Source organism: Malus domestica, chromosome 08, assembly GCF_042453785.1.
Source record: "Malus domestica chromosome 08, GDT2T_hap1".
In the NCBI taxonomy this organism is placed as follows: Eukaryota; Viridiplantae; Streptophyta; class Magnoliopsida; order Rosales; family Rosaceae; genus Malus; species Malus domestica.
In genome coordinates, this window is record NC_091668.1 from 8317417 (window position 1) to 8388787 (window position 71371).

General features: G+C 37.9%; 3 protein-coding genes and 3 long non-coding RNA genes across 11 annotated transcripts; 3 read left to right on the forward strand and 3 right to left on the reverse strand.

Annotated features, from left to right (window-relative positions):
• Positions 1 to 2915: 2915 nt before the first annotated feature.
• LOC103428810 (uncharacterized) lies at positions 2916 to 7808 on the reverse strand. 6 transcript variants are annotated; one of them, XM_029106893.2, is made up of 10 exons: positions 7175 to 7808; positions 6878 to 6943; positions 6452 to 6544; positions 6211 to 6278; positions 5787 to 5859; positions 5030 to 5142; positions 4824 to 4928; positions 4025 to 4124; positions 3210 to 3282; positions 2916 to 3035 (listed from the first exon to the last, which is right to left on the reverse strand). In XM_029106893.2, the coding sequence occupies exons 1-10, from the start codon at positions 7190 to 7192 to the stop codon at positions 3016 to 3018; spliced, it is 729 nt and encodes a 242-aa protein (XP_028962726.2). In that variant the 5' UTR covers positions 7193 to 7808; the 3' UTR covers positions 2916 to 3015. The 6 variants fall into 6 exon arrangements, with proteins under 6 accessions (XP_028962726.2, XP_028962723.2, XP_070682831.1 ...); XM_029106890.2 differs by having other exon boundaries at positions 2995 to 3282; XM_070826730.1 differs by having other exon boundaries at positions 2995 to 3282; positions 6788 to 6943; positions 7175 to 7336.
• Positions 7377 to 9793, forward strand: LOC108172660 (uncharacterized). Its single transcript, XR_001789212.3, has 3 exons — positions 7377 to 7679; positions 8003 to 8114; positions 9530 to 9793. It is a non-coding gene; the product is annotated as an uncharacterized lncRNA (long non-coding RNA).
• An 11916-nt stretch (positions 9794 to 21709) lies between these two features.
• On the reverse strand, positions 21710 to 23164 carry LOC139198407 (uncharacterized). The gene is made up of 4 exons (XR_011583868.1): positions 22931 to 23164; positions 22751 to 22813; positions 22616 to 22662; positions 21710 to 21920 (listed from the first exon to the last, which is right to left on the reverse strand). It is a non-coding gene; the product is annotated as an uncharacterized lncRNA (long non-coding RNA).
• A 1258-nt stretch (positions 23165 to 24422) lies between these two features.
• Positions 24423 to 25340, forward strand: LOC114826245 (uncharacterized). Its single transcript, XM_029106318.2, has one exon. It carries the CDS (start codon positions 24423 to 24425, stop codon positions 25338 to 25340), a length of 918 nt encoding a protein of 305 aa, XP_028962151.2.
• A 3189-nt stretch (positions 25341 to 28529) lies between these two features.
• LOC139198377 (uncharacterized) lies at positions 28530 to 30793 on the reverse strand. The gene is made up of 3 exons (XR_011583831.1): positions 29867 to 30793; positions 28884 to 29503; positions 28530 to 28796 (listed from the first exon to the last, which is right to left on the reverse strand). It is a non-coding gene; the product is annotated as an uncharacterized lncRNA (long non-coding RNA).
• A 22495-nt stretch (positions 30794 to 53288) lies between these two features.
• LOC103421201 (patatin-like protein 2) lies at positions 53289 to 55884 on the forward strand. The gene is made up of 7 exons (XM_029106895.2): positions 53289 to 53568; positions 53704 to 53885; positions 54066 to 54255; positions 54355 to 54516; positions 54710 to 55015; positions 55170 to 55342; positions 55478 to 55884. Exons 1-7 carry the CDS (start codon positions 53416 to 53418, stop codon positions 55560 to 55562), a joined length of 1251 nt encoding a protein of 416 aa, XP_028962728.2. The 5' UTR covers positions 53289 to 53415; the 3' UTR covers positions 55563 to 55884.
• Positions 55885 to 71371: the final 15487 nt, after the last annotated feature.

A 71371-nucleotide genomic window follows, 5' to 3' on the forward strand; every position in this document is an offset into this window, starting at 1 on the left:
AACATGTTTTGAGAGATCATAATGTGGCAAGAGCGGTGTGGTTTCAAAGCTTGAGCACTACAGTGGATACCGGTCAAAGGGTGTCCCTTATGCAGTGGTTAGCCAATATACAGATTCAGGTTTCTACTTCGGGGTCTAATGTTGATTTGGGCTCTGTGGAAGCATAGGTATGAGGTACTATGGAACGACACATCTCTACCACCACATGAGATTGTGCTTCGCATCGAAGGTTGGATGCAGGAGTTTCAAAAATGGCATAAGGCACCAGCTAAGAAGTTTCTTCGAGTGGTCCAAAAATGGAAGAGACCAATGGAGGATTAGGTTAAGTATAACTTTGATGGAGCTTGGAGTCAAAGAGGGAACCGGGGAGGTTTCGGGGTGGTGGTTCGTAACCATTTGGGGAAATTTATTGCTACTGCGGCAGGTCCAGTTGAGAGACCAAGAACTGCTCTGCACGCTGAGTTTATTGCAGCCCAACGGGCGGTTATGTTGGTTGAAAGCCTATCTACGGAGGAGGTAAAGTTTAATTATGAAGGAGATGCTAGTTTGGTGTTGGCAATCATGAAGGGTCGAGGGGATGATTGTTCAAAGTTCAGTCCCATAATAAATGATTTGGGATTCTTCCTAGCGATCCAGCGGGAAGGTAATTCGGCAGCGCATCGACTTGCTCGGATAGGGATCAATTGTGTTCAGGAGGTTTTGTGGTTTGAGGAGCCTTCGAATTTGATTCAAGATATTCTCATTAAGGAGGGATTGTAATTTCTTATCTATTATTCATTTGAGGATAGGTTTATTGATGTGCGGGATGCTCTTTTCCTTCGATCGAGTTGAAATCCCCGACAATGTTTTTATCGAGGCCCACTATGCACATTATCCTCAGTTTGTGCGTATTCTAAGTTGTTCAATGAATATCGTACTTTATTTCAAAAAAAATAAAAAAAAATAAAACTCCTTATCTAATTGATAAAGCCAAAATCAATTGTTGTTATGTATATAATATTGGTAATAAAGCAAAACATAAATGTATTAAATATTTAAATATAAACATATTTAGTCCAACATACAACATAACAGTTAATATATGATTTACATACTGGTGGGGTCTCTTCCACTTATATACAACACACAAGTCTGTAAAGTGCCCTTGAGGTAGAAGGTGAACCTTGTCACTCCAAGCGCTCAATCTCCATCACTATTGCTAAAGACACCTCGTAGCTATCAAAACATGTCAAACTGCAAAAACGCCATCTACACCATGGAAATGGTGTACCGGGAAAAGAAAACCCAGATAAGTTATAAAGCTCGTGTGAGTACTAATAATACGATGTATGTGTAAAAAAGTTAATCGATCTCATTTATAGAACATTTCAGAAATTCTTTGCATGTATAAAGTAATCTTCGCTCCACAAATCTTGATAGGATACACACAAGTATTCAACCGACGACTTTTCGTTCATACATATGATAAAATAATAGGAGGTGGATTGTCTGCCCTCCCATTTTCATACTCTTCTCATCCCCTCCTATTTTGTGTGGTCACGGTTAAGCCACATCAACATTTTATATTCCTATTACTTTTTATTTTATTATTTTTATAAAAAAAATCAATATAAAATGTTGACGTTGCTTAACCGTGACCACACAAACAGAAGAGGGTGGGAAGAGTATGGAAATGGGAGCACAGACAATCCACCTCCAAAATAATAGGGTTAGAACCACGCTCACAGCCTTGTTCCACACCGCTTGTGTCACAATCAACAAACTCTTGCTCGGACAAAGCCATCAATGTGCCATTGTAAGCTTAGTAATTCCGTCCATGGCTGCCACTGCTGAAAAAGTCCAACAACATCCTGCAAGCATTTTATTACAATTAAATATCATGTTGTTTTTGTGGTATAAATTAAATAGTGGTTAATTTGATGGACATAGATTTGTATTTAGAGTACAAGAAACCATTTGGTTAAGTTCCTAGATTGTCTACAAATAAAATTGATTACCACATTGGCCTTGGTCCTTGATTGGTGTCACGGCTCCTTTCCTTCTCCAATCGACAGTTGGCGGTGTTGTAGCATTTTCATAAGGGGTGTGGTATCCACACACCATTTTTTATTTCTCACACACCCTTTTAATTTTCGGCCGTCAAATCGGATGAATTAAAGAATAACAAAGAATAAAAATTAATAAGAATGTGTAAGAAGTTAAAAATAAAAAATAAAAAAAATAAAAAAAAGTGTAGATAGCACATTCTTTTTCATATTTGAAAGAAGTCTTTGTGGAACAATCGTGCCCCATGAATCCATTTCTCGAGGCATTGAAGTCTTCATTTGTAAGGTCTGCAAATTGATTGACACTCAACTTAGTAAGGTTTGTTTGCATCACTATTGGAAGATTCTATAGACTCCACGTTTTCCTTGAATGTATTGAATATATTGAAACGCTTCTCCTCCTCGTTAATGTCGGTACATGCACGTCCATAACAAGCCATTCATTGCTCATATTTTCCGTACATTGATGCATCTTGGAGAGTGCGAGACGTGGCTTGAGAAGACAAAGCCCCCAAAATAAAGATTAAGGCCAGATAAATACAGTTGCAGTAGGAAGTCAATATTTGCAAATTCTAAAAGTTGTAGTTTTTAAATAATAAATTATGTTTGGCTCTATGGCCATTTGGCCCTCGGTTGGAGACGGTTTTTTGTGACAGGGCTAAAACGAGCCCTCTAGCCCTCTGGCCCTCGGTTGGAGACGGAGGCAAATATGGCCCTGTACTGTTCATTAAAATATTAATATCTTGGAGAATCTTGGAGGGCCAGAGGGCTAAAACGAGCCCTCTGGCCAGCCATCGGTTGGAGATGGCCTAATTGCAATAAGTAGCAGGACCTGCACCAATGAAAGTTGCAGTGCAGTCCCTTGAAATGTTTCGGTAAATAGCGTCGCAGTATCATTAACATTTGAATCCATTCCCCGTCCATTTCTAGTGATCGAACAACATTTCTATGCTCTGAGAAATTATATCCATCATAATTTGTAGACTGTCGCTGTTCAACAATGCAAAATATACGTAGAAATTATGGGACGAAAGATGAGTCTTCCTAACACAACACACCCTTAAGTTACGCGAATTAAAAGAACCACCATGGTAAATACAAATGTCATGACAAACATCAGAAGCCATGTGAAACAAGTAGTCTTGGACGCCTTTGAGTATATACCTGCTGCCCGTGTAGTGGCGTGACGGGTGCTTGCCAAGCTACTTTCAACAGCCTTCTCTGTAGAATCAAGTATCTGCACACAAGCCATATAACTAAGTTATGAGATCAACATACTTGTCATTCCATCAGCACTCCATTTACATCTAATACACACCAAAGAATAAACAGATAAAAGTATTTTTATGTAACAAACGATGTTGCATTATTGCTGGGAACATTTTCCGATGATAAAAGGGTTTTGGCTTGTGACAATGTACGTTCTATTACAATCATGACTAGCACAGTCAACAGCTTATATATATAAGAATACATAGTGTTCCAAATTTTTCAGAGATCCAATAAAAGATACTCAGCAGCGTATCCTTCTTTTCCTAGCTCTGATTGCCAAGCTTATTGTGTTATTCAACTTCCTTCTTTATTTTAAATTTATGAACATGGAAAACCGGACCAGATATCATATTGCAAGCCTCCCCAAACCCCTTTACGGTAAACTATTTCTCAACAAAAATTAAATCAGTTCTGTTACCACTTACCACTTAAATTCCTCGGCAGGTTTTTTTATTTATTTTTATTTTTTTAATTTTTAGCCCCATTCTCTTAGGAACTTATTACAGTCCCAACATTCGTTTCTTTGTTTAACATTTTCCTTTTCAAGAATTTCTCCTAATCTCACACCCTCTAAATCCAAAGCAATATTCACCAAAACTTCCCTTCAGTGTCGCCCTAAACAAATCAAACCGCAGCCAGCTAAATCCAAAAAGTATTGACTCTATAGACTTTACAACATCCTGCAATAGATATCTCAGGGTGCTTACTTTTTCAGTGTTTTCCAGGGAGTGACTCATCATGAGACTACTCTCTTTGAGCTGTCTAGCCAATCCAACCATTTCGTCTGTCAAATCCTCTTGAAGCTTTCTGTAAACAAGAGAGAAAAGTTTATAAGAATTGAAAGCATAATGTGGAAAGGAAATGTAATTAGCATTTGAAAGTCTTAACGGCTGAATTGTGTGTTCTACCTTATGGACATCAATTGACTTGGGATTGAGGAAATTTCCTCTCTAACAGTAACTGTATCTACTCTGATGGGTTATCTGGTTCAAGGTCACGTTATTCGAGCCACCATCTGTTGGCAATGGTGTACAAACATGCAGAGGGATTTTAGAATCGCTGCATATGGCAGGAAAGCATGGGTTGGCCTTGGACTAGGGTTGCTACAATTTGGATGGTCCTCCTAGTTCCTTAAGCACTCTGAATAACAGAGAGGCTGGGGTCTGTAGGCCAATATTTATCTTTGGGTAGCGTCTTGTCTTTGTTACCATCAAAGTAAAGCAAGAAATTGTACAGAAAGAAGGAACACATCCCAAAGTTGCCTGACTATCGTTCTAAATTTATCAGATGTCCCAAGTGAGCATCCGTGTCATTTCTATTTGTACATATGCATTTTTTTAAGCAAAAATCAACTTATATTTTTACTAAAACAAAAGTTCATACTGAAAACACATATAACTACATCGCTGTGTTAATTAATGACTAACATCCTAGAACCCCGTTTTCAATTTCATCCAGTCTCATAACTCCAGTTTAATAGAAAAAATTGAGATACTATGAATATACCTATGCTTTTCAATGTGTGCTTGGGCTGCTGCATCCAGTTTGACAGGCCCTGAAGAATCAACACCAGCAGTCTCGCGAGTTCCATCTTCAGTATTTGAGATAGGCCTGTTTAACGAAAACACAGTTAAAATAAAACAAGTCATTGCAGACAAAATATCACTAAGAAGGAGCTGAAACCATAGTGATCCCAACTATCATTCACTTACACAAATCTCCTTCTCAAACCTGGAGAAGGGGGAATCTGATTGTCTCCTGTATCAGAAGAGTTTGCTTTGACAGAAATTCTTGCAAGGGGCACTTCGGGTGTTTGAACATCAGGCTGGGAATTGGCGAAAGAAATCACAATTAGGAGCAAGGAACTCCATATATTGCACATATATACATTACATTCTTCGACCAAAAAACAAACAATACATTACATTCTAAAGAAATATTTGCTTGCCAAACGGTTAATCAGGTAAACTCATGCTTTCATATATGATGCCAGATTCACAATATTTGATATACCATGTCAGATATCTAGCAATAGAACATTATCCATATATTACAGATTCAGTCTTGAGATGCCGTGAACTGACACAACAAATTACATGTAGCATGAAATGGTGTGGACAGCTATAAAAACTATCTCTAGGAATTGTTCCCCGCATAAGAACTAAAAACTGTCCAACCATCCATCACAGCTCAAAAAAATAAAAACCTGTAATATTTTAGTTGTCATGTCAACCAGTCTCCCAAGAAATTTGTTTCAGCCTAACAATATTTTGTTTCTCATACCTTATCATTATAATTTCCCGGCTTTCAAACTAAATCTACTATTAGTAAAATTGATTCGAATCATAGAAATTCACAGAACATTGTAAATTAAAGTACACATTTTGCCAATGTAACTGGTTTAAAGTACATAAAACCAACACTTCAACAAAAGGCAACGTGTATGCTTTCTAGATCATATGCACTCACTGGTGGAGCAGCTAATTTGGAAGCAATGGCTTCAATCTTCTCTGAATAGTCACTCAAAACAGCCTTTGAAACTCTGGGTATAAAATCGAAGATAATGATATCAATAAGTAAACTAAGAATGTTGCAAACTCTTAAGTAGGGCAGAGTCTCAAGAAAACACATAGAAATAGAGAAGATGAAAATGTTGATCTGTGTAGCCACCATTAGTACCCAGTATCAAGAAAATAGTGTTTGGAATGTGAATCAATATTTCCATCACACCTACCAAAATCTGTAAAGGTTTGTAAGGTAAAGGAAAGGAAGCGTATTGGAACATGCATCGAACTATTGGACAAATAATCGTTAAAAAAAAAGTAATCAAGGGAGAAAATAAAACACATACTTCAACAAAAAAAATAAAAATAAAAATAAAACACATACTGACCTGGGTAAGCCTTCTGGAGTTCTCTCTTCAGCTAGTTGTTCTACCAGTTCTCGTAAAGTAGCAACATACTGCAAAGTAGCGGTACTTAGTCATCCATAAATGGCACACATCTCCAAAGAAAAAACAAACAAAAAAACCTAGAACTGTAAATATCACGCCGAGAAACCGGAAATAGTTGGCACAAAGCAATTACCTGCAAATGGATAAAACTTTGTAACCTATAATTCTAATAACAACATACATGAACAAGTTTTGCCTGGTTCTGTTGCTGAGGCGCAGCTGCAAGCAGCCTCTTCAAATTCACCTCTGTTTTACTGATTCTCATCCCAAAATCCTACACCATTTAACAAACATAAAACAACAAACAATTCAACACTCAACCAACAACCATGAAACCATCACTTTTTTTGTAAATGATCTCTATGCTTTGTTTTTTTATCTAAACATCGTCAATTTGATATTGATCAGTTCAACAATTGGTATTTGTAAAGTGATCATTTCATCAATTTCCCAAAAAATTAACCCAAACCTTAAAAAAAGAAAATCCATAACCCAATTCTGCACAGGTCATACGTACGAGTAATCAAGATGCAAGAGTTCCCTATTCAAGATACACAACTCCTAATTCTAGCGCTCCTAATCTTGCACAAGCAGAAAGTACACAAACCATGGCATAGCAATCGGGTTTCAAATTCCCCTTCAGGCAGTGGAGATGTACATTCGCATAAAGAACCTTTCAGATAAGCTGACACAGAGCTTTAACAATTACACCAAATCTCGATAGAGATATCTAGATAATGCAGGTACCTTTCTACCATAATAAGTGAAGAGATTAAATCTTTAAAAGAGAAGAACCACCCAATAAAAAACCCTTTAATGTACCCACAAATCACGGCAGTCCAAGAAACAACATTTTTCTCCGGCATTTCATCAAATATCTTATGTGCATGTTCCAAATACCCACATTTCGCCACAAGGGCATGAATGAAGTCCGATCGCCTCGCACACGCTTTCAGATGCAGAAGCACCTCCTTGTCAGGATTCATCAGATGCACAGCCAATGGTTACAAACCCTTAAATCAAAACCTCCCATTTTTTCTAATTGACAACCCCTTCCTCACCCATCAGATTCTTCTAATTGACAACAATAGTTACAATGGACGGACGGGATTCCATCCAATCTTAGTCGTTGGTTTTAGGTTTCCTCATCCACGAGTCCACGACCTATCTGACTGATTCGATTCGACTTCGACTCTCTCACTCTGTCACTCAAGTCTCTCTCGCCGTCTCGGACCCTTCCCTCCACCACCCCGACATCATGACGGCCCTGGCGACCACCACGACGGCCCAGCAACTTCGACGACATCCTAGACTTACAGTTACAGAACCCAGTCACCCCACCACCCATCTTCACGATTTGTCATCTCTGCGTATATAATTGATCTGTTACCGCCAGTCCGGATAAGAAGGTAAAACCTAATGTTTGATTTTTGGGTGATTTTGGGGTTTGATTGAATTGATTTGTAGGGTTTGTTAAATTGGGATTTTGCTGATTAAGATGAATGTATGCGTTTGGTGAAATTTGTATGGATCATGGCAAATGAATAATTTCCCCGTAACTAGTTAAAGAGTGAAACTTCTTCATGATCATGGATTTTTCCAGTTTTATTATATGTAATGACGACTATTTCAGTAGGAACTATATAATTTAATTTTCTGTTAGCAGGACAATGGTAAGGCCTTTTTGTACTCATTATTAGTCCCCAACCATTTTCTGTGTTTGAATCTTCAGATTTATGAATGCCCTTCGCTACTTGCTCGATTGGAAGTGCTCAATATCTCTGAAAATCCTCTCACTGATAGATGTGTATATTGCCTCTCCATTATCTTGGAAAATTGCAAGGGTAAAGTGCTTTCTTTGAAGCTCAAGTTTTTAAACTTTTCCTGCTCCTTATTGATGTGTGGTAGCGTATATGCTTCTTGGTAAATCTAGTTCTTTTAAAGGTATTTGTTCAAAGTAACACTAAGGGCTTGTTTAGTATTTCTGTGCTTTGAAAAAAAGTTGCTGTGAGAATAAGCGGCTGTGCTGTGAGAATAAGCGACTGTGAAATAAATCAGCAGAGTATTTGGTAAACTTTTTTGTAAAAGTGCTTTTGAAAAAAAAAACAGTCTGATAGTGAGTCTTTTCATTAGAGGAGCACTGTAGCTCCGTGTGCTTTGAAAAAAAAAAACCAGTTTTCCAAAGCTGCAAATAGCAGCTTCAGCTTTTTCCTTTGATTTCAGCTTATTCTCACAGCAACTTCCAAAATAAGCCATTTTTTTTCAGTTTACCAAACACCTAAAACCTTCACAGTTTTTTTTCATTGGTGTTTTTTTTAAGCACCTCACTTCCAAACTACCCCTAAATCATCCCTGCTAGGGGTGGGTTCGATTTAAATCGGTTCGGTTTTTTGGTAAAACCGAAACCAAACCGAAATTTCGGTTTGGTTCATTTTTTTTCGGTTTTTTTTCGGTTCGGTTTCGGTTTTTTGTTTTTTTTTTTTCAAAAAATGAAAAACATTGAAATTTTAAATTTTAACATATCCAACACAATCATAACATAAGCATTCTAACTAGAATCAAAGACAATGAAATATTTTTTTTTTTTTAAATCGTACAAATGACTTAGAAAAATTAAATTGTATGATGTTGTTCAAAGATCAGGGTTGTTTGCTTGTAACTTCATGTTGACCACTTGATTAGTAAAAGTAATGCGTGGGTGAATTTATTTAGTGTGTGTTGGATTCTTTTCCATCACAAATTACCCAAGTAATCTACTCGAAATAAATGTTTATAGATTCTGTTACATGTTATATGAGAGTAGATTTGGAAAAGAAATCTGGGGTAGAAGCAGACAGTGCTATGGAGATAGATTTAGGTACTTCAGGAGGAGGTTTGGTTCCGGAACCTTATATGAGGGAGAAATAATAGGTTAGGGTTTAGAGTTTTTATAGGCCTGTTTTTTAATATTTTGAGCTTAAAATTTGGCAACACATTGGGTTTAGCACATTTTAACTTACAAATTGGGTTTAGAAAATATTACCCAAAACAAATAATTAAATAAAAAAATTAATTTAATTAATTTGGTTCGGTTCGGTTTGGTTCGGTTTCTAGATCACTAAAACCGAACTGAACCAAAAGAATTCGGTTCGGTTCGGTTCGGTTTTTTCAATTTGGTTCGGTTTTTTCGGTTTCGGTTCGGTTTGGTTTTCGATTTTTTTCGGTTTTCGGTTTTTTGAACCCACCCCTAATCCCTGCTTATATGGACTTTGCTTTGTAGCTCTTTGCAGCTTGAGCATAGAGCGCTGTTCTGTCACGTCTACAACAATTGAAAAGGTTGCCGATGCATTGAATGCTGATTATGTGCTTGAGCAACTTTGAATAGGTGTGCTTGACATATGGTAATTGCAATACACATTAGTGGTTGGACTATTTTGTATGTTGATTTGATCTCTAGATGTCTCCAGGATGTTGCAAAGGGATTGACTGTAATGACCAAAATACCCTCCTAATTTTAAATAATTACGCTCCAACTCAACACAAATGTGATGGTAATGGTGTAAAAAAGGCAAAATCGAGTGGCAAAGGTTTGACTGCAGATTTGCTATAGTAAAACACTCAACTTTAAAATAGAAAATATCAAACCCCATTTGGTTGACCAAGAAAATAAAATGTGATTTTATTGATTTAAAACCCAAAAATTGAGTACAAGGGATGGACAGCAATTATCCCCAAATCCCCTAATTGCCTCTCTATCAAAACCACGTACTTGGATTATTTACAATTCCAACTTTAAATGGCAAAGCATGCTGAGGAAGACTTGATCAATGATGAATGTGAACAACATGTTCACCGAGACGTTGATGGCTTGTCCGGCTGATCGAATCTCGAGAGGGCATATCTCACTCGACACCAGCCACCCCATCGAACCCAAGACCATGCAAATGCCACCACATATGCACATACCAAGAACAAGATCCAATTGACTTGATGTTTTGTAAATGATCATTCTCCACTGAGACCAAACTTCATGGCTATCATCACTCCGATAGCAACCTGCAATGCAATTTTAATTAGATAAAATATACTTTAGAAATTCAGATTTAGTTGAAGAAAACAAAAGAGACATTTCCTATTATTGTTTAAATTAAGCTGGTAATAATGAATTAGTTTCATTGAATTGATCATGTCATTAATTATGTACCTGGCATATCATCATTTGTGTACCACCTTCAGGTTGACAGGCAAGCTTAAGAGATTGAAAAGGGGAGTGAATGAAGAATTAGTGTAGGAACAACACAAAAATTCATATGATATAAACTAATGAAAGGTTCACAATTCGGTTTAGTTACAAAATATGAAAAAATTTATGTTTTCATTTCGACATTATTATAATATAGAAAAAATATCCTTAAGTATCATCGTTTTCAGTCTAGCCCTCATCACGTTGATGCAGCTCCTTCATCATGTTGATATGCTGCATCACGAAATCCGGGAAAGGGTGAGGATCATCATTACATATAAAGGCAACTTTTCTTTTCCCAAGCTCCTCATCTAGTAATATAATGGATAGTGTAATGCACAAATTGTTTTAAAATCATGCAACACATTACAATTACTACAAACTTTGACGTACATGCTCACGAAACCAAGAAGGATACTTATCTTTGTGTCTTTGCTCCATGTTTAAACTACTTTCATGCTTTATTATTTCCTCATGTTCCTTGCATAACAAGTCAAATAAATATTAGAGGGAAAAAACTATTCAACGTAAATATAGAGGATGTCACCTACTCAAGGAATGGTGTCACGTCGTCACAATTGTTGAATATAAACCATTCAACCATCTTCACGTCAGCGCTAGCGAATCCAACACTTGAACTACCCATAAATGGTTTTGCAATTTCGGCAAATGCAGAAAGCTTCTCTTGTTGAACGACACCGCCAATATTTTATTCACGTCGATTGGAAGAATTTTCAACATTACGGAGATACATTCCACAAAAAATAAGGAATTCATTTCAAAGGTATCCCACTATAATAGATCCATTAGGACGTGATTTGTTCCGCACATTTAAACCTTCCCAATAGTCTACAAAGAAATTAAACTGTTACAATTTTAATTTACAATCATAAGAAACAATGAGATTGAATGGGAGAATAATACTGCTACCTTTCTATTGGGTAATCTATCGGAAATTAACAAACCCATCAAGTATCACTTTATCTGCTAAGTGAATCATGACTTGAATCATTACATCAAAGAATGCAGGGGAAATATTTGTTCAAGCCGGCACGATATCTTCTTTCAGCCTTTCAAAGTATGCCACACGCAAAAATTTTGGCACATATTTGTTGAAAAAAGCTTGATAATTGAATGATTGGTTCAATTACGTTTTTCGGCAAAAAATTTCGTGGCACTTTTCAATATTCTGTTTGAAAAGTGCCATGAGATAATCATAGCATGTGTTTGACATTTGAAACATTACCTTGCTGTGCATGAACTCCACAATTTTCATTAGTAAACCTTCACACCCAAGGTACAATTCTCCTTGAGCTTGTTTTAATCATCTCTCAATGGATGAAGTCGTTGAATTTCTTGTGGATGAAGATTATTATCATCCTTATCCACTTCTACATTATCACCGTTGATAGTATAATTGTATGACATTCCATATCTACCCAAATCTTGTTGAATTTCTCTCAATCTTCAATCTACAATTATTACAAGTTTGGCATGGGCACTTAGTATAACCCTTAGCGTTGACAAGTTTGCTTACACTTTAAAAAAAATTCTGAAATCCCATTAAAATATTCATTAGTCACTTGATTCGGATTATGTATCCATTCCCTATCCATGGCATACAAAGTATCCACTCCCTGTTGATGTTAATAGTGGTAATACATGCACGGATGTAATAGTGAAGAGAGTAATTTGACGACGACAACAACAACAACAACAACAACAACAACAACAAAGCCTTTTCCCACTAAGTGGGGTCGGCTATATGAATCCTAGAACGCCATTGCGCTCGGTTTTGTGTCATGTCCTCCGTTAGATCCACGTACTCTAAGTCTTTTCTTAGGGTCTCTTCCAAAGTTTTCCTAGGTCTTCCTCTACCCCTTCGGCCCCGAACCTCTGTTCCGTAGTCACATCTTCGAACCGGAGCGTCATTAGGCCTTCTTTGCACATGTCCAAACCACCGTAACCGATTTTCTCTCATCTTTCCTTCAACTTCGGCTACTCCTACTTTACCTCGGATGTCCTCATTCACAATCTTATCCTTTCTCGTGTGCCCACACATCCCACGAAACATCCTTATCTCCTCTACACCCATTTTGTGTACGTGTTGATGCTTCACCGCCCAACATTCTGTGCCATACAACATCGCTGGCTTTATTGTCGTCCTATAAAATTTTCCCTTGAGCTTCAGTGACCTACGACGGTCACACAACACGCCGGATGCACTCTTACACTTCATCCATCCAGCTTGTATTCTATGGTTGAGATCTCCATCTAATTCTCCGTTCTCTTGCAAGATAGATCCTAGGTAGCGAAAACGGTCGCTTTTTGTGATCTTCGCTAGATTGCTCCGATCATTAGTGTGGATAAGTATATAAATGGATAGAGATAGGAAAGCAAACACCAGATGTACGTGGTTCACCCATATTGGCTACGTCCACGAAATAGAGGAGTTCTCATTAATTGTGAAGGGTTTACACAAGTACATAGGTTCAAGCTCTCTTTTAGTGAGTACAAGTGAATGATTTAATACAAATGACATTAGGAAATATTGTGGGAGAATGATCTCGTAATCACGAAACTTCTAAGTTCCGGAGTGTGGTATCGTCTTGACTTGCCTTATCTGTCTCGTAGGTAGATGTGGCATCTTCTCTGGAAGTACTCTTCCTCTATCCAGGGGTGGTATCTTTAACTGGTGGAGATGCACAAGGTAATGTATCAATTTCACTTGAAGCTTACTTGTAGTTTCAGGCTTGGTCAAGCGCGATACAAACCATGTAGTAGGAGTCCTCCAAGTCGCCGAGCTAGGGGATCTGCTGAAAGAGGCGACAGACAAGGTAAGCAATCAGAGCTCCAAGCAATCAGTCCCATATCAGAACTTTGATTTCGAGTTCCTGCTGATTGTTCACATTCTCCCTATCTTGCAGGCAGCATGAAGGATAAAGAGAAGAAAAATGAAAATAGATGATATGGGATACTTTTGCTTTTGAAGAAGTAACTTTCCACATGCTTATTCTTGAACTGGGCTGGAGGGTTTTCTGGTTTCCTCCAGAGTATAAGGCCGACTGAAGAATTTGAGGGTCAAAACAAGTCCATCAAATCTATAGTACGTTCGACCCTGCTGATATGGGATACTTTTGCTTTTGACAGAGTAGTGGATGTATCGGCACGTGTGCTGTTATGCTTGTCTCCACATGCTTCCTTGTATCATTCTCACTTGCCCTATATGTTCCTCAGGCAGATGCGGTATCTTCCCTGGAAGCATAAGATGTTGAAGATGAGTACTCGAGAGCAATGCCAGGTAAGTAATCAAGTAAGGGGTTCCAGGCAGTCCGTTCCAGACTGGAAGCTTGATTCCAAGTGTTGACTGATTGCTCTCTTTCTTCTTGTCTTGCAGGTAAGAACAAGGCCAAAGGAAAATACAGGGAAAAAACATGATATGGGATACTCTTGCTTTTAACCCTGATGATATGAGATATTCTTGCTCTAGTATAGCTTGTTTGCAGAGGTATTATCGGGGGGAAAGAAAGCTGAATATTTCGAAAGGCTTCTTTGGGAGTGCCTTCTCAGATATGAGGAAGGGTTGAGCATTTTTGCAGGTCTGCCTGTCTGTTGGGGATGAAGGTCAACATATATAGGAGTCTTCCTAACCACAAGTAGTAATGCTATTCCTTTACCCTGCTTGGTCATAACATGGTAGTGGGAGCTGCCAGCTTCACATGTTTTAACTCTGTCAGAGCACTTTGAAAAAGTGGTCTGTGGTATCTGGAAAGCTGATGTTGCGTGTAAAGATTACAGACAAACTTTATCCAAGGAGATCCGGCTCTTGAAGTTGGGAAAGTGGTGCCTCTTCAGTTTTCGAACAAGCAATCCTGTCGGAGATCTGGCTCTCGAGATTCGAAGAACGATGCCTTTTCGATTTTTGAGAAAGCAATTCTACTAGGGGTCTGGCTCTCGAGATTCAGAGAGCGGTGTTTCTTTGATTTTTGAGAAAGTAATCATGTTGGGAGTCTGGCTCTCGAGATTCGGAGGGCGGTGCCTCTTCGATTTTGGAGCAAGCAATCTTGTTGGGAGTGTTTTCTCGAATGTGAGAAAAGGTTGGGCATGTTTGCTAGTCTATCTTGCCACGAAGCACAGAGGTTGACACACAAGGACTTTCCAATTATCCAGCAGTGGTACTGTTCCTTTACCCTTGTGGGTAATAATATGGTAGCTAGACCTTCAAAATTTATGTGTCTAAACTTTGTTAGTGCTGTTTCTTTGCTATTCTTTTACCCTTCTTGGTCAGAGCGGTGTAGTGGGAGCTGCAAGCTTCACGTGTCTCAACTTTGTCAGAGAACTTTGGCAAAGTTATCTGTGGTACCCATGAGCTAATGTTGTGTGTGGGAAGTGGGTGATTGAACAGTAAGATTCATGTGATTTCTACTTCACCAGAAATCTTCGACATAATGCCCATAATTTTCGCAAAGCTGACAGGTGCTGACAAGGCTGGAAAAGTAGATGCCTCTTCGATTTCTGAGATCGGCCCTCGTGGTCTCTGAGCAGCCCAACTTTTGAGAAAGCAAGCGCCTCTTCGATTTCTGAGATCGGCCTTCGTGGTCTTTGAGCAGCCCAACTTTTGAGAAAGCAAACGTCTCGTGGTCTCTGAGCAGCCCAGCTTTTGAGAAAGAAAACGCCTCTTCGATTTCTGAAGCTCCGTCGAGTGCAGATTTTTATAGAGGCTGGCATTAAGTTCCAAAGCACACTTGAATCTCCACCAGTAGAAGCTCCATTCTTGCACTTCTAAGATCTTGATTTGTCCGACCTCTTCTCTCTTCAACACCTTTGAAAATGTCTGGCCCCTCCGACTGTCGTTTTGACTTGAACCTTGTTGAAGAGGCAGCCACGCCTTCTCCAGACAACATATGGCGCCCATCATTCGTCTCCCCTACTGGTCCTCTTACCGTTGGGGATTCCGTGATGAAAAATGATATGACCGCTGCGGTAGTGGCCAGGAACCTTCTCACTCCCAAAGATAACAGACTACTTTCCAAACGGTCTGATGAGTTGGCTGTTAAGGATTCTCTGGCTCTCAGTGTTCAGTGTGCAGGTTCTGTGTCTAACATGGCCCAACGCCTATTTGCTCGAACCCGCCAAGTTGAATCATTGGCGGCTGAAGTGATGAGTCTCAAATAGGAGATTAGAGGGCTCAAGCATGAGAATAAACAGTTGCACCGGCTCGCACATGACTATGCTACAAACATGAAGAGGAAGCTTGACCAGATGAAGGAATCTGATGGTCAGGTTTTACTTGATCATCAGAGATTTGTGGGTTTGTTCCAAAGGCATTTATTGCCTTCGTCTTCTGGGGCTGTACCGCGTAATGAAGCTCCAAATGATCAACCTCTGCTGCCTCCTCCTTCTAGGGTTCTGTCCAGTACTGAGGCTCCAAATGATCCCCCTCCAGTGCCTGCTCTTTCTGGGGCTCTACCGACTGCTGAGACTTCTCCTAAGCAACCTTTGTGAAGGCTCCCTCTTGTTTGTTTATTTTGACTCATGTATATGTACATATTTGTGACTTATCGGGGATACCAATAAATAGCTTTCCTTCATTTCAACGTATTGTGTTAAATACACCAAAGCCTTCTTCGCTAAGTTCTCTGAATTTTCTTTTGTTGAAGCTTGTATGTTGAAGCTTTGTGAGTGGAGCATGTAGGTTGAGGTAGTATTCCCTTAATTTCCCGAGTGAGGAAAACTTCTCGGTTGGAGACTTGGAAAATCCAAGTCACTGAGTGGGATCGGCTATATGAATCTTTGAACGCCATTGTGCTCGGTCCTGTGTCATGTCCTCCGTTAGATCCAAGTACTCTAAGTCTTTTCTTAGAGTCTCTTCCAAAGTTTTCCTAGGTCTTCCTCTACCCCTTCGGCCCTGAACCTCTGTCCCATAGTCGCATCTTCTAATCGGAGCGTCAGTAGGCCTTCTTTGCACATGTCCGAAGCACCGTAACCTATTTTCTCTCATCTTTCCTTCAATTTCGGCTACTCCTACTTTACCCCAGATATCCTCATTCCTAATCTTATCCTTTCTTGTGTGCCCACACATCCAACGAAGCATCCTCATCTCCGCTACACCCATTTTGTGTACGTGTTGATGCTTCACCGCCCAACATTCTGTGCCATACAGCATCGCCGACCTTATTACCGTCCTATAAAATTTTCCCTTGAGCTTCAGTGGCATACGGCGGTCACACAACACGCCGGATGCACTCTTCCACTTCATCCATCCAGCTTGTATTCTATGGTTGAGATCTCCATCTAATTCTCCGTTCTTTTGCAAGATAGATCTTAGGTAACGAAAACAATCGCTCTTTGGTATTTCTTGATCTCCGATCCTCACCCCTAACTCGTTTTGGCTTCCATTTGCAGTGAACTTGCACTCCATATATATTCTGTCTTTGATCGGCTTAGGCGAAGACCTTTAGATTCCAACACTTCTCTCCAAAGGTTAAGCTTTGCATTTACCCTTTCCTGAGTTTCATCTATCAACACTATATCGTCTGCGAAAAGCATACACCAAGGAATATCATCTTGAATATGTCCTGTTAACTCATCCATTACCAATGCAAAAAGGTAAGGACTTAAGGATGAGCCTTGATGTAATCCTACAGTTATGGGAAAGCTTTCGGTTTGTCCTTCATGAGTTCTTATGGCAGTCTTTGCTCCTTCATACATATCCTTTATAGCTTGGATATATGCTACTCGTACTCCTTTCTTCTCTAAAATCCTCCAAAGAATGTCTCTTGGGACCCTATCATACGCTTTTTCCAAATCTATAAAGACCATGTGTAAATCCTTTTTCCCATCTCTATATCTTTCCATCAATCTTCGTAAGAGATAGATTGCCTCCATGGTTGAGCGCCCTGGCATGAACCTGAATTGGTTGTCCGAAACCCGTGTCTCTTGCCTCAATCTATGCTCAATGACTCTCTCCCAGAGCTTCATTGTATGACTCATTAGCTTAATACCCCTATAGTTCATGCAATTTTGTACGTCGCCCTTATTCTTGTAGATAGGCACCAAAGTGCTCGTTCGCCACTCATTTGGCATCTTCTTCGTTTTCAAAATCCTATTGAAAAGGTCAGTGAGCCATGTTATACCTGTCTCTCCCAAAACTTTCCACACTTCGATTGGTATATCGTCTGGGCCTACTGCTTTTCTATGCTTCATCTTCTTCAAAGCTACAACCACTTCTTCCTTCCAGATTCGACGATAAAAAGAGTAGTTTCTACACTCTTCTGAGTTACTCAACTCCCCTAAAGAAGCACTCATTTCATGTCCTTCATTGAAAAGATTATGAAAATAACCTCTCCATCTATCTTTAACCGCGTTCTCTGTAGCAAGAACCTTTCCATCCTCATCCTTGATGCACCTCACTTGGTTTAGGTCCCTTGTCTTCTTTTCCCTTGCTCTAGCTAGTTTATAGATATCAAACTCTCCTTCTTTGGTATCTAGTCGCTTATACATATCGTCATAAGCCGCTAACTTAGCTTCTCTCACAGCTTTCTTCGCCTCTTGCTTCGCTTTTCTATACCTTTCACCATTTTCATCGGTCATATCCTTGTATAAGGCTTTACAACATTCCTTTTTAGCCTTCACCTTTGTTTGTACCTCCTCATTCCACCACCAAGATTCCTTTTGGTGTGTGGCAAAGCCCTTAGACTCTCCTAATACCTCTTTTGCTACTTTTCGGATACAACTAGCCATGGAATCCCACATTTGGCTAGCTTCCCCCTCTCTATCCCACACACACTGGGTGATTACTTTCTCTTTGAAAATGACTTGTTTTTCTTCTTTTAGATTCCACCATCTAGTCCTTGGGCACTTCCAAGTCTTGTTCTTTTTTCTCACTCTTTTGATATGTACATCTATCACCAACAAGCGATGTTGATTAGCCACGCTCTCTCCTGGTATAACTTTGCAATCCTTACAAGTTATACGATCCCCTTTCCTCATTAGAAGAAAATCTATTTGTGTTTTTGACGACCCACTCTTGTAGGTGATCACATGTTCTTCTCTCTTCTTAAAGAAGGTGTTGGCTAAGAAGAGATCATATGCCATTGCAAAATCCAAGATAGCTTCCCCATCCTCGTTTCTCTCCCCAAAACCATGGCCACCATGAAAACCTCCATAGTTGCCTGTCTCCCTACCCACGTGTCCATTTAAATCTCCTCCTATAAATAACTTCTCCGTCTGAGCAATTCCTTACACCAAGTCTCCAAGGTCTTCCCAAAATTTCTCCTTCGAACTCATATCCAACCCTACTTGAGGTGCGTACGCACTAATCACATTGATAAGTTCTTGTCCTATTACAATCTTGATTGCCATGATTCTATCTCCTACTCTCTTGACATCTACAACATCTTGTGTCAAGGTCTTGTCCACGATGATGCCAACATCGTTTCTCGTTCTATTTGTGCCCGAGTACCAAAGTTTAAACCCTGAGTTTTCTAGATCCTTTGCCTTAAGACCAACCCACTTAGTTTCTTGTAGGCACATAATATTTATCCTTCTCCTCACCATAACTTCCACTACTTCCATAGATTTTCCCGTTAAGGTTCCTATATTCCACGTTCCTAAACGCATTCTACTCTCCTGAACTCTACCCTTCTGTCCTAGCTTCTTCACCCTCCCCCGTCCAATGGAATCAAAGTACTTCTTTTGTGTGTCCCGTGTAAAGTTGATAGGTGCATATGCTCCCAAACAACTTTGAGTGGAGTCGTTCGAAAAGAAGTTTCTATGGCCCCCTTGCTCATTTAACACTGCATCCGGGTGCCTATGGAGATACAGCGACCCTTGCTCACTTATCACTGTGCTCGGGCCACACAGCGCGCCACTTACGGGTGAAGCCCTAGCTTTAGCGCGATTTCGTTCTGAATTCATTTTCATAAGGATTATGTTTTCAAAAGCAAATGAAATCATATTTTCTCTCCTCTTTGTGTTATCAGAACTTGAAATTGAAGACATAACATCGAATACCACCAACAGTTAATAGTGGAGCTAATCCGCAGACATCAGCATTTTTCAAATGAGAAACATGCATCACATTCTTTCAATGAAAAGTTGAATGTGGTGTTTTAAATAAAGAAGAATCATACTGGGTAATAGACAGACCTTGAAAATCACTAATGTAAACCATGTCAGGGCTTTAGACTAAGGCAAATGATTATGCGAATTATTGATGTTGTCTGTTATATGAGAGCTTGCTCCAGAGTCAATAAGCCAGCACACATAGAAGCAAGTTTGGCTTGGGGAATGCAACCTTGAAAGTTTGGATTCTTACGACTGTACCAATTGATTGTAAGATGTCCAGGATCCTTACAAATTTGGTTTCCGCCACAATTGTTATGATTGAATCTGTTACGATTATTAGGATTCCTCTGAAAATTGTTGTTCCTATGAAAATTACCTCGATTTGGAACATGCTGAGCACTTGAGGCCTAGGGTGGAGGCTCTCAAGGTGTATGAAGCAGGAGATGAGCATGTGAGGGCACCAGAAAATAATGAAAAGCCTGATAAGGCTTATCTGAAGAAGAATGAGCTTAATGTGCTTCCTTCGAGCAAAAGCCATCTCTTTGTTGAGCAAGAGACCATGAATTTCATCAACAGTGGTGTCTGCATGATGGAATTAACCCGATCCACTTCTTTAGTTCAATCTCGCTCTTGTATTTCTCCTCCTCCACCACCTCCCTATCCAACTACTTCTCCTCCATCTTTACAGTTTGCTGCACCTAATCCATTTCTCCTACTTCATCTTCTCATTCCCCACAACCTATCCATTCTATTCACCCCATGCAAACTAAACCAAAATCGGAAATTTATAAACCAAAGGCCTTTTTTGCAACCAAACACCCCCTGCCTTCTCATTTAGTTACAGACTTTCTGCCTTTCACATATCTCCAAGCTTCTAAGTTTTCTCATTGGAGGGCTGCCATTCAAGATGAATTTAGTTCTTTACAAAAAAACATGTACTTGGACCTTTGGTTCTAATTCATCCTTCTCAAAATCTAATTGGTTGCAAGTAGGTTTTTCGAATTAAAGATAAATCAGATGGCTATGTGGATAGAGATAAGATTCGATTGGTTGCTAAAGGCTATAATCAAGAAGAAGACATTAATTATAGTGAAATCTTCAACTCTGTAGCTAAACTTGTTATAATAAGAATTTTGCTCACTTTGTTAGTTCAAGTCAATTGGTTTTTACATCAATTGGACGTAAGCAATGCTTTTCTGCATGGCTTCTTGAATGAAAATGTTTTCATAACCCAACCTTCTAAAGTCATTGATTAGGATAAACCAACACATGTTTATCATTTGCAAAAGTCACTCTATGGTCTCAAACAGGCGCCTCAAGCATGGTTTGAAAAACTCAGGCTGCTCTAAGAACATGGATTTCAAGCTTCTCAATCATATCACGTTCTATTTGTTCTTTCTCAACCTCTCTTGGTGTTACTTCTGATTTATGTTGATGATATTATTGTCACATACCACTGTTCTACTGCTTGTACTGCAGTTATAACTCATCCCAGTGCACAATTTCTTGTTAAAGATTTAGGAGATCTTCACTATTTTCTTGGACTAGAAGTTCAATGATCCTCTTTGGCAGATTCACTCATCATACCGAATAAATCTTGAATTTATTTAACAACACCTCTTGGTTTTGCAAAACTTGATCTTTGCGTCTCTCCACTTGATAATCCTACATAATATAGGTCTTTGATGGGGCGCTTCGGTATCTTACATGGACACGGTCTAACTTATCATTTGGTGTAAATTTGGTTTGTCATTCATGCATTCTCATCGGGACCTCATTTTCAAGTTGTTCGGTAGATCTTAAGCTATCTCAAATGGACTATTAGTTATGGTTCATGGTTCCCTAAGGTCTCTACTCCTCTCATGCTTAAAGCTTTCTCAAATGCTGATTGGGTAGGCTGCCGTGTTTTGTGCATTTTTCTAGGTCCCTCATATTATTGGAGAACCAAGAACAGCACCATAGCTCGCTCTTATGCCGAGGCCGAATATAGAGCCCTTGCTTATACTGATACTGAGCCCTTGCTCATATTGCTGCTAAAATCACTTAGGTCTATAAATTGTTTAGTGACACTGGTTTTAAATTGCCTATTTTGCTTCAAATAAATCTGTTGTGATAATGTTTCAGCTATAGAATGCTTCAAATCCAATGTTTCATGCTCACACCAAACAATTGGAATTGATTACCACTATATTCAAGAGCTAGTTCTTGCCAAGCTCTTACAATTCAATTTTCTTGTAATCAAGATCAAGTGGCTAACATTCACACCAAGTCTCTTCCCAAACCCAGATTTCTTTATTTGCGATCCAATTTTTCACTTCAACCTTTTTCGTTCAGCTTGAGATGGCGTGAAGAGAGTAATCTGAAAATTGAAAAATAAGTCAGGATAGTAAAAAGAAACAACCAAAAGTTAATTAGAAAAGTCGCTACCAGAAAAATAACCATAGACCACCAATCTTATTGGTGCCTATTGGAAATAGTAGACACTGAAATCGGTGGCAAACATCAATTGCCACCATGCAGCGACTGAATTAGGGTTCGTGTCCTATATAAAGGAATCTCTTGTAACAAACACCACCATCTATACATCGGTGGCCAAATCAACAGTAGAGATATGATATTTTCATCTCTTTGTTTATAGTTATAGATGCCTTTTAGCATCGGTGGCCAAATTGCAATTTATGTTTTTTAAAAAGGGGCCCGCTGAGGACCCATTTACCAATCCCATTATTTATACCACACGTTTTAGATGAAAATTTGTCATTTGACAATCCCAGGAAGTTCCACAATCTTTGCATCCATCTAACAACTTGAACATAGTCATTTCAATTACATAATCAACACATTTTTCCAGATTCACCTGCATAACGATAACACCAGGAGAGTTAACCTTAAGTTTACAAAATCAGAAAATAAGAAATAAGAACTGGAAAATTTATAATTCAACCAAAAATAGAAAATACAAACAGTATTTCAACTATTGTGTTTGTTACTCACAAATTTTGACAATATTTACAGATCCCGTTTCATAATTGATAAAGGGAAGCAATTTTATACCTTCTTAGCCTTGATCCATGGTTGGCTGTTTGTCGATCGTGGTTCCCCTGCAAACACAGACATGCAAAGTTGATTGAATAAAACCCCCTAATTTGTCTTTTCAAAGTTGCAAACCCCTAATGATAAGTTACACACCTGACCCAGAAAGCGTTTGCAAACTCCCATAACAAAACCCTAAAATTGGAAGATAAATGTTTCCTGCAACCAAAAAATGAAATCAAACAAAATATCCACACGCAAATCAGCAAAAAATAAAGAAAGCATTTAGCAAGAATCGAATTTTACAACAATCAATTAAACAAATTTATCACCAACCAAAGCACCCAAACCGTTGCGATTCCTCCACAAAAAACAGCGGGAAAAAATAGGCTAACTACCCTTCTAAAGGATCGGATCATGATGAAAACACCAAGACACACACAGAGATGCATAGAAACAGAAAGAGAGATAGAAAAACATAGAGAAGAAAAAAAGAGGAGAGCTAAAACCCGACAGCCATGCACGTGCAACACACATGACCAAGGGCAAAATTAGCACCAATGCACAAACTTCAACACTGAAAATTGCAAGTTGCCATCGAAAAGAAAGGTAAAAAAGGAAGGGAGAAACTTGAAATAGGTCCAATTTTATAGCCCAACATTAGAATTAGTCTAATTTTTAGTTACTTTTGACTTAGCTCCAATGACTAGGATTCCATGTCAGCATTTTTCTAATTAAGTTGATTTTTTTGCATTATTATTACTATTTTACCCTCTTATGACTTTTGCACGTTCTCCATATATTTCCCACGTTTTAAATTTTTATCAGAATTCAAATTCGTCGTTCAATTCATCTTTCTCCTTGATTTCTTGGTAACAATTTTTGAATTTGAATTTCTTATCAATCTATTTTTAAGGAAAGCTTAATCACTTTTAACTTTCTATACAAGTTACATGTGTTTTATACCTGCAGATTTCTTCAGAGACCTATTCTCCGGATACAATTTTTATGTTCGTGTTTTTCCTTCGTGGTTTGGCGATACTCAACCTTCTCCATCTATCAAAGGACTAAAACAAAGCAAATTGAATGCCACAACCGGAAATCTATTGGGGAAGAAACACGCCCAACAAGTGCTATAGGTGTAATAGAGTGCCAATTATTTTCAAGTCAAGTATATTATAATTGTTTTCTCCTTTATTGTTGTTTGTTGTACGAATTCAAAACATGAAGACTTTATCCTAATCCCCCTCATCCCTTTCTATCATCTCTCATTGATATGCTTATTTCTCTTTTTATTCAAAAAAACCAATGCACATAAGGTATTTGATGTTATGCCTCTTTGAAAATTCAACAAACAAAGTAATATACCTGTACAATATCCTACAAGCCAACACGGATTAGAAGCACAGTAGCCTTGTGTTTTCACTGCAGAATTCAATTCATCCAAAATATCCTACAAGCCAACACGGTTTAGAAGCACAGTAGCCAAAATGTAATATACCTGTACAACTAATTATGATATGTATATATGCTAAGTTCCTAACATTATATGAAATAGCTAATTATGATATGTACAATTATTAGTATGCTGAAATAGCTATTACATTTATGTTTTTTTCCTGTGTTTTATAATTGTTTAGTTATGGAAGGAGCTATCATTGCGAATTGCACTTTTGAGAGCAAGACTCTTTTAATTCTAGTGTCTAATCATACTAAGTTCAAGGATATTGCTGAACAAATTTGTTCCTGATTTGTGCGATTAAGTCTTGAAGTCATGGAGTTGACGTACTCTCTAGGAGAACACCAATCTTGTTTACTGCAATCTAACATGGATGTGAGTGTAATGAAATTTTCAAGTTGTGCTGAAAATATGAAATCTATTCCTGTCAGTGTTTCCATGGTTGAACCAGTTAAGAAACTTGATCCCATTTCTTCCCCACATGATAAGCAGATTTTTACATATGAAGGCTTAAAACCCTCAGATGATCGTGTAGATTTAGGGAAGTTTTCCACTCCTCATGGGAAGACATATTTGTCCCATGCTTGGAGAAACTACATTAGCCATGTTGGTCAAGAATTTCCAGGTGGTGTCAAGGAGTTTAGACAAAGATTGATGAAGTATGCAGTTGAAAAGGGTTTCAGGTATGTTTATGTAAGAAATGATAGTGAACGTGTTACTACTGAATGCTTCAATAAAGATGATAAGGGTTGTGTTTGGCTTGTGCATGCCATTTTGAATCGTCCTAGCAGGTTATTCTACATTAAAAGTCTAAATAATGTACATACATGTAAAGCTAGGTTTCATGATAAAAAAAGCATCAAGATGGGTTCCAAAATTGTGGCGTCGGTCCTTGTTGATGAGATTCGAACCAATCCAATTGTAAGATCAATCGATGTTGTTAGAGATTTCAAGAAAAACTATGGTATAGCTTTTTCTTACTATAATGCTTGGTATGGTATAGAGTTAGCAATGATGAAGGTCCATGGTGATGATACACAGTCATATAGACAACTATTATGGTATGCAGAAGCAGTGCTAGCAACCAACCCAGGCTCTCATGTCCAACTTGATTATAATGATAGTTCATGTCGGTTCGAGCGTTTATTCATTTCATATAATGCTAGTATTGAAAGGTTCAAATTCTGCAGACCTTTCTTGTGCCTCAATGGAACTTTTATAAAAAACAAGTATGAAGGTCATTTGTTTGTAGCCATTGGGAAAAATGGTAATCAAGGTATGATTTAGACATGTACTTATATTATAGGCTGCATGAAAGCTAATAATTTTTTTTCCACATTGATAGGTAGTTTAAATGTTTATCCATGTTGTTGACAAAATTGATCATTTTGTTAATTTTTCTCCATGTTAAGTAGTTTAATAGGGTCTCAAACAGTAATATATGAGAAAGTATTGTTTTATAACTTTATACATGTTGTGTCCATCCTTTATTATAACTTGTTCTTATGTATTCATCCTTAACAGATTTTTCTCTAACATGTTCTTCTTCCTCAACACATCATGATTTTTCCCACTAGCTTTTGGCATTATGGACTCTGAAAACAAAAACAATTGGACATGGTTTCTGGAAAATTTAGTAGAGTTATTACTTCCCCAAGGTCGTACGGTTACATTCATATCAGGCCACAACAGAGGTTTACTTGAAGCTGTTTCCAGCGTTTTTCCAGAAGCACCACATGCATTCTGCATGTTTCATTTGAAATTGAATATACAAAGTAAATATCCAAAGCAGATGGGTTCTGGTTATGGTGAAGTCATTGCTAACCTGTTCCAAAAATGTTGTTACGTTCCATCCCAACTTGTGTTCGATCAGGAAATGAAAACTCTCATCAAGGATGGTGGTACAATAATTCAGAAATTTTTGCAAAACACACCCAAAGAAAACTGGTCCAATGCCTACTTCAGGGGGAAAAAAATATGGTAAGATGTGCTATAATATTGCAGAATCCTTCAATTTTTGGATTTTGGATGAATGCAAGATGCCAACTTACCAAATGATTGATTGATAACATATGTGTGAAGCTGATGGAGATAAGTTCTGATAGGCAACATGAAGCCGAAAGATGGACCTCACCACAATGGATGACGAAATGATGAAAATGGTTGAAGTTGGAAGACATTGGAATGTGTGTCGTTCAAGTGAACATATTTTTGAAGACATTGGAATGTATGACTTACAAAGTCATACTTGTTCTTGTTATCAGTGGCAAATCAAAGGGTTCCCTTGTGCACATGCTTTGGCAGCTATTTTGAAAGATGGAGGTAACCCATATGATTATGTCGAAGATTATTTCACAACAGATTTCTATAAGTCTTCTTATTCATATCCCATCATTCTTGTACCTGATATTGAAAGGGATGAACAATCTATGAGTCAAGAGTTTGTGATAGAACCCCCATTGACAAAGAGGCCCCCAGGTAGACCAAAAGTTAAAAGACTAAAATCTATTGGGGAAGAAACACGCCCCAACAAGTGCAGTAGGTGTGGTGATGCTACACGCCACAACTGGAAAACTTACAACGCCTCTATTTGACATACATCTCCATTGCCATTTGGATTTTTTTTTTCAAATATATGGACACATGCTTTTTTTTTTTTTTTTTATCAATGTAATAAAATGATGCCTTAGACTTTTTAGTTTACTCATATTCTTCTTTTTTCCAGTATCTACTTACATGTCATATGGCTTATGCAATCTGTGAAGACTAAATTTTTATTATGATATCGTTACTAAACCTTTCAAATCAAACCTATATGTAACAAGCAGCCATAAGATGGAAAATTTTATCCTACCTATCAATTTGGCTTACAATATAAACTACCTATCCTGTATAGTATGATTTTTCAAGACACAATTAGTTGTACAGGTATATTACTTTTTGGGACGGTTTTAAACTACCTAACATATGTAGGAAAATTATCGACAACCATTTTTTATCAACAATTTGAAAGTACCTCTCATTGTACAATTCGAAAGTACACCAGACGAACTATGTCTAGATAATGACAAAATAACATTATCTGAGATTTCAAACAAATCTTATTGTGCAATCAATAAAGGAAAACATGAAGAATATCCCCTTTCAATTGAAATTGAAATTAAAAAACAGATATGACAAAGCATATCTCAGTTCACATAACATCCAAACTTATCTAGCAGAAAATGAATTTGGATGGATTGGAGTCCCATCATTTATTAAATTGAAACATTTAAATGAAACAAAAACTCAAATTTCGCATAACATCTTTATCCTACTCTTCCTTTTCCCAGCTACCATCTCCCTCATTTATGAATCTACAAAGGACATGTGCTCTCATATTCTTCATTGCCCCTGTCGAAAAGACACATTCGACTAATTCTCCCTCAGCTTTTTTTGTGCTATATACATTATAGCAACTCCACAGTCATAACTGTTTAACAAAAAAAAAAAAGGGTATGAACTTAAATATTACATTCTATCACCAAGAAACCAACAAATAGGCATAATACAGATGAAATTAACACTTACATGTTAGGAAATTGTTGTAAGCATGATATGTTTGCTTTCAGTGGATACTCAACATTAGTTTGCCTCAGCCACATCAGAAATTCTGTCATCATGGCTAAGCGTGTACAACAACGTATGTACCTTATCTCCTTTCATGATATGTTTGCAAATAGACTTCTCATTGAGCTTTCTTGAAATACTATCTTTCATGTGCTTAAAGTAGTCAGAAATTTTCACATGCTACAAAAAAAAAAAAAAAGAAAAAAAAAAAAAAAAAGAACACATTACAAAGTTAGTGTGTGAAATAAAATTTGAAGGATAAGAGGTATACTACATAGTTATCAACTTACCAATTTTTTAGCATCTTCGAAATAAGGATCCACATATATATTCAACTTGGTTTGTAATGTGTTGTAATGTTCCCACCATCCACTTTGCTTGTTGAGCACAAGCAAAGTATAATGCATTCCTTTGAAATGGTTAATCGGAAAGAAAACATAGTCGTTCTCCCGTACCTTCTTCAATAGAAGTTCAAGATAAATATATATATTCTCACTGTACAATTCGATTCATCCACAATATCCTATAAGCCAAAATGGATTAGAAGCACAATAGCCGAAAAGTAATATACCTGCATAACTAATTATGATGTAAAAATCATATTCTACAAGCGCAAGTAGAAGATTCTCTAGATTAATGCTAGAAGATCAAAATAAAAATGGATTACTGTGTTACAGAAGCAGGTAGTTTATAATTACCACATATACTAATAAAAATGGATCAGAAAAAAATAATAAAAATCAACATTTGACAATTACACTACTCATCACTAAAAAACATTGGACAATATTAAACTAGCTAGAATAAAGGAAAATTAACTGCAATGTTTGAAGAACTAAAATTTACGCACCCACGCAAATGTCGGCATAAACCCATATTTCAGCTGATCTTTTGGAATCCCAATTTGATCGTCATTCAAAATTTCAAAAAAAGAATCAACTACCTACATAAAGAACCAAAACATCTTATGAATCATTTGTAAACCTTTCATTCAAATATAATTGTATTCATTGCTATCTAAGTCAAATAATTATAAAAATTACAAATACTTGTCGACTAACACCTCCCTCATTCAAGAGTGCGAGGATATCATCACGGATCACTGCACAATGCTCTCCTTTCCACATTGAAACCCTATATATAGTTCAAACAACATAATCAACAGCTTGATATCTAACAGGTAAAAAAATGTAAAAATAAGGATGAAAAATTATACACTACCTATCATCATTCAAATCCAGAAATTGTTTCAACTTCTCTGCGTACGGTATTGGAAGACACTTGCCCACTCGTAGCCTACGCACAACTATTGTCTTCATCGGTGCCATTATTTTTGTGTTCCCATATTCATGCATTTGAATTGCTCGTGAACCAACACAATTTTTATCCATATGAACTACCATTTTTTTATTAACACAAGCATCATACTTGTAATCTGGCATCAACAAGGGCTTCCTTTGTTTTGATTTCACCCGCAAAATCATTGAGTTTTGTTTTGGAGATTTGTCTTTCACTATGTAATTTTCCTTACATTTCAGCTCATCCTTCAGATTCTTGTTTTCAATAGTAAGCTTCATAATTTATGAACAGTAGTCCTCAACCAAAAGACTCATCTCTTGTAATTTTCTCTCCAAGTCATTAAGGTCCGCCTTACTGTTGGAAGACTTTCCCAAGTTGTTTTCCAAAAATTCTGATGGCAGTATATCAAACATTGGGAGAAATTCTTCATCTGACACTTTATGAGGCTCCACATTTATCCCCCCACCATGTGAACGCAGTTGTATGATTTTCTTCTCTGTTTCAGGTGTTTTTGGACTGCCCCCACCTACCTGTACAACTTCCTGTTACATAAACACACAATGTTTAATTTTATTAAAGTACGTAAGACTTTAGTTACATAATCTGTTCAAAAAATAACATACCTACTCCAATATGGATTAGAAGCACAATAGCTCAATAAGGAATTCGATTAGAATGGGAAATCCAAAAACGAACCAACTCATAGTCCAGCTCACTCATGGATTAGATTAAAATGGGAAATCCAAAAACGAGCCAAAACATATTAGAATAGAAGCACAGTAGCCAAAAAGTGGTATACTTGCACAACTAATTATGATGTAAAAATCACATTCTACAACTAATTATCATGTGAAAGTCATATTCTACAATGGTAGGTAGTTTATATATGTGTTGGATAAACATACCTCCAACTCATGGATCTTCATAATTTCCATCTTTGCATACAATTCCGACAAATTCCACTTAACAAAAGAGGCATATTTTCCCTTCCTCTGATTGGATTGATCAAATGAGTACGCTCACAAAACCAGAATTGCATCAGTAAGATATTAATATGTTATTTCATTTGAACACAGATAGAATAAAATGAAATAAAATGTAGATTAACATACCAATAATCCAATTACACAATCAGTTACACTTTCGTAACGTTCTCCCATATTATCAATTGTGCCCAACAACCAATTTTTTACTGCTACATCGCACGCATTATCCTTCATCTTGGTAATATCCTCAACGTACCCAACCATGTACAGACTAGTATTATTTCCATTCCTACTGAAAAACAGTGTCAAGCAAAAATATAAACGAACCAGTCGCACAAATCACCCTCATGCACACTACCATGCATCTTAACCACTCTCAAAATCCTTTCTTCCAATATCTTCTTACTTATATCTTTGACGTCTACAAGACATCTCTCATAAAAACCAGACGTCTACAAGACATCTCTCATAAAAACCTGTAAACGCACTTTTTCTTCTCCTACTATTCAGGTTGATCTCTTCCCCTTCATTAGGCAACCTGAAAATCTCAGCTATATCTTTGGCAGTTATTGTTGCAGTTATTCCACCAAGCACAAATGCTTTTTGTACGGGGTCGCAGCACTTCAATATAGACACAATATTCGCATCACATTTCCTGCAAACACCATCAATGATCAAATTCTCACAGTACGCTTTGAACAACCTCCCAAACGGTGTACGGTTCATTAACTCAAGATCCGCATTTGTCACACTAAGTCTCATTTCTTCCATAACGCGACGAAACTTCAAAAGGTCAGACCTATACTTTAGGCTTATCCTTTTTTTTTTTTCTCTCCATGCAAAACATCTTTGGCTACAAGTAATATAAAGTCTGCTATAAGCATGATTATTCCAAAACATACTAAATAATGCCCAAATGATAATATATCAAGACAAACTCATATTTATATAAGCAATGTTAAAAATAGACTAATTTAACAATGTGAACTAATTATTCTAAAAGTAACTCTACATAATAAACGACGTATCAATTTAAATTACCAATTATTAAAGTTCCAAATAATCCACAATTTAAATCGATAAAATTAAACCTCCCAAACTTAAACTAATCATTACTAAACCTTCCAAATCAAACCTATATGTAACAAGCAGCCATAAAATGTTAAATTTTATCCTACCTATCAATTTGGCTTACAATATAAACTACCTATCCTTGTAGAATATGAAAGATGAACTGTAGTACCTGTAATCTAGGTATCAAATACCACAAAAGTAAAAAGTCAACGCAGCATACCAAAATACTGGAGAAACAAATTCAACCAATCATCGTCCCACATTTCACATGCATAAGCAACACCCTGTTTTTTGTATTTTGATCCAACTCAAACCCATTACTAATAATGTAATTATATACCCTCTTAACCCCCCTAATCGATTTCAAACTAGTGCAAGCCTTCACTAATGCGTCGTAAACACTGGCCACCAATTCATAGTCGTCGTCAAACTCTAAAATCTAGAACAATTGAAGTGAAAAAAAGAAAGAAATTAAGAGTAAAGATACGGTAGCACCTGTTATCAAATACTGGTATTGAAATCGTGGGAGTTTCATACCTGTTATCCAGGTAACGAACACTGCAAAAACAAAGCCCAAATCACCAAATCAAAATATTCGAAAAAAAAAAAACCAGATTACCATGTATAAAGCTGAAATCTTCCGAGAAGATACAATACCTGTTCTCCAGGTATACCAGGAAACTCGAACCAGATATTCGCCTATTTTGTTTTCATCATATACTGGGTGAAAATTTATAGCTTTCATAGCTTCATATGGATTTAGGATTCAAACCCCGGTTTTCGCTGGATACAGACGTAAAACCAATTTGAAAGATAGGAGGATAAGGGGGGTCGTTTGATCTGCAAGAGACCTAATAAATGGGGTCTTTTGAATAAACAATGAGTTTAATCTGCAAGACACCTAATAAACCATCTAATGGCATTTGTTGTAATTTTGTTGGTACATTATGTGCATTTTAATTGCTGACATGGATTATTGTTGTACTTACTAGCCCCCACTTATGCTTATGTAATATAAGTGGATTCCATTCAAAATAGACTTATAAAATTGGACCCATATCAAAAGACCTCTTAAAAAAATACAGTTGAAAATCATAATGAATGAAGGGCTAATGAAATGGGAGGTGAGTGGGTTTTGGTGTGGTCATGTCAATGAATAATTTTTTTCCTTTTATTATTAAAATAAAATAAATCATTATAAGAATGTATTTTATAGTAAAAATTAGCACCCATGCACAGACTTCAACATTGAAAATTGCAAGTTGCCACAAAAAAGAGAGGTAAAAAAAAATAAAAAATTCAGTTGAAAATCATAATTTGGTTAACCACACTGTTTTTTGGTGTTTGAGTTTCAATAGCCACGGATAATATATTTTGGTGTATATAAAGTTAGAAAGCCACTTCTTTCTTTAGTGTGTAAAAAAGAGTCTCTTATAGTTAGAAAAGAAAACTAACGAAAATGACTTGAAAATTTTGAGTTTTGACGATAAGGACAAAATAAAAGGTAAAATGAATAGTACCATGATTGACTTTTTAATGTGAAAATATGATTTTTCGTCAAAGTGAATAGTACCGAGAGCTTTTCGTTAAAGTTCCCTGAATTCTTGTAGTGAGTTTACCCCTGTAATTTTCTTTTACCTTTATTTAACTGCTAGCTTTTCTAAAGTATAACTATAAATACCAAAGTAACTTGTAGTTCCAGAAGGGAATGAAATCATATTTTCTCTCTTTTCTCTGTTTTCCCTTTTAATAGCTCATTACCCTCAAACTAGTTCAATATTACATAACCAAAAATCACATATCTAGGCCGTTTTATTTTTATTTATTTATTTACAGCAGCTAAAGTAACGAAGAATTAGATTAGAAAAATTACACACCAAGGCAGGGTAGTCAAGCAACAAGAATTTGTCGAAAGAATACAAGAATTAGTCAAGCAATAAAAATCACATATCTAGGTCGTTTTCTTTTTATTTATTTATATACAGCAGCTAAAGTAATGAAGAATTAGATTAGAAAAATTACACACCAAGGCAGGGTAGTCAAGCAACAAGAATTTGTCGAAAGAATATAAGAATTAGTCAAGCAACAAAAATCACATATCTAGGCCGTTTTCTTTTTATTTATTTATATACAGCAGCTAAAGTAATGAAGAATTAGATTGGAAAAATATAACACCAAGGCAGGGTAGTCAAGCAACAAGAATTTGTCGAAAGAATACAAGAATTAGTCAAGCAACAAAAATCACATATCTAGGCCGTTTTCTTTTTATTTATTTATTTACAGCAGCTAAGGTAATGAAGAATTAGATTAGAAAAATATAACACCAAGGCAGGGTAGTCAAGCAACAAGAATTTGTCGAAAGAATACAAGAATTAGTCAAGCAACAAAAATCACATATCTAGGCCGTTTTCTTTTTATTTATTTATTTACAGCAGCTAAAGTAATGAAGAATGTAGTACCGTTAAATTTCATAAACTGTGTAGTGCCGTTAAGTTTCATAAACAGTCTAATAAGTTTCATAAACAGTTTGTGCACATCATTTTTTTTTATTTTAATTTATTTTAATATTAAAATTATATCTTTTTCATTAAAATTTAAGTTATTTTGTCATTTTTATTAAAATTAAGAGTTTTTCATTAAAATTTTAGTCTTTTTATTAAATAAAGTTATAGCATCATTTTTTATTAAAATAAACCTAATCCAAGCTCTTTTCATGGAAGTTCCCTAAGAAATATGTCGGCACAATAATCCTCACAATTCACAATCTTTTCGAGAGAAAACGACTAGGAATTTTGGATGCATGCAGGTGTAGCCACAACTTATAATAAGGGGCTGAACGTAACTTTAATATGTAGGATCTTACACGTGAGTAATTATATTATAATAATTACAAACTTGATATTTATGACCTAACAATGTTATCATTCCAAATTATATGATAATAATACCACATAACCCATTTTTTTAATAAAATTATAGCCAAAATTTTATCAAGAAAAGAGATTGAAAGCATACGCAAACAATAAGAGTATTAAATGTTGATTTAAATTTAATGAAAAAATCAAACAAATTTAATACACACATGTGAATTAATTAAGAAACTTGAGGTAAGAAATGAAGTGACATACACCTTTAAGCCCCAAATGTCTTCAGTTTCATGAATCTTAAGCACTTATGATGTTAAATTATGTTTAATGGAGAAAATATTACTATACAAATATGAAAAACCTAGGTATATATAAGATATACGTATGGTTCTAAAAGATGCTAGGTGCTAGTCGGGCGGTGGGCTAGGGCCTAGCGACTAGGTGGATTTAATTAAATTTATTATATTTCGTGTAAATAAGAGTATGTTTATGCTTAAAATATATATGATTTCATCATAAACTACAAAATAGAATGACATATCTATTATGAGCTATTGGAACATAATAAAAATGTGGGAACAAGCATATAATGTGTTGATGCACAAAATCAGTGGGGACTTTGGTACAACAGAAAGTGTTAAGTTTATGACCTTCGCTAGATTGCTCCGGTCACTAGTGTGGATAAGTATGTAAATGTATAGAGACAGGGAAGCAAACACAAGATGTACGTGGTTCACCCAGATTGGCTACGTCCATGGAGTAGAGGAGTTCTCATTAATTGTGAAGGGTTTACACAAGTACATAGGTTCAAGCTCTCCTTTAGTGAGTACTAGTGGATGATTTAGTACAAATAACATTAGGAAATATTGTGGGAGAATGATCTCTTTTTATAGAAGAGAGTTTCTAGCTTTGTTCTGACATTGCCACGTGTCGTGTTGTGATTGGCTTCCGATGTTGACACGTGTCATGCTAGGATTGGCTTCTGATGTCGAAACGTGTTGCGTCGTGATTGACCTCCTGGTTAGAGGGAAAGTCTTATGGGTTCTTGACGGTATAACGTTGACTGCTGCTCGGTAGTTTCGGGATTGGTCAAGTATGGTACAAACAGTGCTCCCCTAAGTTCTCGAGTGAGGGAAGCTCCTCGGTTGTGGACTTGCAAGATCCAAGCCGGTGAGTAATCACGAAACTTCTAAGTATCAAAGTGTGGTATTATTTTCATTTGCCTTATCTGTCTTATAGGTAGATGTGACATCTTCTATGGAAGTACTCTTTCTCCATCTAGAGGTGGTATCTTTAACCGGTGGAGATGTATAAGGTAATGTATCAATTTCACTTGAAACTTACTTGTAGTTTCAGGCTTGGTCAAGCGCGATACAAACCATGTAGTAGGAGTCCCCCAAGTCACCGAGCTAGGAGATCTGCCGAAAGAGGTGACAGACAAGGTAAGCAATTAGAGCTCCAAGCAATCAGTCCTAGATCAGAAGTTTGATTTTGAGTTCCGGTTGATTGTTCACATTCTCCCTATCTTGCAGGTAGCATGAAGGATAAAGAGAAGAAAAAGGAGAAGAGATATATGAGATACTTTTGCTTTTGAAAAAGTAACTTTTCATCGGCTTATTCTTGAACTGGGCTGAAGGGTTTTCTAGTTTCCTCCAGAGTATAAGGCCGACTCAAGAATTTGAGGGTCAAAACAAATCCATCAAATCAAGAGTTCGTTCGACCTTGATGATATGGGATACTTTTGTTGTTGACAAAATAATGGATGAATTGGCACGTGTTCTGTTGCACTTGTCTCCACATGCTTCCTTGTATCCTTCTCACTTGCCCTAGCTGTTCCTCAGGCAGATGTGGTATCTTTTCTGGAAGCATAAGATGTTGAAGATGAGTACTCGAGAGCAATGCCAGGTAAGTAATCAGGCAAGGAGTTCTAGGTAGTCAGTTCCTGACTAGAAGCTTGATTCCAAGTGCTGACTGATTGCTCTCGTTCTCATTGTCTTGCAAATAAGAACAAGGTCAAAGGAAAAGATAGGGAAAAAACATGATATGGGATATTCTTGCTTTTAACCCTGATGATATGAGATACTCTTGCTCTGGTGTGGCTTGTTTGCAAAGGTATTATCGGCGGGAAAAGAAGTTGAGTATTTTGAGAGACTCTGCTGAGAGTGCCCTCTCGGATGTGAAGAAAAGTTGAGCATTTTTTTTTATTTGAAGGTCTGCCTGGCTGTGGAGGATGAAGGTCTACATATATAGGAATTGTCCTAACAGCGAGTGGTAACGCTGTTCCTTTACCCTTCTCGGTCATAACAATGTAGTGGGAGCTGCAAGATTCATGTGTTTTAACTTTGTCAGAGCACTTTGAAAAAATGGTATCTAAAAAAACTGATGTTGCGTGTGAAGATTGTAGATAAGCTTTATCTAAGGAAATATGGCTCTCGAAGTTCGGAGAGTGGTGCCTCTTCGATTTTCGAACAAGCAATCATGTTAAGGATCTAGCTCTCAAGATTTGGAGAACGGTGCCTCTTCGATTTTTGAGAAAGTAAAAAGTAATCCTGTTGGGAGTCTGGCTTTCGAGATTCGGATAGTGGTGCCTCTTCGATTTTTGAGAAAGCAATCCTGTTGAGAGTCTGGCTCTCGAGATTCAGAGAGCGGTGCCTCTTAAATTTTTGAGAAAGCAATCCTGTTGTGAGTCTGGCTCTCGATAGTCGGATAGCGGTGCCTCTTCGATTTTTGAGAAAGTCATCCTAGTGGGAGTTTGGCTTTCGAGATTCGGGGAGCGATGTCTCATCAATTTTTGAGCAAGTAATCATGTTGGAAGTGTTTTCTCGATGTGAGTAAAGGTTAGGCATTTTTGCCAGTCTGCCTTACCACGGAACACAGAGGTTGACACACACAGGGACTTTCCAGTTATCAAGCAATGGTGTTGTTCCTTTACCCTTGTGCGTAATGGTAAGGTAGCTGGACCTTCAAAATTTATGTGTTTAAACTTTGTCAGAGATCTTTGGCAAAGTTATCTGTGGTACCCGAGGAGCTGATGTTGCGTGTGGGGATTGTCGACATATTTTACTTAAAAAAATCTGCTTCTCGAAATCCAGAGAGTGGTGGCTCTTCGATTTTTTAACAAACGGCTCTGCTGCCCTTTCTTTTATAAGGGCACCAATTGTGTGTAAGAAGTACGTTAAAAAAGTTATTACTTGTAGGAATTTTCCCTTTATTTTCGTACTTCAGAGATTCATTGGACCTCATTTATCCTTCATCATTTCTGAAAATGTCTGGCCCATCCGACCGTCGTTTTAACTTGAACTTTGGTGAAGAGGCATCTATGCCTCCTCAAGACAACATATGGCGCCCATCCTTCTTATCCCCTACTGGTCCTCTTACCGTTAGGGACTCTGTGATGAAGAATGATATGACCACTGCGGTGGTGGCCAGGAACATTCTCATTCCTAAAGATAACAGACTATTTTCCAAACGGTCTGATGAATTGGCTATTAAGGATTCTCTGGCTCTCAGTGTTCGGTGTGCAGGTTCTGTGTTTAATATGGGCCAATGCCTATTTGCTCGAACCAGCTAAGATGATTCATTGGCCGCTAAAGTGATAAGTTTCAAACATGAGATCAGAAGGCTCAAGCATGAGAATAAACAGTTGCACAGGCTCGCACATAACTATGCTACAAACATGAAGAGGAAGCTTGACCAGATGCAGGAATCTGATGGTCAGATTTTACTTGATCATCAGATGTGTGTGGGTTTGTTCCAAAGGCATTTATTACGTTCGTCTTTTGGGGCTGTACTGCGTAATGAAGCTCCAAATGATCAACCTCCGATGCCTCTTTCTTTTGGGGTTCTGTCCAATACTGAGGCTCCGAATGATCACCCTTCGGTACCTTCTCTTTCTAGGGCTCTGCCGACTGTTGAGACTTTTCCTAAGTAACCTTTCTGAAGGCTCCCTCTTGTTTGTTTATTTTGACTCATGTATATGTACATATTTGTAACTTATCGGGGATATCAATAAATAAGTTTTGCTTTATTTCAACATATTGTGTTAAATACACCAAAGCCTTCTTCACTAAATTCTTTGAATTTTTTCTTTTGTTGAAGCTTGTATGTTAAAGCTTTGTGAATAAAGCATGTAGGTTGAGGTAGTGTTCCCTTAATTTCCTGAATGAGGAAAACTTCTTGGTTTGAGACTTGAAAAATCCAAGTCACTGAGTGGTTGTGAGACTTCCGAGTATCAAGGTGCAGTAACATATGGTAGGAGTCCCCCAAGTTTCCGGTCGAGGGAGTTGACGAATGAGGCATTTCCTTTCTAAGTGGTAGCCCAAAACTCATTCTTCATATGTATTTGTTATGAAAGTTGTTAGGCCTAAAGAAGATGAAGCCTACGTAATTTTTTTTTTTGAATTTTCGAATTTTCGAATTTTCAAATTTTCGAATTTCCGAATATATATATATATATATATATATATATATATATATATATATTTTAAAGCTTTGTAGATGAAGCTTTGGTGTTGAAGCTTTGTTGGGTACCATGAATTGATTTTGCTTCACACTATCTTGATCAAGAGTGTGTGAAGCTTTTGTAGGTGAAGCTTTTGTGGTGGGTGAAGCTTTTGTAGGTGAAGCTTTTATGGGTGAAGCTTTTGTGGTGGGTGAAGCTTTTATGGTGGGTGAAGCTTTTGTAGGTGAAGCTTTTATGGGTGAAGCTTTTGTGGTGGGTGAAGCTTTTGTAGGTGAAGCTTTTATGGGTGAAGCTTTTGTAGGTGAAGCTTTTATGGGTGAAGCTTTTATGGGTGAAGCTTTTGTGGGTGAAGCTTTTGTGAGTGAAGCTATTGTGGGTAAAGCTTTTGTGGGTGAAGCTTTTGTGAGTGAAGCTATTGTGGGTAAAGCTTTTGTGGGTGAAGCTTTTGTGTTGAAACTTTGGAGTTGAAGCTTTGTAGGTGAAGCTTTTGTGTTGAAGTTTTTGTAGGTGAAGCTTTTGTGTTGAAGCTTTTGTAGGTGAAGCTTTGGAGTTGAAGCTTTGGAATTGAAGCTTTTGTTGGGTACCATGAATTGATTTTGTTTCACACTATCTTTATCAAGATAGTGTGAAGCTTTTGAGAATTTGTAGTTGTCCTCCATTGATGAAGCTTTTGTTGGTGAAGTTTTTGTGGTGAAGCTTTGTTGGGTACCATGAATTAATTTTACTTCGCACTATCTTGATCAAGATAGTGTGAAGCTTTTGAGAATTTGTAGTTGTCCTCCATTGATGAAGCTTTGTTGAATTTCCCAATTTCCCTTTTTCTTTGGGAAAACTAGAAATTTGTTGAATTTCCCAATTTTTTTTTTTTGGGAAAATTAGAAATTTGAAAATGTGGAAGAGACAACATATACAAATTTTGCTTCCACGCTGTTGAGCAAGAGATTGTGATGCAAGCTACACCTTGTAATAGTTGAAGGTTTGGATGAACCATATAAATTGAATTTGCTTCGAACAGTCTTGATTAAGAGTGTGTGAAGCTTTCTACGAGTTGTAGTGTTTGCATTGTTACAGAGGAAAAATGTTTGAAGCAGATGCAAGAGGGCTGAATAGCTTGATCTTCGTATGCCATGCACTAAAGTTGTTATTGGCTTGCAATAAGACTTTTTTTTGTGACTATAACTCTTGTTGGGCATAAGTGCTCCCCTAGTTAAGTTGTCAAGTTTGAGGGTTTTTTATTATTTGTGAATGCTAGGAGTTCACATGTACAAGTTGTACCACTCGTTTTCTGTTATGTGGAATGAATGGTGAGTTGCTTTCATCACTTGGTTGGTGGTACGAATATGAGTTCCTTCATCACCTTTCATCACATTTCATCACCTGGCTGGTGGCACAAGGATGAGTTCCTTCTTCACCTGGTTGGTGGCATGAATGGCAAGTTGCCAAATGATATTAGAGTACGTGTTGTACATTTCATCACCTGGTTGGTGGCATGAAGGAGAGTACGGGTTGTACATTTCATCACCTGGTTGGTGGCATGAAGATAAGTTCATTCTTCACCTGGTTGGTGGCATGAGTGGCAAGTTGCTAAATGATATTAGAGTACGGGTTATACATTTCATCACCTAGTTGGTGGCATGAATGAGAGTATGGGTTGTACATTTCATCACCTGGTTGGTGGCATGAAGGAGAGTACATGTTACATTTCATCATCTGGTTGGTGGCATGAAGATGAGTTTTTTCTTCACATTTCATCACCTGGTTGGTGAGAATAAAGGCAAGGTGTCGAGGAACATTGTAGCAAGTGTCGAATGACACAAAGTATGTTGAACCCTTTCGAAGCACAGTTGGCTTATGTATGAATGTGTTGGAATGTATGATTGAATGAATATATTGTGAAGCTGTTCATTTATTTGTATAGTCTTGTTGACATATACTTACACTTTGTTTCATGTTGGAAACATTCATGTTGAAGCTTTGAACCCGAGTGTTTCATTGCTAGGAATGTAAGAGGATTAGGACTGAGTTGTCTAAATCACCTCTTTATTGAATTTATGCCAAATAGTCTTCGTTACATAGGATGCCGAACGATTGAAGCTTAACACTTGTACAATGTGAGTTTACTTGTAATAGTACTTCAAGTGATCAGCATTCCATGGATGTCCAAGGGTCTTACCATTGGAGCTTCTAAGCTTGTAGGAGCCAGGGCGACTGATGCCAATAACTTCAAACAGTTCATCCTAGTTTGGACTAAGTGTTCCTTCACTCGGGACTCTATCGCAGAGTAATATTTTCTTCAATACCCAGTCCCTTACTTTGAAAGAACGAGGTTTGACCCTTGAGTCATAGTAGTTGGAGATGCGCTGCTTGTAAGCGACATTTCTTAAATGAGCCTGGTTTTTGTGTTCCTCGACTAGATCTAAGTTGAGGTTTAGTTGTTTGTCATTTTTGCTTTGCATGTAGTTTTAGACTCGGAACGTTGCTTACTCAAGCTCAACTGGGACAACTGCCTCTGTACCAAAGGCAAGTAAGAATGGGGTTTCTCCTGTTAATGTTCGATACAAAGTGCGGTATGATCAAAGAACTTGGGGTACAAATTCTGGGGAACAACCTTTAGTCTTTTCTAAGCTGGTTTTCAAAGTTCGCTTGATTATTTTGTTGATGGCTTCAACTTGTGCATTAAACTGGGGATGAGCTTGGGAGGAAAAACATAAGTTGATGTTGAACATAGAGCAGAACATCCTAAACTTATTATTGTCGAACGTCACCCTTTGTCAGTGACTATCGCATTGGGAATGCCAAATCTGCAAAGGATGTTCTTCCATACAAAGTCTTTTATTTTTGCTTCAGTAATGGTTGCCAAGGGTTCTACTTCAGCCCACTTTGTGAAGTAGTCAACTGCAACGATTGCATAGTAGACCTTACCCTTCCTTGCAGGCATTGGGTCGATCAAATCAAGTTCTCATTGGGCCAAGGGCCAAGGGCTGATCATAGGAATCAGCGGCTCGGGAGGGGAGTGAGGAATATTTTTGTAGCGTTGACTCTTATCACATGAGTGGGATATTCTGATGGCATCTTGGTGGAGTGTTAGCTAGTAATATCCTTGGCAAAAAGCCTTGTGTACTAGGGATGAAGATCCAGCATGATCTTCGCATACTCCTTCATGTATTTCCCGAAGGACAGTTTCTGCCTCTGCGGACGTAAGGTATCTTAGGTATGGTAGGTTAAAACCTCGCTTGTAGAGTTGGTCATTAATGATCAAGTAACGGGTAGCCTTGTATCGAATCTGCTTAGCTTGGACTTTGTCATTTGGAAGGGTGCCATGAGCAAAAAATCTATAAATCGGGGTAATCCAACTATCCCTCTGTTGTAAGTTGCACACTTCCGCAGCCATGGTGCTTGGTACTGCCAACAATTCGATCTGAATTTTTCTCCCAATCTTGTCTTCCACCGCGGAGGCGAGGCGAGCCAAAGCATCTGCATGACTATTTGCCACTCGAGGATTTTGGGTAATCTGGTAGTGGAAGTGCTTGAGCAACAATTGTGTTTGTGCCAGATATGCTGCCATGGAGCTATCCTTAGCGTCAAAGTTGTTGGTGACCTGGTCAACCACCAATTGGGAGTCACCGAAGATATCAATTTGTTTAACCCCAAGGTGTTTGGCCAAACATAAGCCTGCTAGGAGGGCTTCATATTCGGCCTCATTGTTCGACGCCTTCCGAGGGTAATTAAACAACTTCTTTAGGCGTAGAAACAATGTCAACATGATATGTGAAGTCGGCAATGAAGTCTGCCACTGCTTGGCCCTTCTCAGCTGGCTTTGGTTGGTAGGAGATGTCAAACTCACCCAATGTTATCGCCCATTTGATCATTCGCCCGTAAATGTTAGGACTTTAGAGTATCTGTCGAAAAGGATGATTAGTAAGCACGATGATGGAGTGTGCTTGGAAGTAAGGGCGAAGTTTTCAAGCAGACATGGCCAATGCTAGAGCCAATTTTTCAATGTTAGAGTATCGTGTCTCTGCATCTTGTAAGGCTTTGCTAGCATAGTAGACAGGCCGTTCGACATTACTATCATTTCGAACGAGAACGGAACTTACTGCTGAAACCGATACCGACATATAGATAATGAGAGTGTCACCAACCTCAGGATTGGAGAGCAGAGGAGCTTTACTCATGTAGTCTTTAAGGTTTTTGAATGCCTCGGCACATTAATCTATCCATGTAATGTACTTCTTACTTCCTTTAAGTACTTTGAAGAAAGGAGCACATTTGTTTGTGGCCTTAGAGATGAACCTAGTTAAGGTTGCCACCTTACCAGTAAGGCTCTGGATGTCTTTTGAAGTTACCTGTTCCTTTATGTTGAGGATTGTTTTAATCTTCTCATGATTAGCCTCAATGCCTCGTTGGCTTATCATAAAGCCTAAGAATTTGCCAGAGCTTACGTCGAAGACACATTTGTTAGGGTTCAACCTCATCAATACCTCTTCAGAATGATGAAAGTTTCAGATAGGTTGGTGATGTGTTGGTCAGCATGTTTGCTCTTGACTAGCATATCATCAACGTAAACTTCCATGCTCTTCCCAATCAGTTCGGCGAACATTGAATTAACCAATCTCTGATAAATTGCTCCTGCATTCTTTAGGCCGAAGGGCATGACTTTATAGCAATATAGTCCCTTGTCAGTAGTGAAGGCTGTGCGCTCTTGGTTTGGAGGGTTCATGAGGATTTGGTTGTATCTTGAGTAAGCATCCATGAAGCTTAGGAGTTCGCACCCTGCCTTAGAATCTATAAGTCTGTCTATGAGAGGAAGAGGAAAGCCATCATTCGGGCATCATTTGTTTAGGTCGGTGTAATAGACACACATTCTCCAGAAGACCTTTTGGAGCAGGAGACTTTCCTTGGTCGGATTCTTCTTAACAAGGACAATATTTACTACCCACGTTGGATAATTAACTTCGCGGAAGAAGCCTATGCCTTTGATTTTTTCAACTTTTGCCTTCATTGCCTCGTACCGTTTAGCATCATAAGATCTTCGCTTCTGTCTCACTGGCTTGGTCTTGGGGTCAATACTTAAGCGATGACAGATGATATCGGGAGAGATGCTTGGCATGTCCTTGTATGACCAGGCGAAGACCTCAGTGTTCTCTTGCAAAAAAAGAGATCAATGACAACCGAATGGGTGGTGACAAGGTGGTGCCAATCTTCACCATGCGATCCGGATAATCTTTTGAGATAGAGACCTTCTCCAAAAAACGGGTTATGCTTGCTGGGTGAAAGAGTCATATTGAGGATCGTTGGGTTGACTGTTACCACCTTGAAGATCTGAGTAGGCTTCATCTGGGTCGGTCTTTATGACTTGGTCATGTATAGAAAGGGTTTCCTTGGGCACATGCAGGTGTTGTTGCTTGACCAAAGTGTTGTAACATGATCGTGCACTAAGTTGATCTTCTCTGATGTAACCATTGCCATAGGGGGTTGGAAATTTCATCAACAACATATGTGTGGATACCATGGCCTTGAGATTATTGATGCTTGTGCGTCCAAAGATGACATTGTATGCCGTTAGGCAATTAACCACCAAGAAGTTAATGGTAATGGTAGCTGTGTAAGGGCCAGTACCAATGGTGAAAGGTACGTATGCTCCCCAAAGGTTGCACGATATCACCGGAGAAGCTTATCAGGGGAGAAATTGAGCGATCGAGCAAGTGTTAAGCTACATTAAGTTCCCTGAAAGCTTCAGCAAACATGATATTGAACGAAGCCCCCGTGTATACCAGGATTCGTCATACTTCAAAGTTGGCTATGTAAGCTTCCAAGATCAGTGGGTCGTTGCGAAGGTAGATGATACCTCTTTCTTCCTCAGGGTATAAACATATTGGATCCCAATTAGGCTTTTGATACTTGCCTCCCCTGATGTTTTCCACGTGAAACACTTGGTGGCCAGACCTTAAAGCTCGTTCACTATTTTTCATGGCCTGTTGCAAGATTTAGATATGGGTGTGCCACCACTTATGGAATATATCACATTCATCTGGCGTTGGTTACAGTTGCCCCTTGGAGGGTGAATGAGGAATTGATCAATTTTTCCTTCACGTGCCAAAGCTTCAATATGATCACGAAGGGTGATACACTTCTCGCCGTTATAGCTGTTATGCTCGTGGTAGCAGCAAAACGTGCTCGTGTTCTTCGTGGGCTTGTAATTCAGGTCCCTCGGCTTTGGCTTGAGTATCAGGTGTGCTATGCTGGGGTAAATGGCCACGCATGTGGTGTTCAAATGTGTGTATGCCTCATACCTCGGGGTAGGGCATGTCCTGACACGTGCTTGACCCAATGTGTTAACTACCTAGGGTCGTGGATTATCGTGGCGATACCCTTGGTTATCGCGGTAGTGTCCCTTACTCCTTTTACTAACATGAGACTGGTGAGGATGGAAATCTTTCCTTTTGCCCTGAGATTGATACATCTGTTGACTTGGCAGAGTATTAAGTAAGGTAGAGGGAGGCACCGCTGCTGTTTGGAAGGTTGAGGTATTCTCATTTGGGTGAGTCTGGCTTCCACTTCCCACTTGCTGATAGGGGATGATTGTTGGGGGTTTCTCTTAGTATGTTCTTACCTCGGCGGAGGCATGGTTATAAGCCTGCGCCATTACCTCAGAGTAAGTTTTCCAAGTGTTGGCATTGATCATGTACTTAAAGAAATGGTCACGTAGGCCTGCCGTGAAGGCTTTGAAGGCAGTCATATCATCTGCCTCGGCACAACGGGAATACTCATGGCTGAAGCGGCCAGTGTACATACATAATGACTCGTCTGGCTTCTGGTGAATAGTGTACAAGTCATCTGCAGAGTGCAAGCGATCGGTTTGGAAAATGTGTTGAGAAACAAACAGTTTCCTCAAATCCTCAAATGAGTCTACCGTCTCAGTTGGAAAACGGCAATACTATTTTAGAGCTCTGTTAGAGAGGGTGGAGGGGAAGAGAAGACATCGCTCTTCATCGGTGTGCATCCGGTATGCCATGGTGGACTCAAAGAGGTTAAGGTGTTCAATCGAGTCCTCATTTTCAGTATAGAGTTGCAAGCCAAACTTCTGCTTTGTCTTTGCTTAGAGGGGGTGTCGAGGATCTTCCTTGTAAGAGAGCTAGGCCTAGGTTGGTTCCAATCAGGTATCTTAGCTTGTCGTTTGGCCTTCAACTTGTTTACTTCCTTAAGAAGCTGTAGGACAAGAGGGTCCTGAATGGAGTCATGTACCACTAGAGCTTTCTTTCGTAAATCTCCATCTCCTCTTGGAAGTAGGAAGGTTTGATCAAGAGCATGTGATTTTTCCCGGACTCATCGTACTGACTTCCAAGGTATGTCTGTCGGAACATCTCTGAGTCCCCTATACCTTTGTGTTTCTCAAGGACTTGTTGCCCCTTCCCCAAATTGGTAGCCGATCTGGGACATGGGAGGGGACCGAGTCTTTCAGAGACACTTGGGTCATTGATCTTCGAGCATACATGGATGGGATTGTCTTGACGTTGCTTTAGAAAGTCTCGACAGTTGTGAAAGACGGCTTTCGATCCTTCCACTCCTTCTATAAGGAGGTGCCTTCCTCCACTACTCTTGCTTCGGGTTGAAGCAGCTGGGTTGAGAGAAGTCTCATGTTGGTCGCCATTTCGATGAGTAGCTCACTACCCATGTCGAGGGCAAATGACCCTCCGTGTTGGGGGGCATCCAGTTGATGGTTGACTTCCATAAGGGTGATGGGCTCATGTGTTTTAGTATATCTAGCCTTGTAGAGCATCTCGAAGACCTTCTCATATTGCTTTTGGAGGATCTCATTGTTTATCGCTATCTTGTTGTTCTGAGCCCCCAGCTTATCGACTTTAGCCTAAAGAGCAAACTTATTTTGTTCATTCTTTCGTTGCTTCGCACCAGGTACAAGAGGGGTGTCATTCTGTGTGTTGTGGCTTCCTTCGCTCCCTATGTTGGAAAGGGATGCCTGGTCAAAAGAGAGTGTACAAATGGTGGAAACCAGCTTAACAAAGATGAAGAGAATGGGAATAAGTGTCGTTCCCACAGACGGCGCCAAATGTTGATGCACAAAATCAGTAGGGACTTTGGTACAACAGAAAGTGTTAAGTTTGTAACCTTCACTAGATTGCTCCGGTCACTAGTGTGGATAAGTATGTAAATGGATAGAGACAGGGAAGTAAACACAAGATGTACGTGGTTCACCCAGATTGGCTACGTCCACGGAGTAGAGGAGTTCTCATTAATTTTGAAAGGTTTACACAAGTACAGGGTCAAGCTCTCCTTTAGTGAGTACTAGTGAATGATTTAGTACAAATGACATTATGAAATATTGTGGGAGAATGATCTCTTTCTATAGAAGAGAGTTTCTAGCTTTGTTCTGACATTGACACATGTCATGTTGTGATTGGCTTCCGATGTTGACACGTGTCACGCTATGATTGGCTTCTGATGTCGACACGTGTCGTGCTTTGATTGACCTCCTGGTTGGAGGGAAACTCTTCTGGGTCCTTGACGGTATAACGTTGACCGGTGCTCGGTAGTTTTGGGATTGGTCAAGTATAGTACAAACATAATGTGTGTTCATTTAAGTATTCAACAAGTCTCTTACAATCATTGAAAAAATAAAATGCAAAATGAAAGTTATCTATTTCCTGTTTAAGTGAGTCGTAACCTAGGCGGGTCTAGGTGGGTTAGGCGGGTACATAGGCGGTTTAGACGGACGCCTGTCTAGGCGCCATTTCTTAATTTTTGTACATATATGCATTGTTCTTAATTTTAGAACATTGCATATACATACAAAAACATATTTTCAAAATAATGAAAAGGATTAAGTAACCCATGTGGGCTTTGATTGGCTCCGCAGGTGGATGCACGGCTACAAACGAGTCACTTTACAAATGAAGTTTCCGTTGTCTTTACCATTTTTTGGCTTTTTTATTAACTAGCCTACACGCACGCGCTCATGCGCGTGCATAAGACATTTTTTAAATTACGGCGTGCTACGCGCGACTTATATGTTTTAAATGTATTTATATAAGTAAATTGACAAAAGGAAAGTCAAATATTTGAAGTACATGAATAATCTTAGATCATACTAGAAGAAACCTCTCATAAACTAATTAAAACAGCTGAATTCACATAATAAAATCGGTCTCTATAGAATTTACATTAAGAATATAGAAAATAATATTTAATAAGCAATTGATTGAAGCACATTTGCTAGCCCACTGTGAGGCTAAGCCCACCCCTTCCTCCTTAGTGTAGATAATATCGTTTGTTAAAAAAACAATCATTCAACAACTAATTTAATCACATTATTATCCGCATGCGAAATACCTTTTTTATAACCCTCATTACATGCCTCTTAAGATGTTTTGAACGTGTTTAAAAATAGAGAAAATAATATTTAATAAACAATTGATTGAATCACATTATTGCTAGCTCATTGTGAGGCTAAACCCACCCCCCTTTCACTTAGTGTAGATAATATTGTTTGTTAAAAAAAATATCATTTGACAACTAATTTAATCACATTATTTTCCACGTGTGAATGACCTTTTTTATAATTGGCATTACACGTCTCTTAAAATGTTATGAAGGTGTTTAAAAATAGAGAAATTGAATCATATTATTGCTAGCCTATTGTGAGGTACTAATTTTTTTTTAAAGCACAAAAAAATTAATTATAAAAAAAAACTGTTAAAAGGAAGAAAATGCCCTTCCCTTATTTGATGCATTATTTTGGGATGCCTTTGAAGTTTTTTGTATTGGGGACTTTTTTGTCCAAATATTTTTATTGAAGCTTGGTGACACCAAAAATACTATTATTGTTTGTTAAAAAAAACAATCATTTGACAACTAATTTAATCACATTATTATCTGCTTGCGAAAGACATTTTTTATAACTGACATTACATGACTCTTAAGATGTTATGAAGGTATTTAAAAATAGAGAAATTGAATCACATTATTGCTAGCCTATTGTGAGGTATTAATTAAAAATAATAATAATAATAATAAAATTAATTATTAAAAAAAGCACTGTTAAAATGACAAAAATTCCCTTGCCTTATTTGATGCATTATTTTGGGATGTCTTTAAAGTTTTTTGTATTAAGGGCATTTTTATCCAAATATTTTTGTTGAAACTTGGTGACACCAAAAGTACTAATCACCTTCAGTATTGGCCTTATATATAGATGATGATTATTACTTTTGACCCTTGATCAATTATAGTTTGGAGGAATCCCACATATACTTCTCAAACCATCCCTCGCTTATACTTTTCTTTTTGTTGAGAAGTCCCTAACTTAGACTTAATGCTTGATTTGTTGATGTTAATAGATGTATACTTGTTCGGATACAATACTTCATTAATTAATTACCTTCTTGCTAGATGAATATTACTAGTGGCGGAGTCACATGAAGACCAAGATGGACACGAGCCTATCCTGAAATATTAGCTTATATACCTTATTTGTTGGTTTTGTAACTAAAGAATCTGTGGCCCGGTGGTTAAAGGGGTTTTTGTGTTCCTGCACGTTAGGGGTTCAAAATTTGCTGGTGGAACCTCCTTCAAGTTCTTTATCAGCAGTTGTTTTTTTGGTTAGTTGATACAGAACAAGGTTAATTTATGTTAAAAAAAATCTCATAATAATAGTATTGAGCCATGATTTTAAATTTTTGTTTGAAATTAATGTTAACTATATTGTTAATATAGTAACAAGTTTTGTTTTTATGATATAATTATTTTAATACTAAATTTTTCATACATGTTAAAGATCGACCAGCCTTGTTTGATTAAAAATCTTCATGCCAATACAAAAAAGGAACCTTTAATTTTCTCTCATTAGTTATATTGCTATATTTTTTATCTAATTTTTTTATATGATTTAAAGGCCTCTCCTAGTCTGAATTCTTGGCTTTGCCACTGAATATTACATAACCAACAAATCACATTTCTAAGCCTTTTTTTTCCTGATTGACATTATCGAAGGTAATGAGAAGAATTAGACTAGAAACTACACACCAAGGCAGGCTAGTCAAGCAACAAGAATTTGTCGAAAAGAAAACAAGAATTTGTCCAAAAAAAAAAACAAGAATTAGTCGAAACACCTGTAGAAGCGGTACTTGGGCATGCCCAACTAGTCTCTATATAAGCAAAAAGATGAAATAAAATTAGGTGTGGAAGCACACAAAGAAAAATCAAACCCCAGTACAGCATGATTTTCCAAAGCGTTCATGGACATCTTCTAGGCCTTAGTTTGTCAAATTTCCATGCATTCAGACCGAGAAGGGGATAAGCAGTAATCTATGTATTAAGGTCTGTATTTGATGATTTGTCCATGAGACTTGGATTCATGCATCTTCTCTAATAAATTGTTAAGACTGGATATGCCTTCTGGCCGAAATGTTCCGTGCGAAAAATAAATTATCTTAGAGAGGCCATGCTTATTTGGTAGACCATTCAAAAAACGGCACTTCACGGCCGTTGTGTGTTTACCTGTATTCCGTAACCAGCAAGGGTTCAGAAGAGAGGCCTTTAGGGTTAGGTCTCACCCAACAGGATTCGATTAGGGAGTTGTTTATTTACTACATATTCGGGGATGGCCTTGAGGGTAGTCCAAGTAGGCACACGTTTAGTGGAAGGGTTCCTAAAATTTTTTTATATCCTTTAATTAACATATAAATACAAAAAAAAAGTAAAAAATATCATAATTCGTTTGTTAATGCAGTGGAAATGTTGGCTTCAAATTTTTTTTAGGTGTTAAGTTTGAAACACGAAGCTGCCTTTCAGTCAGTAAATTTTTCTAAATTTTTCTTGTTTTTCAAATTTACTACCAATCAATCTCTCCAACTTCCAATTTATCTGTTTAAATGCATATAAAGTTATAAAACTCAAGTCTTTTTGCAATTTTTTTTTTCAACTTCTCATTCTCTCCAATTTTTTGCAATTTATCTGTTTAAATGCACATAAATCATAGTTTACTATTCTCAGGTTTCGTGATTTTCAACATTTGGTACATAAAATTTTTTTCGTCCCAGAGTCATACCTAAAGTGTTAATTTTGAAACAATCTCATACATCTGTTAGTCTGCCTGAAGTCTCCAATTAACTGATAACGTGGTGCTCATGCAGACAATAACTGAACATCACGTGTCATTAAGGATCCACGTGGAAATTAAAAATTAATGTATTTTTTTTGGTCGTCTTCTACCTCCCTTCCTCCCTTATCCCTCCATTCCCTCCTCTGCACCAACCCACCAAACCCTCCTCTCCTCTCCTCTTCGACTCGTCATACATCCACCCTTCCAGAAGCAGATGATATCAAAAGTGATTCACATAATCAAACATCAAACGACAACCTAGAACAAACAGACATCAAATGTTAACAACACAGACGAACAAAAACCCAATAACAAAGTAAGAATCTTGGGTTGTTCGGAAAAAGGTACAACCTTTATATTTCCAGCTGCAGCGATTAAACACAATAAGCACAAATAAGACCAAAACAAAACCCAGAATCCAAAAACCAAGTCTTTTCAAATCCAATCATATCAGCAACCGACCGATTGAAAACCCACAAAAGTAAACGAACAAAATCGAAAAACAAAACATACCCATATGAAGAAACCGAACTATGAAAACAATCCGGAGCAGAAAATCGAAAGAATTGGCCCAGATAATTCGGGTGGGTGATGAAAAGACCCCTTTTTTTGTTTATTTTTCTGGAGAAAAAATAAATAGGTGAGAAAAATGGAAAAGAAAACCCACCGAGAACAATGGGGTTGGGAGGAAAGGGAGAGGCCTTGGCCCTTTGAGTGGGTGGGTGGATGGATGGGTTGTTGAAACAAACAAGACCAAAACAAAACCCAGAATCCAAAAACCAAGTCTTTTCAAATCCAATTATATCAGCAACCGACCGATTGAAAACCCACAAGTAAACGAACAAAATCGAAAAACAAAACATACCCAGATGAAGAAACCGATCTATGAAAACAATCCGGAGTAGAAAATTGAAAGAACTGGCTTAGATAATCCGGGTGGGTGATGAAAAGACCCTTCTTTTTTTATTTTTCTGGAGAAAAAAAAATAGGTGAGAAAAATGGAAAACAAAACCCACTGAGAGCAATGGGGGTTGGGAAGGGAGAGGCTTTGGCCCTTTGGGTGGGTGGGTGGATGGGTTGTTGAAACAAACAAGACCAAAACAAAACCCAGAATCTAAAAACCAAGTCTTTTCAAATCCAATCAGATCAGCAACCGATTGAAAACCCACAAAAGTAAACGAACAAAATCGAAAAACAAAACATACCCATATGAAGAAACCGATCTATGAAAACAACCAGTAGAAGAAAATCGAAAGAACTGGCCCAGATAATCCGGATGGGTGATGAAAAGACCCTTCTTTTGTTTATTTTTCTAGTTAAAAAAAAAAAAAAGGTGAGAAAAATGGAAATCAAAACCCACTGAGAGCAGTGGGGGTTGGGAGGAAAGGGAGAGGCTTTGGCCCTTTGGGTGGGTGGGTGGGAGGGTGGATTGGTGGAGTCGAAGATTGAGGGAGAAGGGTGGATGTATGACGAGTGGAAGAGGAGAGGAGAGAATGAAGGGAAAAGGGAGGAAGGGAGGTAGAAAACGACCACAATTTTTTTTTTTATTGAATTTTTAATTTCCACATGACCCTTAATTATACGTGGTGTCTAGTTATTGTTCACATGAGTACTACGTTATTACGTCATTAGTTAATGGGAAACTTAACAGTCAGACGAATGTATGAGATTTTTCCAAAATTAACACTTTATGTATGACTCTGGGATGAAAAAAACTTTATGCACCAAATGTTGAAAATCACGAAACTTAACGTAATAAACTAAGATTTACCCTAATTTTTAATGATATTTGCTGTGAAAATAGAATTTTTTATGTATTTAACGAATTCTTTTTTATACAAATCAATATACAAATAACTGGAGATTAGAAAATTTTAAGATCCCACTTCGAAGAGTCGACTAAGGCCCCCAAATTCTCAGGGCCGGCCCTGTACATATTTTACGTGCTATTACAGCTGATGAATGTTGGTCAAGAGTTTCTACACAGTTGTTTTCATGGAACCTAATTATTAGTTAATTTTTTTCGTCATTGTTTTAAGATGCAAGCCAAATGTTTAAACCAATTTTGTAAATCAAGCAATGTGGTTGTTGATAATTGGTTTGTTCCCTCTAATTAATATTATCCCAGAAATTATGTCCTGTTGAATTGGACATCATTCGGACATAAAAGTCGAGTAATGTGTGTTGAAAATTATAGTTAGTCATCTGGGGATGACTTTTTTTGCCACAATATTTGTTGCCGTTTAAGAGGCCACATGAAGTCTGACCAATTCTCGTAATTGACTCGGGTCAGGATTGTATGTAAATGCGTTTGCTCGAAAAACAATTCAGAACAATTAGGAGAAAATAAAATCAAGAAATTTTGTCATGTTGAAGATTAAGAATCAAACACCAATAATGCCAATTTTGTGTGCTTAAATAGTATCTCACGTAAGACTATTACCTGTTTGATTGAATTTTCTTTACCATTCATACATGTGAGAACAGAGCCTGTACTTAAGGTGCATGAAATCACCAACTTTATTCACCAAAACATGTTCATAGTGATTTGTTCATTTAATTGTTAATATCTTACTTGTATAATGTAAATAAGATTTAAAGTGGACTATTATTCTTGAAAGTGTAATTACCTAGAAGATTCAATTGATGCCTTCATTAACTAACCATATCCCCAAGAATGCAATAATTAATTTGAAAAGTCTGGATTAGGTCGAACTAAAACTTGTTTTGGATAAATACAAGTTTTGGGTCTAAGTTGGAGGGGAAAAGATCTCCATATAAGGCGTAGATAGGTACTCAAGGTTCCTACACTCAATTATCTTGTCATCACCCCATTCTTTAAGGTTCAAATTATTTGCTATCTGCATTTTTCTTCCAGTTCATAAATAGTACCTACTTACCGTTTCCTTCCTACGTACCCTTCCCTGTACCGAGTATCATTCATAATATGTCTTCTCTTTTTTCTCAAATGGAGAGAGCAAGATCATTTCTTCAGTCTCCCACTTATGGAAACCTCGTCACTGTTCTTAGCATTGACGGAGGTGGTATCCGAGGGATTATCCCCGGAACTATACTCAGCTTCCTGGAGTCTGAGCTTCAGGTATAACTATCAATTCAAACCCGTAATTTAACTTCAAATTAAAAAAATTTAAACGTCACTTTAATTTATCTCATGCAGAATATTATGCTTGCGCATTTTAACTAATCTTCACTTTAATTTGTTGGTCATATGCAGAAGCTGGATGGTGAAGGTGCAAGGCTAGCAGATTACTTTGATGTGATTGCAGGGACTAGCACAGGTGGCCTCGTGACTGCCATGCTTACTACTCCAGATGAACATGATCGTCCCTTGTTCTCTGCTAAAGATATTAACGCTTTCTATCTCGAACAATGCCCGAAAATCTTCCCCCAGGACAGGTACCTACTTAATTACAAACTTAACTTGAAATCTGTTTGAAAGGGACCTTGCATGTTCTTATAAGCTTATCATGAATACATACTACAAGTTTTGAAATCTTCTCTCTGTTTCTTTTCTTTCATATATTTCACATGTATATAGTGGCTAACAATCAGATATTTTTTTCTCTTGTACAACAGCGCTCCAGTATTTGGTAAGGCCGTGGATATGGTAAAAGCTATGACAGGACCGAAGTATGATGGGAAGTATCTACATAAGATAGTGAAGGAAAAATTAGGAGACAAACGATTGAACGACACATTGACTAACGTTGTAATCCCAACTTTTGATATAAAGCGGCTCCAACCAACCATCTTCTCCAGCTATGAGGTTGGTTAATTTTTTTATACTATTAGCTTGGAATAATTTTCTGAAAAGTTTGCTCTATCTCTACATATATTTATTTTGTATATATGTTGGTGATTTTAGGCCAAGAAGAACAGTAGCATAGATGCTTTACTCTCGGACATATGCATTGCAACTTCAGCAGCCCCAACTTATCTTCCAGCACATCATTTTGAAACAAAAACTTCCACTGGTGAAACAAGAGAATTCGATCTCATTGATGGTGGTGTCGCTGCTAATAACCCGGTATACATTAACACATAGTTGCCATAGGTAATATGGATAAATTTAATGTAAAGACCGTGGCTTGCCACCAGTTGTCTCCCTTTTTTTTAGAAAAAAAAAAACACCTATCTTTAATGTAAACATATCTATTCATGACAATATAATTACCAACTAGAACTACGGCTTCATCTAATAATATTTGTTCATTTATCAGGCTTTGGTTGCTATAGGCGAAGTGACGAGGGAAGTCCACCAGGGAAATTCCGACTTCAGCTTTTCCATGAGACCAACTGATTATGGTCGGTTCTTAGTTGTATCGTTGGGTACTGGTTCAGCAAAATGTGAGGAGAAGTACCATGCCAATGACGTAGCTAAATGGGGTCTTGTGGCATGGTTGAGCAGCGGAGGTTCTTGTCCACTGGTCGATGTATTTACACAAGCCAGTAGTGACATGATAGATTTTCACCTTGCCAATGTTTTCCATGCTCTTAACTGTGAGAAAAGTTATCTCCGAATTCAGGTATGGATACATCGATCCTTCTATATATGTTTGATATACTTACACTTTTGACAACATAACATACTTATATTGCTATATAAATCTAGATGGTATATAAATTCAAGCAACATTATATGTCGAAACATATTTACGCGAGCAAAACTTATGTTTGTAGGATGATACATTGGAGAAGACAGTGTCTTCAGTGGACATTGCTACGGAGGAAAACTTGAATAATCTTATAAAAGTCGGAGAGAAATTGCTGAAAAAGCCTGTTTCTAGGGTGAATTTGGATACCGGTGTATTTGAACCAACCCATCAATCTACAAATGAAGAGGCTCTCGTAAGGTATAATTTATCATCATTCACCAAATATCTCCACTATATACGTATTTTAGCATGATCATATGTTCATACTATTGATTAAACATTGCTGACTACTATTTGTTTTCTTAATTATTAATCAATCTATATGTGCTGCAGGATTGCTGGAATTCTGTCTAGGGAGAGGAAGGTCCGTGAAACGAGATCACCACATGGAAAGGGCGCCGTAACCAGCTCCAACTGATGATCACAACTCAGCCTGCTCTCTCTCACAAACACTTGTTATTCCCTTCAATAAAATTCTTTTTTTTGGAAAAATAGTTAATAAATACATTTTGTTGTGGTCTATTTTTATCTGACAAAGGGAGAGGGGCCGGCGGCACAGGAGAGAGGGAAGAGAGATGTGTGTTTGTAGAATTGTAGGGGAATGTGTGTTGTTATCTCTCCTATATTATGCCTTTATTTATAGTAGTAAAGGGAGATAATATATTCCTTCTTCTCCAAGTAATACAAGTTGTAATAGGAAAGGATAACTAGAATAAAATCTAATCTAGGATTTACACAATTATACTTAAACTAGGAATGTTCATAACACTCCCCCTTGAGTGTGTAAATACTCAAGGTAGATTCAGCATCATGTAGAAGTTGAGGAAGTCGACTCGTCGGCACTGATTCCAAGGAACAACGCTTATTCTCAATAAGGTAGGAACTTGCATAAGTAGTAAGTCTCACTAAAAAACCCTAAGGCTATGGCAAAAACCCGAGTAAGGACAAAATCCATAATCTAAGGAAAAATGTATGAGAAATGCAAAGTCAAAAGAAACGTCTACATGACGTCATCAGGGATATGACCAGCCCAAGGTGGGTGCCTCGTTAAAACCTAGTTAGGTAGCAAAAACCCATTGGGAAAAATGCTCCTAATCGTAGGGAAAAATAGTACATTAAGATCAAGCAAGTATCTACAGGATACTCCCCCTGAGTTTGACATAATTCCAAAGAGAAATAACAAAGTTACAACTCAAAAAGTTTACACATACCAATTCCATGAACAAGTTTCTGAAACCTCGCCTTCGGCAGTGATTTGGTGAAGAGGTTGGCCAGATTGTCTTGTGAACGGATTTGCGTGACTTCAATCTTCTGATGCTCTTGTTGTTGATGTGTAAAGAAAAACTTCGGCGCAATGTGCTTGGTGTTGTCTCCTTTGATTTAACCTTTCTTGAGTTGTTCGATGCAAGCTGCGTTGTCCTAAAAAATCATCGTCAGGGCATTAACGACGAGATGAAGATCGTAGAAGCTTCGAATATGGCCCACTACTGCTCTCAACCAAAAGCATTCCCTAGTTGCTTCATGTAAGGCGAGAATTTCATCATGGTTAGACGAAGTGGCAACTAAGGTCTATTTAGTTGACCACCAAGAGATTGCGGTGCCTCAAACAATAAAGACATAACTCGTTTGAGAACGCGCCTTGTGCGGATCGGATAAGTATCCAGCGTCGGCATAACCAACAAGGCGAGAATCAACCCGATGAGCATAGAGTGTGGCATCACTCGAGGATTCGTAGGGATAGAACAAGCCCAAATCCGTAATACCCTTAACGTAACGGAAGATGCCTTTCACGCCACTCCAGTGTCTGCGTGTTGGTGCATTGCTGTATCTTGCCAAAAGATTAACAACGAAGGAGATATCGGGTCTAGTGCATTGAGCTAAGTACAATAAAGCGCCTATCGCACTTAGATAAGGAACTTCAGGCTCCAAAATCTCTTCATTATCTTCCTTCGGACGGAAGGGATCTGGTTTTGCATCTAACGTATGAACGACCATAGGAGTACTCAAAGACTTCGCTTTATCCTCATTAAAACGGCGCAACACCTTCTGGGTGTAGTTTGATTGATGTACTAGGATTCCATTCGAACAATGCTCTATCTTGAGACCGGGACAATATCGAGTCTTACCTAAATCTTTCATCTCAAATTCCGACTTCAGGTGCGAAGCAGTTCTCGCGAGCACTTCATGAGTTCCGATGATATTCATGTCATCAACATATACTGCAACAATCGTAAATCCGGAATGTGACTTCTTAATGAACACACAAGGGCATAGTTCGTTGTTCACATATCCCTGACTAGTCAAATACTCACTCAGACGGTTATACCACATTCTTCCGGATTGTTTCAAACCGTAGAGTGAACGCCGCAACCGAATTAAGAGCATGTTCCAGGGTTTAGAAATATTTGAACCAGTCAATGTAAGTCCTTCGGGAACTTTCATATAAATTTCCGTATCAAGATCCCCATAGAGATACGCGGTTACTACGTCCATCAGCTGCATATCCAGTTTTTCAGAAACTACCAAACTGATAAGGTAGCGAAAAGTAATCACATCCATAACGGGTGAGTAAGTTTCGTCATAGTCAATCCCGGGGCATTGCGAGAAACCTTGTGCTACAAGACGAGCTTTGTAACGCACAATCTCGTTCTTCTCATTACACTTCTGAACGAAAACCCACTTGTAGCCAACAGACTTTACATGTGGAAGAGTAGGAACTACAGGTCCAAACACCTTATGTTTCGTAAGTGAATCGAGTTCGACTTGGATTGCTTGTTTCCAGTTTAACCAATCGACTCTACGTCGACATTCATCAACGGAATGCGGTTCAATGTCATTGCTCAACATGATCTTAGTAGCTACTGCAAATGTTAATGCATTGTCGACAATCATCTCATTTCTATGCCACACATCATCTAAGCTAGCATAATAGACCGAAATCTCACGATTCTCAGGAGGAGGATTCATCTCTTCAAGGACGCTTCCGTAATCTAGAATTTCCTCATGAGTTGGGTAGAATGAGTAAGCAATAGTCGGATTCACGGTAAGCTATTTAGGACCTTGTGTCGTGGTTTTCCTCTTCCGGGGGTGTGAATCCTTTGAACCAAGGGGTCTGCCATGCTTTTGTGTAGGAGCAGATGATTGGCTAGCCGCTAATGTACATGGATCACTAGAATTGGCGTCTCGGGTTTCTAGAAGGGCAGTCCGTCATACATTTGGTACATCCATCTTTGCAGGCGTATTCGCAGCTGAAATATGTGATCTTGTCACGCGCGCTAGATCGGTGAAAGCATCTCGCATGCTCTGAGCTATGCTCTGGAGATCTAATATGCGTTGCACTTTAGCTTCGGACTGAGCGGTGCGAGGATCTAAATGAGACAAAGTGGGAGTCGTCCACGATAATTCACGTCGTTCATTAGGAACGTTGACATTCTTATCTCCCTCTAACGACGGGAAGATTGTCTCATAGAAGTGACAATCCATGAAACGAGCAATAAATAGATCGTCTGTCAAAGGTTCTAAGTAACGAATAATCGAAGGAGAATCATATCCGACATAGATTCTCATCCTTCGTTGAGGCCCTATTTTGTATGTAAGGGCAGCGAGATCGGCACATATACCGCACAACCAAAGACGCGGAGATGCGATATGTCAGGTTCGCATCCGGTGACCAACTGAAGGGCACTAAATGGTTGTGTCGCAACAGGCCTCAGGCGGACCAACTTTGCTGCGCGCAATATTGCATGGCCCCAAGCAGCAATCGAGAGCTTGGTACGTATGACCAACGATCGAGCAATCATTTGTAAGCGCTTAATGAAAGCCTCTGCTAGGCCATTCTGGGTGTGAACATGGGGTGCAAGATGTTCAACTTTAACCTCAACCGACATGCAATAGTCATCAAAAGTTTTAGATGTGAATTCTCCAGCATTATCCAATCGAATAGATTTGATCGGATAATCAGGGTGGTGAACCCTGAGCTTGATAACTTGAGCCAACAGTTTGGAGAATGCAGAGTTCCTTGTGGACAACAAGCACACGTGTGACCCACGTGTGGAAGCGTTAACCAAAACCATAAAATATCTAAATGGTTCGTATGGAGGTTGAATCGGTCCACAACTGTCCCCCTGAATCTGTTGTAGAAAAATGGGAGGATTCGAACGAATCTTGTCATAAGAAGGCTTAGTAATAAGCTTTCCCATATAACATGTTTGACATGCAATTTCATGGATCGAACCTAAGCTTTGGGTTAGTGGATGCCCGTGTGAAGATTCGAGGATACGGCGCATCGCTATTTGTCCAGGATGTCCCAAATGATCATGCCAAAATGTAATTTCATGCGCGGTCCCTGTGGTAGGGCCGACCACATAGTGGCATTCTATGGGGCGTATGGTCGTAGTATACAGACCACTCGAGATACGCTCCATCTTCTCGAGAATACGCTTCTGGCCATATTCGTAGGAAGTTATGCACATAAATTCAACTCCGTTTTCTACGTGGGTTTCAGCGTGGTAATTGTTATCTCTAGTGTCCTTGAAACTGAGTAATGTTCTTCTGGAACGTGGAGAATAGAGTGCCTCAGCAATGGTCAAGATTGTACAATTGGACAACATTATACGTGCCTTACCTTATCCTTCTATCAGGTTGGATGGGCCTGAGAAGGTTGTCAGAGGTGCATTCTTAGGTATGAAGTTAGTGAATGTGTTCACGCAAAACAGTGTGCGTGGTTGCACTATTTGCCAGACAACTAACTTTCCCACTAATCATACCTAGAATGAAAAATTAATTTGAATCGGTCACATGCATAAAAGTTTATAAAAACAAATACCAATTCAAAATAATTTCATTTATTCAAGGATTAAAACTTAATATCCAAAACAAATCGCCAACGAATAATCCAAAAACATAAAGGAAAATTGTTCAAAATCAACCAAAAACAAGGGGGGGTTTGGCCACTAGGTGGAATTCGGCCCTAATGGTCTTATTTTAACTAAAAATAAGTCTATGTCTAAGATTCTAATCTTCCATAGGGGTGGTATCCTCCTGAAAGTCAGAAACCTCCATTTTTGTAGTCTCTGGTTCATCCACTTGCGTGAAGTTTGATTCAATCTTCTTACGACGAGAATGATATTCATCTACAACCTTCTTGGGAGCTCGGCAAACACGGGACCAATGGTCCTTTGAACCACAACGATAGTACATATCGTCATCTATGGTTGTGGGTGCTTTGCCCTTATTCTTGAAGTTTGGGGCCTTGGGAGCGAGATTTGGGCGCTTCTGGCTTTGTTTCCTCCCTTGGATGGGCCTTGGCTCTGTTGACCTTTGTGGGATGGCTTATGGTCGCCCCTACCACACCTCTTTTGGTTTGTTGGGTGCTGATTAGTGCTATAATGTGCTTTAGGCACAGCAGTAGCCCTAGTAGGTCGAGCTTGATGATTCTTCATCAACAGCTGGTTCTGCTTTTCAGCAAGAAGTAAAACAGAGATTAAATCCGAGAACTTGGTGAACTTCTGAGCTCTATATTGTTACTGCAAGACAATATTAGAGGCAGAGAAGGTCGAGTAGGTCTTCTCCAAGAGATCCTCTTTAGTCAAAGTTTCATTGCAAAACTTGAGAAGTGATCGGATTCGACAAACTTCAGAATTATATTCATTCACAGACTTAAAGTCTTGGAAGCGCAAGTGCTACTAGTCGTGTCTTGCTTCAGGCAAGAATATGTTCTTTTAGTGATCGAAACGATCAGCCAAAGCGACCCATAATGCACGTGGATCCTCCTCAGCAAGGTACTCAGTTTGCAAAACGTCATGGATATGTCTTCGGATGAAGATCATAGCAGTGGCTTTTTCAGCTTCGCCAACAGGTTTATCTATTGCTTTTTCAAAAGCAGGACGCAAGTTCGTTACAGTGAGGTAGAGCTTCACATCTTGAACCCACTTGAGGTAGTTCCTTCCAGAGACCTCCAAAGCGGTGAAGTCGAGTTTGTTCAAATTCGACATGTTCCTATCACAAAATAGATGGACAATATGTGGTTAGGGTAATGGAGAAAAATCAATCCATTCACATATGAGTAGAACATACAGGTTCTAATAAACATGTATTGGTTGGATTTTGCATGAAAAACTTCGGGTTTTCATGGGTGATATGTTGAAGTGAAAACTTCAGGTTTTCAAACAAGGCATGTTTATAAGAAACTTCAGGTTTCAAAGTAATTATGAACTTCAGGTTCATATATTTCTGCAGGCAAACACAAATATATATGCAAACAAATATGCAACAAGTATATGCAAAAGTATTGTATAATTATAATTGAATTAATTATTTGGACGTTGGGCCAAATTAAAAATGTGGGTGAAAAAATATAAAAACCCAAATTATTTAAAGATATTAAATAATAAAATCTCGGGGGCCTAAAGTATGGGCAAAGCCCACGGGTGGCTCATGGGTGAGCTGCAGGCTCACGGGGAGACATGGCAAGAGAAATGGGCTGCTGTAGGCAGCAAAAAAAATTTCCTTTTTTTTTCGAGCTGGGCCGCTGCAGGCGAGCCTAGAAAAACAAAAAATTTCCTTTTTTTTCATCAGGCCAAGAAGAAAATGGGCCAAATGGATGGGCTGCAATCTGGGAGCCCAGATGGCAAGGCTTCAAGCAGAACACCAAAGCCCGGAGGGCTGGTGTTTGTGATCGTGTCCATCTAAGCCCTAATGGGATCGGGTCTGAACCAAAACCACCCCAGCGTGTGCTGGGTGTGTATCACCGGGGAAGAACACCGGTTTTGATCGACGGCGCCACTGCAGGTGGTCGTGTCGGGGTTGTTGGGGCTCGAAGTGAGTCCCGGTTGTTATGGACAACCACGGAGATAAAAGAATCTGAACGTTTCAACAACTATAAAACCCTAAAAATTGAAATCGAATTTTTGAGAAAATTCCGACTAGATTCCAGTGAATCTCGATTGAATTGCCAACATGGGACGACTTCAGGTCGTCGGGAATATGAACCAAAGGTTTAGGGTTGTGGCTGCAGGCCATGCCATGGTCGGGGACACCATGAAAGGTGTCGGATTTTTGGGTTTAGGGTTTTGGAGCTTCTGCTCCGTGGGTTTTCTGGAGAAGATGAGAGCTGCAGGCTCTTGGTTTAGCGTGGAGACCCCATCTGCAGGATGGTGGTCATGGGTTCGAAAGAACCCTAGGTCCCAATTGCAAAAAATTTCTCTTTTTTTTCATTAATTCAATTAGATGCATATATAATTCAATGAATCACATATTTACTTTGATGCATATGCAAATAATAGTTTCAATGCATGTACATATGTAAGATTCAATTCATGAAAAATATCAAATTCACATAATTGCAGCAATTTTGGTTATGAGGCATACACAATTTATGTAGAATCTAAAATACGTTAAATGTAAAGTTTGGTCATGCATCATGATGAATGTTCATGCTATCAGGGCTTGCAAAATATCGCGTTAAAAGCCGTTGTTTTGAAAGAACTTGATTGTGTGATGATATGGATGAGGGGCCAACGACACCGGAGAGAGGGAAGAGAGATGTGTGTTTGTAGAATTGTAGGGGAATGTGTGTTGTTATCCCTCCTACATTGTGCCTTTATTTATAGTAGTAAAGGGAGAGAAGATATTCCTTATTCTCCAAGTAATACAAGTTGTAATAGGAAAGGATAACTAGAATAAAATCTAATCTAGGATTCAAACAATCATACTTAAACTAGGAATGTTCACAACACATTTTTAGTTTTAAAAAAATAACGCTATATAGAAAAATAATTAACCATACGGTGAAATTAGTGCTAATTAAATTACTCTTGTGGTTCAGTGCTGAAATTCATTATTTTCTCTCCCAATAAAGACCACTCAACTTGTTGGTTTTGATTATTTTTCATCTTGTAATTCTTTATTTGATTATTTTTTTTATCTTTTAATTCTTTATTTGATTATTTTTTTCATATATAACCAAATTATGCAAAAAAGATTAATTAACTATCCCGATATTGCCAACTGACTAAAGTTTGAGCAGTTCCGACCAAAATATATAATTTTTCCATTTTGTTTCAGCCTTCTGTGTTTTTATTTCATTCGTTTGGTTGCTTGCTGGTACGAAAAATCAATCTTTAAAATCAATTCTTTGATGGGTCTATGAGAAACAAATTCAATCACGAAATGGAGTCAATCATTAGGTTATCGTTTCGCACATTCGGAAGAAAACTATTCCAACACAAAAAAAATTTAAAAGAATAATCTAATAAGATGGATCATTTGCCCCCGACTTGACTTTATTACAACAATTTAAATATCAATCACATTAATTACAAAAACAAAAGAGTCATGAATTTTTATCCAAAAGACAAAAACAAAAAAATCATGGCTAGTTTGGTCATAGACACATAGCTAGGGCCATATATCAGTTAGGATTTGCAGCATGTCCAACGGGTGACCTTGCAAGGCGAAGCCACTTCTCTTCAGATAATAGTCTTGCAAACCTGCAGAATCACAAGTTACAACTTTCTGTTACTACTAAAATTCTACCTCAGAAATTATGGAAATTTATATCTGGTTTTGGTAATTGATATGGTGTACCTAGTTAGAGCCTCTTCATTGGACTCGTGTTTACAAGGCTCGACCCTGCCAGTCTCCAAATTAACCCTACAAACTGGTTTTTTAAAAAGGCCTTCACCCACTTTGAGAAGATCATCCAAATTCTTCTTATCGGCTGTCCACAGAAGATACTTATCCTGTTAATGTGTCATCCTGCATTTTTATTTATTCCATTCAATTGTCTTATTACAATTAATATACATATATATTCCATGCATAGTATTAAGTCGGTAACTCAGATTAGAACCTGTTTTAGAGAAACAATTGAATTTTTAATAGAATTTTAAACATATTTGTATCAGAAACACTTCTAATAAAAGTGCTTTCTGAGCAAAACTATTCTTACGAATGAGATTTCAAATGAGCCTTAACATAATGTTTTTTTGTATCAGTTTCATTGATAATCAAGGTAGTTAAATAGTAAATGTAATCTCTATGTGCAGGATTATATTTCTCATATTTTTATGAGAAGTTGTTGACTGTTTGGCATGGTGTTGATCACCCGGAGTTCATTGGTGAGGGGCGTGCTCTATTTATTTTAGGGAAATTTTATTTAAACCCATGCAACTTCTTTTTACACCCAACTTAAAATTTTAAATGTTAACTTTCTATTTTACCCTATTGTATAATTACTATTAAGTACAAAATGAAATTAATAATAAAACTCAAATTTATCAATAAACCCGAACACTATAATTAAACCCTACGATCATTCTTTGTTTATCCTACGTTCATTCTAGCTAAAACCATAATAACTCTCATAAAGAAAAATAAGTTTTTCTAGATGGATGGTGATTTTGAAGGTTTGAATCCTCCAACCAAGGTATGACTCAATTTATGAATTTTTTATTCGTTCAATTTCAATTTTTTAGAGTTTAGAAGATGAGTATTTTGGTTATAATTTTTTTTTCAATCAAAATTTCAATCAATCATTCATAGTTTGTTTATCTTTTTGCAACAGTAAATTGATGCAATCGGTTTCCCACTACACCCCAAAAATCTTACTGATATTGCAAGAACCTTGAATTCCGTTTGGTTCTTATGTTCCACCACTCTTGCTACCTTATTGCTGCTCTTTTCTGCCTCCTCCATCACAATGCCAAGCTTCACGAGAGCCTCTCGTTCTGCACACCTTGCAGCTTCTACTTCCGCCTCTACCTCATTGTTAACTTTACTTTGGCTTTTGTTGATTTCCAACCTGAGTGTTTCATACTCTGCAGTTTTGTTTCCTTGTCCATCAAATGAGCCTTTAAATCCGTAACATGGTTCTTTCAATTCCTTTTCCAATTCATACTCTCTCTGGCATAACAGGCTTTTTTCAAGCTTTGAATTGAGCCCCTTGTTTATTGAAATTAGCTAGTGTCTTGGACGAATGCGCCTCATAAGCACAAGTTACTTAAACCAAATTCATTCAATTTACAGAGGTGTAAAATTATCCCAAGAATTTTTCACTCCGCCAGGGCGACTTTCTTCCACAGCAATAACCGAAGGCATTAACTTCCCAAAGATATTTGTTAGCAAATGCAAATTAATGAGCGATTTGGGGGAGGGATTAGAGTAGTGGACACCCGAAAATGTTGTACAAGCATCATGAAGCATTTCTCGTGCATCAGTGACCAGGAGATACTGGGGCAGCTTCAATGGGTGTAAAAATAAATCCACATATTGAATTGGGTTTATGGGGGTATATTAGGTATTAAATTTGGGTTTAAAGATATATTAATAGTTTAGTTAAAAATTAAATGGGTGGAAAGAGTAAGTTGGGTGTAAAAAGAGGTTGCATGGATTTAAATAAAATTTTCCTTTATTTTAATAAGAATATGGGGAGTGGTGTGCTCTCAAAAAGTGCAGGACCCTTTGCCTTTGGGTTTAGGGGAGGAGATAATCTCTCTTAATACTCTTTTTTTTTTTTTCCTTTTTCTTTCTCTATTTTTTATTGACCATGTCAGCAGTGCCACCTAGGTAATAGTTGATTAAGACATAAGTCGGTGTAATTGAGATGTAGTATAAAAACAGATTTCCCTCTCATTGTATTAGTAAGAAAGTTGGCTATGTTGTAAGGAAATAGTTATCAAATACACAAAGCTTCTCTCTTCCTTCTTCTTCCTTAAGGTTCTACTTTTGGGATTTTCTGATTTTTATAGATTTGTATAGCTTAATTCATAGTGTTGTCATAGTATCAAGAGCCAGTCTCGCTCGTGCGGTAGTCCTGTTTCTGGGTTTTTCGCTCACGTATTGCTGCTCTGCGTGCTGATTGAGGTGATTACGTTCTTGAATTTTTCTTCTGTTCAAAGTTGATTGGAAGATTTTTCTTTAGAAATTGATATTACATTGAAGGCCGATGCCATATGAGAATGTTATATGAAGAATATATGATGATTTGTTTGAAGGCTAATGCCAGAATTCTTGATTTTGTGAAGATTATGTTGATTCTTGAAGGCCAATGCCAAAGTTGAGATTTTCTTTGATTCTTGCATAGTTTCTCTGTATTGTGTTGGTAGTTGATTTGTTTACTTGATTGTAGTGTTCGATTTGTGCGATTTCTCATCTGGATTTTTCTTGCCACCTCATTTGAGATCTGGGTTTTTCTGGATTGTAAACTGTTTGAGTATTTCTACAAGTTAATTGCGGTTATCAAAGATGACTTATGTGAAAATTGAAAGTCTACTGGGAATGATTACCGTCAAATTGAATGATAATAACTTCATCAAATGGAGTTATCAATTCTGTTATGTTCTTTGTGGTTATGATCTTCTTGATCATTTCACGAGAAAGTCTGTTTGTCCTCCAAAATTCGCTCTTTCTCCTAAGCTGGGTGTTACCAAGGAGATTAATGATTCATACAAAGAGTGGGTTAAGACTGACATGGCTTTGTTGAGTCTTCTAATTGCCACATTAAGTGATGATGCAATTGAACATGTTGTTGGTTGTAAAACTGCTATGAAAGCTTGGAATGCATTACATGATAGATATATATCAGTTTCTAAAGCTAACATCAATCATTTGAAGGTTGAATTACATACTATGCAAAAAGGGGGAGATACAGTTGATAAATATCTTTTGCGGTTGAAAGCTATTAAGGATAAGTTACAAGCTGCTGGAGAAAAAGTAACTGATAATGATCTAATTATTGTTGCTTTTACTGAATTACCATCTGATTATGATGTGATTAAAACTGTCATTTTAGCTAGAGACTCACCAATCACTCTTAAGAAGTTTCGAGCACAGTTAATAGGGGCAGAAAAGACTATTGAAACTAGAGTGCAAACTTTAGTTTAGAATATGGTTGCAATGTATGTTAATGCCCTTCTCCACATGGTAAGGCTGTGAATGCTTCTGGTTTCTCTAATTCTTCTAGTAGCAGTTCTCAACCTCCGTTTTCACAGCCTTATGATAACACATTTCCTAGTTCTGGTTCTTCTTCCATGTCTTTGCCACAACAACCTTTTGTTGGTGGTGCTCAAACTTATAATGGTGGAAATTCATCTAATGGTAATCATTTTCAGTTTAATGGTAGTTCTAATGGAGGAAGGCCTTTTCATGGTAACAATTACAGACCTCGAGGCAATGGAGGTTATAAACCAAGGTTTAATGGGTCCAGAAATGGTAATACTTGGCAACCTTGGTAGGGTAATTCTTCAAATAGATTTGAACAAATTCCTGAATGTCAAATCTGTTCAAGGAAGGGTCATGTGGCTATCACTTGTTTGTATTGAAATGATGGTACTACCAATCAATATCCTCAAAAGTGTCAAATCTGTGGAAAGCGTGAACATCAAGGCAATTATGCTTATCAAGGGTCTCAACCTCCTGGTTCATTATTTGCAAATTATGCCTATCAAGGGTTTAATGTGCCTCCACCACAGTTTCCTTATTCACCTGATTTGACCATGTCTCATTCACCACAATTTCATGTGTCTGTTCATTCACATCCATATGGTTCTACACAACACTTTTCTTCTCCTGTTGGTTTTCAAGCTATGAGTACACCGATCACCCATGCAGATGCATTTGGAGAATCTTGGATTGTTGACACTGGGGCTTTTCATCACATGACTCCATATATCACTGTTCTCGATAGGGCTACACTTTATGAGGGTATTGAGAAGATCATTGTTGGAAATGGTGAAGGTTTGAAAGTTCAAAATATTGGCAATGGGGTTTTACACACACAGTCACATGATTTACATCTTAAAGAGATTTTACATGTTCCCATGTTAACTGTTAATCTTTTGTCTGTTAAAAAGTTGTGTAAAGACAATCATAGTTGGTTTATTTGTGATGATATTCAATTCTTTGTGCAGGACAAGGCAACAGGGGCAATCCTCCACCATGGAAAAAGTAGCAAAAATGAGTTGTTCAAGATTCATGTGCATATTTTTCCTACATTACTGGATCAAGGTGTGCATTCTTTTGCATTCTTGGGGCATGCTGTCAAAACTTCTCTCTGGCATCAAAGACTTGGTCACCTATCTAATGACATTTTAACTGCAATGCTTAGAGAATAAGTTATATCTAGTGTTCCTGATTAACTTATAAAAATCTGTTCTCATTGTCTTAGTGGCAAAATGAGTAGGTTACCATTTTCTGATAGGACAGACAGAGTTGATATTCCATTTTGTAATATCCATAGTGATGTTTGAGGGCCTTCTCCAATTGTATCTCGTGAAGGTTACATATATTATGTTTCCTCTATAGATGAAGCTACTAGGTTTGTATGGATCTATCCTTTCATCAATAAATCTGAGGTTTTTGATGCATTTGTAAAGTTTTGTGCTTATGTTGAGAATTAATTCCATACCAAGATCAAAGTTTTACAATTTGATGGCGGTGGAGAGTTTTTGGATACCAATGGAATTATACATTTTATCTCCTGTCCATATACTCCCTAGCATAATGATTTGGCTGAAAGGAAGCATCGACATCTCATTGAAACAAATATTACCTTGTTGTCAATTGCTAAACTTCCTTACAAATTTTGGTTTTATGCAGTATCCCATGCAATGTACTTGATTAATCGGATGCCTTGTAAAGTGTTACAAATGAGTTTACCATTCAAGTAGTTGTTTAACAAGAAACCAGAGTTGTCCAGTATGAAAGTATTTGGTTCAGCCATATATCCATATCTCAAACCTTTTGTCACATCCTGGCCTGGGCACTCACCACATCCCAAGCTCGACTTCACCGTAGCACGATATTGTCCGCTTTGGGCCCCGACCACTCCCTCACGATTTTGTTTCTGGGAACTCACAAGAGAACTTCCCAGTGGATCACCCATCATGTGATTGCTCTAGCGCGAACTCACTTAACTTCAGAGTTCCTATGGAACCCGAAGCCAGTGAGCTCCCAAAAAACCTCGTGTTAGGTAAAGATGAGAATATACATATAAGGCTTATAGGATCCACTTCCCTGGGCGATGTGGGATGTTACACCTTTTAATGTACATAAATTACAATCTAGATCTGTTCAATGTGTCTTTTTGGGATATTCACCAGGATATAAGGGTGCTATTTATTATAACATTAAGACAGGGAAGATCATTATTTCTAGGCATGTCATTTATGATGAAAGCATTTTTCCATACAATGAAATACCTAGAAATTCTGGTACTACTTCATGTCAACCATCTTCTTCCAGCACTAGTAGACTTATAATTATTCAGTTACCTTCAATTTAGTCTTCTGCAAAGGTAGGTTAGCCTATTAATTCTGGAATGTCCTCTAGTCAATCTCTTAGTCCATTGGTACAATCTGGTGATAGTTCAGCTTATAATGCATAGGAATCATGTTCCAATGATAGTTCAGCTAATAATGCACAAGAATCCAGTTACAATGCTACTCTTTCCAATGTTAATGCCCTGTTGCATGTCCTTCAGCCTACTCAACTTTAGGTTGTTTTGCCAAGTATCAATTCCTCATCTTTTTCAAGTTTAGAAAGAGTTATTCCTTCTTCAGGCATTCAGATAAGATTGCGCACATGAATAATCACTAGACAGGATTATTCAGCTCTCGGTGCAATGTTTCCTGAAGTTCAGTCATTAACTCTTGATGATGATGATAATTTTTCAAGAAGCTTTACCTTTCTTGCAAATATTGTTGATGCTTCTAAACCATCAACTGTTAAACAAGTATCTCAAATACCTCAATGGCAAATGGCAATGCAGGAAGAATTTGATGCACTTCAAACTCAAGGTACATGGGTTCTAGTTCCTCATTCTGGTGATAAGAATGTTATAGGAAGTAAATGGGCATATAAAATAAAGAGAAATAGTGATGGTTCAATTTCTCGATATACAGCCCGATTGGTCGCACAAGGTTTTAGTCAAGAACAAGGGCTTGATTATACCGAAACATTTAGTCCTATTGTTCGACATACGACTGTGCGATTAATCTTTTCTTTAGCTGCAACACATAAGTGGGATCTTCGACAACTGGATGTTAAGAATGCTTTCTTGCATGGTGAATTGTAAGAAGAGGTTTATATGAAGCAACCTCAAGGATTTATCCATCCTCAGTTTCCCACTCATGTTTGTAAACTAGTGAAGTCCTTATATGGTTTGAAGCAAGCTCTTCGGGCTTGGAATGCTAAATTCACTAGTTATTTACAAGCAATTGGCTTCCATGTCTCTGTTTCTGATTCAAGTCTCTTTGTCAAGGTGGTTGACACTCAGGTTGTTATCCTTCTTCTATATGTGGATGATATTATCATCACAGGATCTAGCACTTAGTTAATCCAGTCTGTGATTCATACCCTTAGTGAAGTCTTTGATCTTAAAGACATGGGGAAATTGGCCTATTTTCTTGGTCTTCAAGTTACATATAAATCCAATGGTGATTTGTTTATCAATCATGCTAAATATGTGAAGGATATTCTTCACAAGGCAGGCATGGATGATTGTAAGTCCTGTTCTACACCATGTAAGCCTCATAACCAGGTTTTGACTTCAGAAGGAACATTGTTGCCTGGTCATAACATTGTTGCCTGGTCATACTTTATATAGGAGTCTTGTCGAGGTTCTTCAGTATCTAACTTTCACATGACCTGACATAGCATTTGCTGTGAACACCGTGTGTCAGTATATGCATGCTCCTACAAATATTCATTTGGGAATGGTTAAGACGATTATGCGTTTTCTTAAGGGGACTATGCACTGTGGTTTAACTTACATCTTAGAAGGTTCCTTGCAGCTAAATGCTTATAGTGATTCTGATTGGGCTGCTGATTTGAACACTAGGCGATCTATTACTGGCTATGTAGTGTTTTTGGGAGAAAAACTAATTTCTTGGTAGTCGAAGAAACAATTATCTATTTCACGTGGTTCTACTGAAGTTGAATATCGTGCATTAGCTCATACCACTGCAGATATTGCTTGGATTTGACTTTTTCTTAATGATTTACATGAATGCTTGCCTACTCTACCTACTATATTTTGTGATAATCAGTTATCTATTGCTCTTAGTTTGAATCTTGTTCAGCATTCTCGCATCAAACACTTGGAAACTGGTTTCCATTTTGTTCATGAACGTGTACAAAGTGGCGATTTATCAGTTCAATACATCTGCACTTAGGATTAAGTTGCTGATGTCTTAACCAAAAGACTTCTTGGACCCGATTTTCTACAAC

What these genes read in the sequence shown, in the direction of transcription:
- LOC103421201 (XM_029106895.2), top strand. Translation starts at nt 53,416, where the DNA reads ATGTCTTCTCTTTTTTCTCAAATGGAGAGAGCAAGATCATTTCTTCAG. An exon ending in GTGTCGCTGCTAATAACCCG is followed by an intron (nt 54,517 to 54,709) that starts GTATACATTAAC and finishes TTCATTTATCAG; the next exon opens with GCTTTGGTTGCTATAGGCGA. An exon ending in AATGAAGAGGCTCTCGTAAG is followed by an intron (nt 55,343 to 55,477) that starts GTATAATTTATC and finishes TATGTGCTGCAG; the next exon opens with GATTGCTGGAATTCTGTCTA.
- LOC103428810 (XM_029106890.2), bottom strand. An exon ending in CCAAATTAGCTGCTCCACCA is followed by an intron (nt 5,143 to 5,786) that starts GTGAGTGCATAT and finishes GCCAATTCCCAG; the next exon opens with CCTGATGTTCAAACACCCGA. An exon ending in CCCTGGAAAACACTGAAAAA is followed by an intron (nt 3,283 to 4,024) that starts GTAAGCACCCTG and finishes GCTTGTGTGCAG; the next exon opens with ATACTTGATTCTACAGAGAA.
- LOC114826245 (XM_029106318.2), top strand. Translation starts at nt 24,423, where the DNA reads ATGGATGTGAGTGTAATGAAATTTTCAAGTTGTGCTGAAAATATGAAA.